The sequence below is a fragment of the Colossoma macropomum genome, unplaced genomic scaffold (genome assembly GCF_904425465.1).
Source record: "Colossoma macropomum unplaced genomic scaffold, Colossoma_macropomum, whole genome shotgun sequence".
NCBI lineage: Eukaryota > Metazoa > Chordata > Actinopteri > Characiformes > Serrasalmidae > Colossoma > Colossoma macropomum.
Genome location: NW_023494798.1, coordinates 3795188 through 3862828, shown reverse-complemented (window position 1 = coordinate 3862828; position 67641 = coordinate 3795188). Strand labels below are relative to the sequence as shown.

General features: G+C 40.9%; 4 protein-coding genes, 1 non-coding gene and 1 pseudogene across 5 annotated transcripts in view; all 6 read right to left on the bottom strand.

Moving 5' to 3' along the window:
* LOC118818455 (extracellular calcium-sensing receptor-like) overlaps positions 1–3743 on the bottom strand; it is a 6693-nt gene extending 2950 nt beyond the window's left edge. Inside the window, exons 1-4 of the mRNA XM_036585716.1 lie at positions 3609–3743; positions 2501–3277; positions 1672–1896; positions 1–39 (exon numbers count right to left, since the gene is read on the bottom strand). The exon at positions 1–39 is cut by the window's left edge and continues 85 nt beyond it. Of these exons, the coding sequence (XP_036441609.1) occupies positions 1–39; positions 1672–1896; positions 2501–3277; positions 3609–3743 (1176 nt within the window). The remainder of the gene's footprint in view (positions 40–1671; positions 1897–2500; positions 3278–3608) is intronic.
* An 8567-nt stretch (positions 3744–12310) lies between these two features.
* Positions 12311–12474, bottom strand: LOC118818585. The gene has a single exon (XR_005008099.1). It is a non-coding gene; the product is annotated as a U1 spliceosomal RNA (small nuclear RNA).
* Positions 12475–18486: 6012 nt separating this feature from the next.
* LOC118818251 lies at positions 18487–23635 on the bottom strand (annotated as a pseudogene).
* Positions 23636–28108: 4473 nt separating this feature from the next.
* LOC118818454 (extracellular calcium-sensing receptor-like) lies at positions 28109–32486 on the bottom strand. The gene is made up of 6 exons (XM_036585715.1): positions 32377–32486; positions 31932–32232; positions 30961–31737; positions 30389–30613; positions 29126–29249; positions 28109–29022 (listed from the first exon to the last, which is right to left on the bottom strand). Exons 1-6 carry the CDS (start codon positions 32481–32483, stop codon positions 28109–28111), a joined length of 2448 nt encoding a protein of 815 aa, XP_036441608.1. The 5' UTR covers positions 32484–32486.
* Positions 32487–38515: 6029 nt separating this feature from the next.
* LOC118818176 (extracellular calcium-sensing receptor-like) lies at positions 38516–43309 on the bottom strand. The gene is made up of 6 exons (XM_036585359.1): positions 43074–43309; positions 42568–42868; positions 41624–42400; positions 40839–41063; positions 39538–39661; positions 38516–39429 (listed from the first exon to the last, which is right to left on the bottom strand). The coding sequence occupies exons 1-6, from the start codon at positions 43307–43309 to the stop codon at positions 38516–38518; spliced, it is 2577 nt and encodes an 858-aa protein (XP_036441252.1).
* A 10400-nt stretch (positions 43310–53709) lies between these two features.
* Positions 53710–60469, bottom strand: LOC118818453 (extracellular calcium-sensing receptor-like). Its single transcript, XM_036585714.1, has 7 exons — positions 60285–60469; positions 58419–58595; positions 57896–58196; positions 57022–57798; positions 55849–56073; positions 54736–54859; positions 53710–54623 (listed from the first exon to the last, which is right to left on the bottom strand). Exons 1-7 carry the CDS (start codon positions 60467–60469, stop codon positions 53710–53712), a joined length of 2703 nt encoding a protein of 900 aa, XP_036441607.1.
* Between the last annotated feature and the right edge of the window lie 7172 nt (positions 60470–67641).

Sequence of the window (67641 nt, the reverse complement as noted above, 5' to 3'; positions counted from 1 at the left end):
TCCTGGAGGACAGCTCTCACTGCACACAGACCTTGGCACCTGAAAGACATTAGACAAATCGTTCATTGTTAATGGAAAAAGTCAGAAAGTTACAATGCAATGCATAGATGAATGTTCTCTTATTCTACAAAGTAAAAAGTCATTTGTCAGTTCAACCTAAAACATTTCTTTGTGTCAACAAGCAATGTGACTAATTTTATTCAAACTATGTAAATTCTTTAAATGAACAGTTCTTTAAAGTATTTTTTTTTTTAAGTTGAAAACAACTTGTTGAGTTGAATGTTACCACATGCAGTATTTTTTTATGTTGAACTAACAAACCCTTTTTCACATTGTACCCCAGTGTTGAAATGTAATGCTTGGAAAAAATGAAGAAAATACAAAACATGCAAAAGTTATAACAAAGTACACATATTGTTGTCAACATTTTTGTACAGTATAAAAATAAGCACATATGGATGTAATGTTTGTTTTAATCCCTAGTTTAGTCAAGACTGATTCCCATCCACTAGCGGATGGCTATCTTTATTTGGGAATCCCCAAATGAATGATGTACAGAAGTTTAATTCATTAATAAACTATTTCTGAAAGTTTCTTGATTCTCAATAATACTAGTGTTAGCATTAGTGCCAAGTTTAGTTTTAGGAACAGAGAGAGAGTTAGGTTTTCTGTTGACGTTAAGGTTGGGGTTAGGGTTAGGACAAGGGTGGAAATTTGAAGAATGTAAGGCATATGTAAAATAAGCCTTTCTAATGCATTTGTAATGTGTTATTCAAATAATATTACCCTATATACCACTACCCCCTTCACTCAAACATTAATTGAATTGAGTAAAGAATATAAAATATTATCAACAATTAAAATAAAGTACACATACTGAATGTTTACATTTTTTTTTAAAGTTTGTGAAATTTGAAACTTTAATGAAACTTTAAATAAAGAAATATCTGGTGTTTTAAGTAAAAAAATAACTGTACATGATGGATTCACTGACACCTGAATAATATTTGAATGAATTTTATATATGATGATATATTAGACATTTACGTGGTTTGCTAGTTTCACTTATTTTTATTTTTTATTTTTTTTTTTGGCAAGCATTTCATCAGGCCTCATCAAAAAATGTTAACTTGAAGTTAATACATGTCATCTTCATGTGATTTTTTTGAATGCATTTCAAAGGTATTTATAATAATTTTCTGGCATTTTGTATTGTAGTTCATGAATCTAAATAATTTGGCTGTGAGGTATTTATTTACATTATTTATTTATTTATTTTTTTTTGTTATAGGAAAAGTATTCCAGAGTTTTTTGATGCCAGCATTCATGTAATGCCATCATTAGCCAAATGTTTACAGTAAGGCAGAGAATTAATGTGATTTATTTTTCTAGTCATTGTGTCCAGTCATTTCATGTTTTTCTTTAAGCTAATAGTATTCAATAGTACCACAAAATATGTCAGTAATGATTTATGTCAATTTAAATTGCAGTTACTGTAAATAAAGTGAGTAAACATCTTCTATTATCTGAAAATATTTACCACAAAAAAAAAGGCAACACTAATCCTATATAGTTCAAACTAATGATTTCAACTGATAAATTACTTGAGTTCTGCTAACATATCAGGATATACAGTGTATAGTTAAAGACTGCAGGAAGACCGTACTGTACCTCGGTCTGTCCCCCCATCCAGCTGATCGCTCTGCTCATACTGAACTCCTGGCCTCTTGGTCTGGATGAGTCATAGTGACCCACAGCCACAAAATCCAAACCACCATCTTTCTTAACCTGCCAGTTTATGAGATCGTAGACGGCCACAGGATCTCCACTGGAATCAAACGAGACCTGAAAACCATTCTTTGTAGTGAAGTTCACTCTCTTGAGCTGATCGAGTATCTGTAATTGCACATGTAATGCGAAAGACTCTGAACGTAATTGTGATATTCAACTGTGATCAATTTCTGAATGCATTACTAAATACACGAACTAATTCTGAATTAATATTGGCATTGTGGTTGGTTGAAAGTAAATATGTGGGCTATTCTAAACTCGTTGTGACAAATAATATTTCACAATGTTAAAATTATGAAAAAGCTGAAAAAATCATTTTTGATAATTCTTCTTTGTGATTTTTGCTAGTGATGTGCATGGACATTTGCATGTCTCTACAGTAGCTTCACAGACGCTGAAGTGTTTTAAGAGAAGGCGAAGTTTCATTGCTTGCTTTTTTCTATTAAAATTTTATTTTATTGAAAATTGAAATGTATATAAATATGTAAAATATTTCTTATGACGATTGCCACCGCAATGAAAAAAATATGAAATACTGTACTTGCTACAGTATATTAATTTAGCCAGTATATATATATATATATATATATATATATATATATATATATATATATATATATATATATATATATATATATATATAATGTAATCATGCGTATTCAGATTATAATGCAAGCCAGGGGCTGTTTTATTCAAAGCAATTTTATACCTGCCATGGTGCGAATTTAGCGCTCTTGTCACACTGAGTGTCATTACAGATAACACCGTGGATGGCATGCGCTATGGCATACGTAGCTTTATACACCAGGATAGTCGCGCGAAGCTCCGATGTATCTGTGTATGGGTTCTGCAGCGCGCGAATGTCCTCGCTGCCGTCACATTCCCGCGCGCCCTCTGAGGAGCCTTTCAGGCTACAGCTGAACGAGCTCTCCCAAAACTCCGTTAGCAGGGGCGATTTCAGTGCTTGTGCTGGAGAGAGATCCAGAAGAAACTCACGAAGACCTGGAATCTCTGAGCGGGGGACCCCAAATCCTATCGCCCCAGCGCACATGTTAAAGCGCAGAAGTTCTGGATCTAAGATCCACCCTTCAGTGCCGATCCACTGAAGAGGAGGCGGCGGCTGTCTTGTCAGTTCCTCCAGAAGAAACCTCATTTCGCCTGAGGCAAGGAACGCTACTATTACCCGGGCTGTTGATCTGCGGATGACGTTTGCCACTCTCTCCAGTTTACTGCGCGGATCTGTTCTGTAGTAGGACTCGGAGTACTCCACACAGATGCCCTCCTCCTGCGCAGCCTTTAGAAACGCCGCCATTCCATTATTTCCATAGTCTGAGTCGCTGCGCACTGCCCCAATCCATGTCCAGCCAAAATGCTTGACGATTTTTGCTAGTGCGGCCGCTTGGTGATGGTCACTAGGCACGGTCCTGAAGAAGGCAGGATACTGACGCTTATCGCTCAGACATGCGCAGGTTGCGTAGTGACTCACCTGTAACTCAGTATAGAAAAGAAGAAAAGAAGCGTTATTTGAGACACCTGAAAGGAGTTTTGCTCTTATTTATTTTTGGTTATATTTCTTCATCATTTATTACTAAACACACATGATAGCAAACTAGATTTATGATATTGCACAATTTCAGGCAACATACAATCACCTGTGGAATTCCAAAAAGACCCAACATTCTTGTCATGCTAATGGAAGAGGTGGAAAAAGAATCTCCCACGAGAGCAGGAACAGTAGCGGCTGCAGATTTTGAACAGGAATCAGTATCATTGTAAAATGGTTCCATGCCGTTTGCAAATTGAAATGCAACTTTAACAGCCATCGGCACTGCACCGCACGAGTCGTGTATCTGGTATCCTAACGTGATTCCCGGCAGGAGATCTGTTCTGTTGTTGATCTCGTGGATGGCGAACTCCATGGCACGAGCGAACTGCAGCTCACTGAAAATCATGCTGTTTAGAAACATTACATCATACATAAATAAGTATGTTTGTGTGTGTAAACATGATCCAACAATGCAGTACAAGTATACATTTTACCAAATAATTTTAGATGTCACTAAGTCATTAACTAGCACATGACTGCAAACAAGTGACAATTCGATTAGCATAATTTCTCTCTAGTGCTCACTGCAACTGTTCACCCTCACAGACAGACCTCCCAGAGCACTGTAGCTGGAGTGGCTGTCTAGTGTAGGTTTTTTGGTCTGCACTTGTGTCGAAATGAATAGAAAAAGCCCCTCCAATTATAAAATCTCCAGTCTTAAAAAGACCAGGCATCTGAGGCTCAGCCCACAGCCTGCAGTTGACCAGGTCAGCTTTACAAGATGCTGGACTGAGTTCAAATATCCCCAGTATTTGTATAAACGTCATCAGACTTGAAATCAGCTGCATGGTCTGCTCGGTAGTTCTCAGCCCTCTGAAGGCGAGGATGACTGCCTTAAATAGCCACCTTGTTATGATTCCCTGTGGGTGTGAGCTCAGACTCAGGAGGCGTGGTTATGTCTTGAACTGTAACCGCAATGATTAACAACACTTTTGTATTTGTGTGTCTCTGATGTACTGAGTTGTCTACTAGAGAAAGCAGTCATGGGCCTTATTCTGAGTTCAGCGTGCGCAGTGAGGATTTGATACTGAAACTGCAAACAACTACATTTCGTCAGCTCCGAGTACAACGTTGAGTTTGCGCAAAACAGGGGTGTGTCAATTATCTGGGATTCAGACAGTCAACTTAAGCGCAATTCTCTTGAGCGATATGCACTCCCTAGTGTGTGTGTGTGTGTGTGTGTGTGTGTGTGTGTGTATGTGTATATATATATATATATATACACCGATCAGGCATAACTTTATGACCATCTCCTTGTTTCTACTCTCATTGTCCATTTTATCAGTTCCACTTACTATATAGGTGCACTTTGTAGTTCTACAGTTACAGACTGTAGTCCATCTGTTTCTCTGCATACTTTGTTAGCCCCCTTTTACCCTGTTTTTCAGTGGCCAGGACCCTCATGGAGCCTTACAGAGCAGGTACTATTTGGGTGGTGGATCATTCTCAGCACTGCAGTAACACTGACGGTGTGTGACTGGTGGTGTGTTAATGTGTGTTGCGCTGAGTTTCTAAACACTGTGTCCACTCACTGTCCACTCTATTAGACACTCCTACCTTTTCAGTCCACCTTGTAGATGTAAGGTCAGAGACAATAGCTCATCTGCTGCTGCACAGTTTGTGTCGGTCATCCTCTAGTCCTTCATCAGTTGTCACAGGACGCTGTTGGCTGGATAGTTTTGGTTGGTGGACTATTCTTAGTCCAGCAGTGACACTGAGGTGTTTAAAAACACCAGCAGCACTGCTGTGTCTGATCCACTCTTACCAGCGTAACACACACTAACACACCACCACCACATCAGTGTTACTGCAGTTCTGAGAATGATCCAGCTGCTGTAATCAACGGTGGCCAGATGTGTGGTATTTGCAGTTCCACCCCTGTGGCCACACGGCCACCGGATGTCCATAACATGCAGTGCTGAACTCTGACGGCTGCTGTCAGTACCTAGGCGAGCTGCCTTTGAACTTGACAGCTCGGAAACATTTGGCAGATGCTATTGTTGCGCAGACTCATGATGGTGCTGAAAACTGTGCATGGAGCGGCTGGTGTGGGGCACTTCAGTGTGGCAAGATGCTGAAATGGTTACAGCAGAGGTTCTACTGGCCAGGCTGCCACATGGACGTAGAGTTGAATGTGCATTTCTGTGAGCTGTACAGGGAATAATACAGCAGTCTCACACCCAGATGCAGTCCCTCCAATCTGGTGCACTGATTGAGAAGGTCACTGTGGATGTCCTGTGCCCTTTTCCCACCACTGATGCCAGAAACCACTATGTCCTCATGGCCATGGATTATTTCACAACATGGCTGCAAGCTGCATTAAGTCCAGTGCCACTGTTTGACCAATGGTTGTGATATGCACATCCTTTTCACTGTAAGGCTAGTATTAGTATAAGGTTCGGGTTAAGGACTAGAGTGAGAGTTAGATTTAGGTTTTAGGTTGGGCCAAGGTTTGGGTAAATGAAAGAAGATTTAACAGACAGGTAGCAGGATGCAAGATAAATGCAATACAAACATAATGAAGCATTAACAGTTGGATATCCAAATAAAGTCTTATTCTTACTACACCCGATCACATGCACGTCTTGACTTCTTGACTTGAATATCTGCACATCGCCAATTGGGTGCTTTCCAAATAAAATAAGCCTTCATTTGGAAAGCACCCAATTGACGATGTGTAGATATTTAAATAATTTATAAACTATTTGTTTAAAGTCAATTAATTCTCAATGGTGTGGGTTAGTATTAGTACCCGGTATAGGCTGAGGTCCAAAGTTTTCTGTTTAGGTTTATGTTAGGGTAAAGACATGGTTGGTAGATTTTAAAGATGATTATGTGAATGGAAGTCATATGTAAGACAAGCCTCTATGAAGTATTTAGTGCGTTATAGGAAGGAGAGAAACGTTGAAATGTCAGCAACTGCAAACAGCAGAACATGTATGTATAATTCAAGTCATTTTAAAGACAGGTGGAGGCCAGCAATTGGTCAGAATATTAAATAAATGAGTGACGTAGCGTTAGAGTCTTACTGGCAGGACTTGCGCTAAAGCTTCCATTTTTACCAGAAATACTCATGAGACAGGAGTGATGGAAAACATTGTTTTAATCCTCGATAAAGATGTTACAATTTGTGGTACAACAATTCCTAAGAATGAAAGCGTCTTTCGAATAAGCCCCATCCTTGGCCCAGGAATAAAAGCTTTGAGACCCTTGCAGATCCTGCCAGAAGGGGACCCCTGGGGTGGAGCGTGCTCCCAGAGACAATTAGAGATAAAGAGAGACCCACATGAGAAGTCTATCTGGTTTAAGTAGTCTGAAAAGAAACAAGAGATGTTATTGATAAAACAGTAAAGCAAAAAGCAATCTTAGAGATACAATTTTGAGGATGAAGTGTAGCAGGATGACAACCAGTGTAAGAATTACTACTGTTCAGAGTGATTGGTGCTTACAAAACTTAGGTGCTTTTAATCTACTGTGTTTTTACTAGTATGTGTTGCATGCAGGGTGCTTATGAAGTTTATGCCCACTGTGGTCTGTTCAAAGAGTGACTGATGTTTGCAAAGTCTGGAGCCGTGACCCCTGCATAGCCTCCATATCGTGAAGCCTCTGCTGGTTGCCTACACTCATAAGCTCGGGACATGCCCACTGCATTTGCTTTATCAACTTGAGGTGTGGGTGTGAACATTCGCTCAGGAATACACTCATCAGCGAAGAACATCATTCCATTTTTTCAGGGCCACTCGGGCCGCAAGCCTATGCAGGCACTATGTTCGCTTGGACAGCAGGCCCATAAATGCACTATATTCGCTTGCACTGCACTAGCTTGGGCCAAGGGACCCTACATGCACCATGTTTTCTTGGGCCACAGGCCCATACAAAGCACCATGTTTTGCTGGGGCCACAGGCCCATACAAAGCACCATGTTTGCTGGGGCCACAGGCCCATACAAAGCACCTTGTTTGCTGGGGCCATGGGCCCATAAACGCACTACTTTTGCTTGAGTAACTGGCCTATGATGCACTATGTTAGTTTAGGGCCATGGGCCCATACATGCACTGCAATAGCTTAGAGCCATGGGCCATTTATGCACATCACCACTTTGGGACATTGGGCCCATGATTGGGATGATGGCTCAGTGCCATGGGCCCATACGTGCTCTCCAGTGGCCACCAAAACTGTCTAAAACATTACACCTCAATAAAGAGAGACATTATAAGAGATTAATTAATGTGTACACTAGCTGAATGTGAAAGTAATTACAGGTATAGAAATGAGAAAGGCCATGTAAATATTGGTGATGTAGCATATGCATATATTGGTTGATGGTGAGCCAATGTTGTATTGTCACCCCCTGCATCTGTATTGGTGTGTTCCAGCCTCAAGTAGAGTGAGACTATAAAGCCTAACTATAGGGGTTACTTGGGGGACAAAAAGTAGGTTCAAGGCGTAGTGTATAGTCTGGCCTTGTGGCCTCAAGACATATTTAGTTGCTTCAGACTGACGGTTAGACTTTAAGCACGAATGGCTGCAGCAGAAGGAGCTAATGGAATCACCATAAGAACTAGATTTGTTTTTAAATCTCCATCACTGCTGTAAATATGTTACTTGGCAATCCACACCTAATAAACGTTTGAGAGCACTTGAACTTATCTGGACATGTGTGTGACATTACTTGAAGAGGAACCCAAAGCTTCTTTCCTGCTAAAAGCCTGACACTACTGGTGACACCCTGTCCCAATGTGCATGGTGACGATGGTGAACCACAATATGGTGGCTGCAGTGAGCCTTGGCAGGAACAGTTGCAACAGCAGTCAGTCAAGCTGGAGCAAGCACAAAAGACTTCAACAGTTTTGTCACAGTGGAGTATTCATTAATCAACTCAAAACAGAGACTGTTTCCAGTACAATGTCTAATTCAAGTTTGGACAATGCCTCCTTTAAAGGTTCAAACAACACAAAGTTTGAAACAGGAAGAGCCTGCTTATGAAGAAGAGCATTATCAACATCTGCCTTCAGTATCACTGGCACGGCCAAGTAACACAGTAAAGAGTATACAACACCTGAGTGGAATGTTCCAAGCCTCGTCAAAACGCAGCATGTTCACGAGCTGAAGCACAGATCCTGAGCTCAATGCAAGCTAACACAGGTCACAGTCATGAGGTGCATACAACAGCATGGCAGACTCCACTGATACCGTTGCTCAAAGAAAATAACGACATTGAGCTTTACCTCAGTATGTTCGAGCAGATGACACAGGCAGTGAGGTGGCGGATAGATGACTGGGCACTTCATCTTGTCCCATTGCTGGAGGGTAAAGCTATGGGATGTAACTATTTACAGCAAGGATGCTTGGGACTATGAGCAAGTGAAGGTTGCTATCCTGAAAAAGTGCAAGATAAACAAAGAGACTTACAGACAGTGTTTCTGCAACAGCAGAGTTCTTGAGAGCGAAACACCGAGAGAGCTTTTTACCAGGCTGAAAGGACTGTATGAAAAGTGGATGACATCGAGTGAGAAAACCAAAGAGGAAATAGGAAATACCATCATTCTCAAGTACTACCTGAGAATGGTGAACCCAGAACTCAGGAGCTGGATCATCGAGTGCAGTCCAAATTCTGTGAACCAAGCAGTTGAAATGGCGGAAGCGTTCATCGGCAAATTTGAGAGAGGGTTTGGCAATGGTCCCATGCAACCTTTTAGACAAACAAACTCAAAAGAGTGTTTGAATAGAGGTAAAGCTATGGGGAAGAGCACCACTGTTAGCTTTAGGTGGCAAGCAGAGGAAATGCCGTTACATTTTTTTAAGTGCAAACAAATAGGGCAAAAAATCAGAGATGGTCCCAAGTTCACTGCTAGCTCAAACCAGTTATGTCATGTTCAAGAGCAGATTTAAATAACTTAATACAAGATAGAAACAGTGAGACTCATACCTGTGAAGATAAATCACAAAACTTTCAAAGTGTTGGTAAACAGAGGTGCCAGGTGTTCAGGGTTAGATGCAGTGCAAGGCAACATAGCACAATTACAAAAGCAAGATGGTACGCTTAAGCCATTGTATGCTAAGTGCAGGAAAGAATGTGGGCTAAAGGGAAAAAGCTGCCAGCTAGTGGTAAAAGAAGACAAACTAAAGAGTCAAAGGAAATTCTAAGCAGCTAGTGGCTCCAAATGCAGAAGACAAGAAGTTCTGAAATTAGGTTACTCAGAACCATGGGCAGGTCACCTAGGCCAGGCAAAAACATTGAATAGGATAGCCAGCCAATTTTACTGGCCATGTCAACATCTAGACATCAACGAGTTATGTAATTCATGCCCACAGTGTCAGCTAACACCCCCTGAGAAGAAAACAGGATCCCCTTAATGACCATGCCAATTATTGATGTCCCATTGTCAAGGATTGCCCTGGATGTTGTTGGCCCCTTACCAAGAAGCCGAGGAGGGAACTGATACATCCTGGTAATCTGTAATTATGAGACACGTTACCTTGAGGCTTCTCCTCTAAGAAAGAGCAAAACATCAGATTGTAATAGCTTTAATTCAGCATATTTCTGGGGTAGAAATAACTACAGAGGCACTAACTGACCAGGGTGCAAACTTTACATCTTAACAACTTAGAGGTTTTTGCATTGCTGGGTATAAGGGGCATGAAGATCACGCCATACTGATGCAATGGTAGAACGCTTCAACAAGACCCTAAAAAGCATGCTGCGCACGTATGTGACAGAAACAGGACCAGACTGGGACACGTGGCTTCTGTATCTGCTGTTCACATACAGGGAGTTCCAACATGCCTCAACGGGATTTTCCCTGATGCCCAGTCAGAGGCCCACTGGATGTCCTAAAATAAGCTTTGGAAGGAGAAAATCCAAGTGAGAAACTGAACATTTGTCATATGTTCTCAAAATGAGAGATGAGTCAGTTGACCTCTGAAGTTCGAGAGCACATGGAGAGGGCACTTACTCGCAAAGTGGCAAGGGCCATAAGAAGTGAAAAGCTGTATTGACCAAGCAACATACGAACTGTTGATGCCTGACAGAAAGAAAAAGCTTCAAAACTTTCACGTCAACATGCTCAGGTGGTGGCATGACCACGCCAAAGCAACAGGATGAACTGATGCAGGTTATGCCATCGGGCCTGTTCAGGGAGGAACCTGGGTGGACAGACATTGTGCAGCACAACATCCACTTGACTAAAACAGAACTGATTAGACAAACGAGCTGCAAAAGTACCTGCACAGTTAAAGAAAGAAGTAGAGACTATGCTAAAAATGGGAATAATTGAACAGTCAAAAAGTCAGTAGTGCAGCCCTGTGGTCCTGGTACCTAAAAAGAACGGAGGATGAAGATTTTGTGTTGACTTTTCAAAACTAAATGCAGTATCTGCTTTTGATTCTTCATTTCCTCTGCCTACAGCGAATGAACCGATTGAGAGGCTAGGGAAAGCGGAGGAACTGACATCTTTTTGAGTACTGAGTGGGTTATGTCATTTTTCCATAATGCATTTCGGTCTGCATTGGAGCGGCTGCTACATTTCAAAGACTCATGGACAAGGTCCCAAAAAGGAACTGAGGAGTTCGCGGCAGCATACATCGATGATGTAGTCATTTGTAGGACATCATGGGGAGGGTGCAATCCGTTATAGGTCTGGTCAGTTTATGTCGCAGATTCATACCCAACTTTGCCAGCAGGGCAGCGGTAATGGCAGATCTTATCAAAAAGGATAAACCACAGAGTGTCAAACGGACCGATTAATATGAGGCTACACTTCAGGACCTAAAACACTTGTCTATGTTCTGACAGTCCTATGTAGCCAAAGACTTTGATAGGCCATGTGTGTTCCAGACGGATGATTCGGGAAAGGGACTGGGTGCTGTACTGTATTGTAGAAGAATGAGAGGACCTGAAACCTTACTTGTACATCAGCAGGAAGTTGTTTCCAAGAGAAACAAAGTATTCTACTGTAGAGAAAGAGGACCTAGCAGTGAAATGGGCCCTGGACTCTTTAAAATACTATCTAATAGGAACTGACTTCACACTGGAAATGGACCATAGAGCTGGATGCGGACAATAAAATATTCTAATGCCAGAATTACCCGCTGGTATTTGTCACTGCAGCCCTTCAAGTTCCAAGTGAAGTACAGAAAAGGATGTCAAAATTAGCTGACTTCCTATCTCGACACTTAGAGGAGTGACAAGCTAGGGGGGTGTGTCATGATGTAAGTGTCCAGGACACATCACCAACAGTGTCTAGACATTACACCTCAATAAAGAGTGAGACATTGTAAGAGATTAATAAATGTGTACACTTACCTTGATTCTAGGGAAATGGTGTCATGGGGGTCTTTGTTATTTGCATATGTTATTGGTTGACAGTAAGCCAATGTTGTATTGTCAGCTCTTCAATAGCTTAAGGCTTCAATCCCATTGATGAATGACATTAGCTTGGGGCCACAGGCCCATGCATGCATTGTGTTGGCTCAGGGCAATGAGACTGCATGGTGACAATTGCTTAAGCTCAGCTTAGTAAAGTGTGAGTGTGCGAATGTGACTGTGGCACGCAATACTCAGGACCACAGTATTAGTATGAGCTGTTAGAAAGTGACTGAGCATATGGAAGTTGAGCGCGATTAGTGAAAAGAGCTTGCCAATGATGAGGCCACTGTGAATACTGCAGTTGCATTATGAGTGATAGGGGAGCAGCTGGGCATAAGGTACCTCATTTAGGTTAGAAATAGTTATGCAGAATGGTAACTACCACCAGTGGCTTTCTAGAATAAAATGGCATACCATAGTCAAGTTTTGAGAGCACCAATTGAGCATTAATGATGAGGTGAGCATATTAGATTAGATTACATTAGATTAAACTTTGTCATTGTGCGGAGTACAGGTACAGAGCCAATGAAATGCAATAAATTTGTCAAGAGAGAGCACGAATGCAGTCCCCCACTATCAGAAATTATGCAGTCGAGATTACCGCACTTGGGGAATTCATAAGGGTCAGCACAACCGAAGTGCAATGGCAGAGCCTTGCCCTGGGTGAACCACCTTCATGATCATAATATCACCCCTGCCAGGTAAGTATGGTCTCATATGTTAGCTTAAGCAGCTAAATGCACCCTGAACCATTGTTTAGTCATGGGAAGGCTGCAATGAATATAGGGGAATTAGATGTACATGGGCAAGATTTGAGATAGAAAGCCGTAGAGAACTAGGGGCAGAAGGACTTGTTCAGTCTGGAGATTTTAATACAAATGTCTAGTTCTGAACACTCAGTCTTGGAGCATTTTAAGGGAGAGAGAGAGAGAGAGAGAAAAAATTGAGGCAAAAAACGTAGATCTAATATTGTGAGTCCCTGTGCTAGATCATAAAACAGTGTCAGACGTAAATTCCCCAGGGTGCATGAAACTGTAAAACAGTACAAGAAAAGCAGCTTTGTGTAAATTGTTTATATAAGGAGTAGAAAGACCTCCACAAAGAATAAAGACTAGCATCTGTAGTATGTTAAGAGTTATTGGTATTTGTTTATCCATTTTTTTTTTTTTTTGTGTGTTGATTTAACTGAACCTTTGAGAAGCAAGCAAGTAGAAGGGTTAGAGAATGAACAGGGATAGCTAGGATCATTACATCTGGTATTAAACTGAATGACCCCTAATATTACATGAATTGATGAGGTTTTAAGACAATTGTACACACCGTGGATACAAGGACAGGGGAAACAGGAATCTGGAGGAAAAAACAGAGTAGTATAAATGATGACCATGCTGAATTTAAGCTCTGAGAGCAGAATCTAGTCTATTATGCTACAATAGCTGTTTATTTCAAAATGAGGTCAGAGAATGGAGGGCAAGGCATTGGATCCTTGTTGGCTGCTGGACATCTGAACTCCTGCAAGCAGGAGCAAGAGAGTACATTAGCAAAAGCATTATGGTGTCCTGAAATATGTTCAGTCTTAATTATAAAATTTTGCATAACTGATTTCCATGTTTCAATGTCTTAGTAAGGACATGACAGTATGACATGAAGACCTTCCTTTGTATAATGGCAACCACAGTTTCACGGTCACAAAACATATTTACATGACCAAGCCTTTCCCCATAGAACACTTGTGACTACAATGGGCTAAATTTCATAAAGGGTCAAGGAAGCAGATCCAAGGACAAAGTCAGAGAATTCAACTGGCCATTTTTCTGTGAACCATTGCCCTTGGAAATACCCCCGAAAAGAGTGACAGAGTCAGAGGACATGCCACGTCAGCATGAAAGAAAAAAAGATGCCATTCCACCTCATGAGGAGCCAAGAACAGAACCACAGATCTGACCCAAGTTCAACACCACACACAGTAGACGCAGCCACACTAGCATAGGCCCTAGGGCAGAGAAGCGGCCATGGGAACTACAAACATCGCAGACCAGAGCATAGTCCATTTCCGACCAGTCCAGTCTGGAATTATATATCCCAAAAAATGCTAAATGATAAACTCCCCAAAAGAGAGTCTGTGCTGCAGACTAGAATCAGATATTTTAAGAAAAACGTCACTGCAATTAACCATCCGATGCTTGACAGCTAGAGAAGGGAGCAGTATGGATGCCAAGTTCTTACCCTGAAGGATATCAGACCTCATGCAAGGAGAGACAAATGCAGCAGGAGCAACGAAAGGCCAACACAAGGCTTACACACACGGAGCAGTGGAGAGACCGAAGACAGGAAGGGCAGCAAGGAGCTGGAGCTGCAGAGGGAGCAGAGAACAGAGTTGGCACAGTGGTGGAGGTAGAGGGGCCAGTGAGAACAGAAGCTGGGCAAAACACAGCTGGGGACGGACGCTGGACTGTGTTGCGATGGCAACCAGCCTGGATTGGAAGCTCCAAATAGAGTTTGCAAGACTCTGGTCGACTTGAAGCAGCTGAAGATCCAGGGCACACATACCCTGAGAGACCAGAGGTGGAGAGCAAGGAGGGGCAGGCGGCTTGAAGGAACTTTTCGCTGGGCAACAGTAGAGGACAACAAGAAAAATGGATTTGAATAAAAATCAGGTCTATATACATGTCTAACACAGGCCCACTGTGTATATACAGACACTACCCTGCATGCTCTGCTGTGACGACACTGTCTGTGCTGTTGTACTCCTGTCTCTCCCTACTCTTATTGTCTGTAGCTATCCTATTTAGTGCTGAACGTAAGGGATGACAGGGCTAAGTGCGGCACTGCACAACATATTGATACATACCATCATTCCTGTGCCCGAAAAAATCACGACCCTCTGAGCTAAATAATTATTGGCCAATTGCATTAACTTTAATAGTTATGAAATGCCTGGAAAAACTGGTGTTGAACTCTTCCAGCTGTCAGACCACAGCTGGGTCCTCATCAGTTTACCTATAGGGCTAAACGGGGAACAGAGGACACTGTGGCATGTCTCCTCCACTCCCTGCTCCAGCAACTAGAGACACCAGGTGACTTTGCCAGAGTTCTCTTCATTGATTTCAGCTCTGCCTTCAACACTACCCAGCGACATCAGATTAATAAAAAACTCCACCACCTGAATGTCCCTCCACTTCTTATCCACTGGGTGCACTGCTTTGTACGTAACAGAGCGCAAGCTGTTAGGATAGGTAAGGTCCTGTCCTGAACCTCCACTACTAACACAGGAGCTCCAAAAGGCTGTGTTCTCAGTCCTTTTCTGTACACCTAGTCCACTAACGAGTGTAGAAGCCCTTCAGTAGTCACCACATATCTAAAGTATTCAGATGACCCTGCTATACTTTGACTTGTTAAAGACAATAACTCAGTCACAGCCTACCAGTATTCCCTCTCCTGTCTAACACAATGGTGCACAGATAGCCATCTACAGCTGAATGTCTCAAAGACAAAGGAGATGATCATCAGCTCGCCAAACTCCCACTGCACCGTTCATAACCCAATCACAATCAAGGGGGAGGATGTGGTTGTGGTAGACTGTTTTAAGTACCTTGGACTTCATTTGGATAGTAAAATCAGCTTTGACCAATATGTAACAGACCTCTGTAAGAGATGTCAGCAGTGACTTTCTGTTATCAAAAAGCTAAGGGCACTTTATGTAGCGCCTTCATTGCTCTTGCTCCTCTACAGAAGCATAATTGAGCCTATCATCCTGTACTGCTCAACCTGTTTCTTTACAAATGTTAAAAGTGTCAAACATTAACAAACTGTTACACATATCGCCTCATTATAGGCCTTCCCACACACAGCCTGGCAAATCTAAACAACAAGGAAGAAAGGCGAAAGGCAAGAAAGAAAGCCAAACACAAGAAAGGTAAAAGGCAAACACAATAGTACAAGAACCAGATCACTCACTGCACCTTTTCTTTATTTAACTTCCAGGCCAGAGATACAGAATGTTAGTGTGTAAAAAAAAGCCTGTTTTGCAAAAAGTTTCGCACCTTCAGCGATATCAGCCCTTAAGAAGCTACCCCTCTAAAATAGATGTTTAAAATCTGATCTCAAAGAGAGCAACTGATGCATACATGTAGGCCTCATGTGTCAATGTGCTTCTATGGATGGGTTTTGGTTGCTTGTACTTTGTCTGTCCTGATAGTGTTTATCCAAATGTATGTCATTTTTCAAATGTCTGATCTTGTATGTCCCAGAACACTGTATGAATGGCCCAGGCTGTGAAAACAAATTTCCTCTTCTGAGGACAATAAAAGAATCCAATAACTAATCGAATCTAATATACAGACACATACAGAATATGGCAATATTAGAATACCTTTGTCTATAATTGCATTTATATTTCACATTGCTTGCTTACAGGACTATTCTTAATATAGCTAGCCCCTGTAGCTAAGTACCCAGGGTAAGAACTGAAAGCTACTGCAGTGGCTACAGTTACATTGCACCAACATATTGGTGGGTATCGGCATATTCAACAAATATGGACAAAAACAAAGGGATAATTAAGGTGTTGATAAGTCTACTTACAAACAATGCTTCCACAAAGTAATTACAAGAAGGATGGATGCAGATAGGCCTTGGAGGTGAGCAGCTAGACCACATGCTTGTTTATCTCTAAAACAAAGATGGCTTAAACACAGGTCAAAGGGCAATCACCCTAGCAACCAAATAAACACTGGCCTTTTAAAGCAACATCTGCACTAAAAAGTCTACAGAAAAGCAGGGACCAGAACATAAAATAATAAATAAATTATTTTTGTATGCAAAGGCATTGATGTCATACTTCAATTATTTGTTTTTTTGATGTGTGCATTTGGGTTTTTTTTTACAAGTATTTGCATTAGGTTTTGACATTTGTATTTTATTTTATTGTTTATTTTTTTATTTCTTTTTCATGTTAGCAGAAACTGTCCTCCATAGTGTTTGTGGGTGTGTGTGTTTGTTTGAGGTTTGTGTGGTTAGAAGGTCTCTGGGGTTGGAAATTTCTGGGCATTGGACATTTTTCTGTAGTTATCCACCTCACTATGAGCTATGAGTTATGCACCTCACACACAAATGAAATTTGGCACTTCAAGCTTAGGATCCTGATTCTGGTTTACAAGTAACTGTTGAATTATTAAGTTAGTAAGGATTCTTTGTATGAGTTATGATGGTTGGTTATTTTGGTTGATTCTATCTGAATTAAGATTCGTAGTTTGTTTTAACGTTCAGTGTTTAGAAACAGATACCATGTCTAAATATCATAATATTGAGGAAATGTTTACATATATTGGCAGGGTTAATGACCCCACTGCAGCCAAACCCACACTTAGCCTGTTTAAAAGGCACTAAGTGTGAGTTGCCTGCATGTGATGTGTAATGGTGGGCACATGTGGGCCTCAACGTTGGCAGGTCATCCCAGCAATGGGCTAAAAATGTGAGCTTAAAATTTGGTCATGCATTTTGGGGCCCCAATCAGTTATGAAACCAGGAAACAATTTTAAGGTCCCTATGCTGGCAGCCCACTGTAAGCCCTTATATGAGGGCTTAGTGTGGGTTTCCCTCATGTGAGAGCTTAGGGTATTCCTAATTGGGGGCCCAGTCAACTGTGAAACCGGGACCTCATTCAGGGCCTCATGTTAGGGCCCCTATTTTGGTGGCCGACACCTGAAGTGGAGTCCCAGTCACAATGATGTGGGGTCCCAGCGCACAATGGCCCCTCACTGGACCCACATGGGTGTGTTTGCAGGGCTGTTTCAATATGGCAATGCTCCAGTAGACAACATTCCTGCTGAAAAAACTCATAGAAACCATTTAGTGTTTCTTTTGGTGCCTGATGGTTTTGTAATGTGTTTGGCTTTTTTTGATGGCTTGATATCATAATGTTAAGGATCCTAATGGTTTAACAAGTGACCACTGGCTGATGCTAAATGCATTTGATAGATTCCTAACAGGAACCAAGGGCCTAATTGCCAATCACGTCCCCAACATTACTAATACCCAAATGCACAAAGCAACCTGAATCCTAGATTTGGGGGGCAGTTCCATTCCATATTATTGACTATGGAATCAGTATGAGATGATCTAGAAAGCAAATGCATGTGAACATAATATTCGGGTGTGTCCAGTTTTTGTCTCCTTTTATCCAAGACATTTAAAGCAGCGTCTTTTCCAACTGACGTTAATGTAACTTCATTGGACAGTTCAACACAGGCAAGGATAATGAAAACTGCCAATTCTGTTATATCAGTTAAAAGATGCTGCATAAAATAATACCCCACTAAGTTATAGGGTGAGAGGGAGGGTCATACTACCTACCAAGTTTCCAATAGGAAGGAGCCTCTTATTACTTGTTTAACATTGCATGCAAAAATTAAAAAGTTTTGAAAAACAATCATAGGAATGACATTTTGATACTGAAGTACTGTCTAATAGTACTAAAAGGCAGATTCATGAACAGTTCATTTTACTTTCACATTACACATAATGATCTACTAACATTTCAGTGTTATCGTTGAAAAGCTTTCTCATACATATTTTCACATTAAAACATGAAATACAGTTTAATTAAAAAGACGTATTGGTGAAGCTGCTGCACCATGTACATATAAACCTAATCATCAATCAGCATATTATATATAAGCCGCTAAACCATAGTGCTACATTTACCATTTATGTGAGGGTCTCAAAGAGACTTGGAGGGTCCTTTGGCCATAAGGTGTTTCTTGGTATTCTGCTCTGGCCTAAACATGATTATGAAACACTTGGGAGCAAAAATGCAGATAACTAAACCAAAGCTTGAGGCCAGAATAGCAAATATCTCTACAGCTACAGTGAACTTTCCAGGAGAGCTGACATAAGCTGGGATGAAGGTAACCCACACTGCACAGAATATGAGCATGCTGAATGTGATGAACTTGGCTTCATTAAAGTTATCAGGCAGCTTCCGTGCTAGAAAAGCCAAAATAAAACACAAAAGAGCCAGAAATCCTATATAACCCAACACAGCCCAGAAGCCTGTAGGTGAACCTAATCCACATTCCAGTATTATCCTTTCCTTGTATTGTTTTAGATTTTTGAAGGGGAGAGGAGGAGAAATTGTCAACCAAAGAACACAAATAAGGACCTGTATGAGAGTGAAGGTGAGAACACTGAGTCTCTGCTGTGGAGGCCCAAACCATTTCATGGCATTACTGCCTGGAAGTGTAGCTCTGAAGGCCATTAACACCACTATTGTTTTCCCCAGAATGCAGGAGATGCAGAGGACGAAAGGTGATCCCAAACGCTGTGTGGCGCAGCATACAGGACCACTCAGAGGGCCGACCAATGAAAGTAAGTGAGCAGAGGAAACACAGAGCCAATGAGAAGAGCAGCAGGAAGCTCAGCTCTGAGTTGTTGGCTCGGACAATGGGAGAAGTTCTGTGTTTGTAGAAGACAGCAGTCACACATACAGCTATGAAGGCCCCAGAGATGGAGAAAGCTATCAGGATGATGCTCAGAGTGTCGTTCCAGGACAGGAACTCCACAGGCTTGGGGAGGCAGCTGTCTCGCTGGGTGTTGGGCCAGAACTCAGGAGGGCAGCGAATACAGTTCAAAGAATCTGAGACATTTGAAAAGCAGATTTAAAAAAAAAAAATGAACCACAAGGAGGTTATAAACACAAACCATGAATGTCCCCAGTAAAGGTTACCACTATATTGTGATGCGCAACCTGTCTTGTTGCTGATCTCTCCTTCTGCACATTGTATACAGTCATAGCAGCAGACTGGCTTTCCTTTCTGCACAGCCTTCCTGGTTCCTAGAGGACAGCTCTCACTGCACACAGATCTTGGCACCTGAAAGACATTAGACACATGCAAATCATTCATAATTTCAACCCCAAGGTTGAAAATCATTGATTGGACTGGGTGATGAAAATGTAACATATTCAACAGTTTTAAACATATTACAGGTTTTAATATATATTTTTTTTCTTTTTTTTGAGTTCATGAAATTAGTGACTTACGATTTATTAGAGTTGTTTTTGGAGTTTTAAGTAAAGAGAACTGATCATGATAAATTAATTGTTGAGCCATTGTTAGAGTATAGAAATGTATAATAAAACTTTAGGCCTGCCGGTGGGCCCTGGCCATTTAAGGGGTTAAGTTGTTTGCTTGCTTCTGTTAATTAGATCATATTTTGCTAGTTTTTTGTCACTTATTATCAAATGAATGTAACCTGATTATAACATAAAAATCTTAATAGTTTTTCAGTTCAGCTAGTATTTCCAATATAAAGCTAAACAATTGGCAGTGGTATCTATTTAAACAGGTTATCAGCACACAAAAGCAATGACACCCTCTGTGATACCGTACCGATTGTTTTGTAGTCTATTGTTTGTTATTCATGGAGTAGCCTAGAGTTCTTTGATGCCAATATTCATATTTTGTTCAGCAAAGCACAGAAGTCGTTGTGAGTTAATTGTTTTCATTATATGTCCATTAGTAACATGTTATTTGTTTGAGTTAGTGGTAAAGCAGTCGGATTCCAAAGAATACTTCAGTAATCACTCAGGTCATTTTGAGCTGTAATTACTATAAAGGTTTAATTACAATGAGTTAAGAATTTTAAAAAGCAAATCAATATTTTGACTTGCATGAACTCAAAATACGTGTTTTACTTTTCTCAAACCTTTACATCATATGAAATTAAAAAATATGTATAACTAACTCCAAACGTGTATTTCTTTTCTTTTTTACTTTTGATTTCATGACTTCAACATGATTTTTTTTTTTAAGCTGCCTTTTTAAAACCTTTTGGCTACAAATAATGCGAGTGATTGCCATATTTTCTAATTTATCTCGACTTAGAGTCAAAGAGTAGTGAAAGTGCTTGCTCTACCTCAGTCTGTCCCCCCATCCAGCTGATAGCTCTGCTCATACTGAACTCCTGGCCTCTTAGTCTGGATGAGTCATAGTGACCCACAGTTACAAAATCCAAACCACCATCTTTGTTAACCTGCCAGTTTATGAGCTCGTAGACGGCCACAGGATCACCACTGGAATCAAACGAGACCTGAAAACCATTCTTTGTAGTGAAGTTCACTCTCTTGAGCTGGTCGAGTATCTGCAGTGGAAACATATAATTTGAACATATGAGAATGACACTGTGATTTGAACTGTGAACTCTGATGAATTGTTTTAAAGCATCACTAAATATACGATTTTTGGCCGATGAAAATTGGCATAGTGTATCTTTGTGAATGAGTATAAGGGCCATTCTGGTAGCAAATGGAATCTCACATCTTTGAAATCATGAACATTAACTCAAAATATTAATTAACCTCAGAAAAATGATCTGTTTATTTTTGATATTACTAAGTACTCAGTGTGAACCTATGATAATTCTCATTTTAGAATTTTTATTTTTGTGATTTTTGTCATGTTTTGAATGAAAAAAAAACAAACAAAAAAAAAACACACACGCAAAAGTGCCGTCACCAGCGATCAGATTTCAGGATTTTAATTGGTAAAGATATTAATATTAATAAAACTTTATGAACTTTATTATAATTTGAGAATGTTTCTGCTTGTTTTGGAGTGGAGTTTATGTATTAATATTTTTTTATAAAATTTGCCGCTTTGGTGGCGTCGCTCAAACACACATAGGTTCATATGTCAGTTGTATGTATATGTCATCATCTCTCGCCTCAGTACAGCAGCGGATGACACTCTCGGTTTGATGTAAATTAGCAAATAAATAAATAAATTAATTAATTAATAATAACTATAGGCCGCATCACGTATACGCTGCGTAAAATTAAAACACCTGGACTTCACAGATGCTGAAGTAATACCTTTTTAGACCTTCATCAGATTAAACTGTAAAAATGCATGACAATTATTCTATTCTAATCTATCCTAAGTTAAAATTATTGTAAACATGTAAAAGAATTTCTCATAATAAATCTTTTCCCAACATTTGTGCCAGAAATGTCATTACAGGAAAAAAACAAGAAAGCATTTTTAAGACTTCGTTTAAAGATATCTTGGAGGGAGAAACCCTAGCTCTAAGAAGTCGGAGACATCAGTTTTTATAATTCTGATGAATTTGCCTACAACACTGACACCTTCAAGTCTGTCATTCGTGTTTGTCATAAAACAAACAAACAACAAAAAAAAAAACAAAAACAAATAAAACTAAAATAAAACAAAAACGCTCCCGTTTGCCACCGAAATGGTACAATAACCCAAGTTTACATTTGCATATGCAAATAATAATGCAGGCTAGGGGGATGTTTTTAAATCAGTTTGTTACCTTCCATGGTGCGAATTTAGCGCTCTTGTCGCACTGAGTGTCATTACAGATAACACCGTGGATGGCATGCGCTATGGCATACGTAGCTTTGTACACCATGTTAGTGACGCGCAGCTGCGACGTGTCTGTATATGGGTTCTGTAGCGCGCGGATATCCTCGCTGCCGTCACATTTCCGCGCGGTCCCTAGGGAGCCTTTTAGGCTACAGCTGAACGAGCGCTCCCAAAACTCCGTTAGCAGAGGTGATTTCAGTGCTTGTTCTGGAGAGAGATCCAGAAGAAACTCACGAAGACCTGGAATCACTGAGCGGGGGATGCCAAATCCTATCGCCCCAGCGCACATGTTAAAGCGCAGAATATCTGGATCTATGATCCACGACTCGCTGCCGATCCACTGAAGGGGAGGCGGCGGCTGTCTTTTCAGTTCCTCCAATAGAAACTTAATGTCGCTTGAGGCAAGGAACGCTACTATTACCCGGGCTGTTGATCTGCGGATGACGTTTGCCACTCTCTCCAGTTTGCTGCGCGGTTGTGTTCTGTAGTAGGACTCGGAGTACTCCACACAGATTCCCTCCTCTTGCGCAGCCTTTAGAAACGACGCCATTCCATAATTCCCATAGTCTGAGTCACTGCGCACTGCCCCAATCCAGGTCCAGCCAAAATGCTTGACCATTTTTGCTAGTGCGGCCGCTTGGTGATGGTCACTAGGTATGGTCCTGAAGAAGGCAGGATACTGACGCTTATCGCTCAGACATGCGCAGGTTGCGTAGTAACTCACCTGTAAATCAGTATAGAAAAGGAAAAAAAGAAGCGTTTTTTGAAGACTGATTGAATTCTTTATAGGATGTAATATGGTTTTCCAGGTATTGTAAACCCAAATACTGCCACACTAGATATTTGTAATTATTTGGTGCAACCTATAATCACCTGTGAAATTCCAAAAAGACCCAGCATTCTGGCCATACTGATTGAGGGGGTGGAAGGAGAATCTCCCACGAGAGCAGGAACAGCTGCAGCTGCAGATTTGGAACAGGAATCAGTATTATTGTAAAATGGTTCCATGCCGTTAGCCAACTGAAATGCAACTTTAACAGCCATCGGTACGGCAGAGCACGAGTCGTGGATCTGGTATCCTAACGTGATTCCCGGCAGGAGATCTGTTCTGTTGTTGATCTCTTGGATGGTGAACTCCATGGCACGAGCGAAGCGCAGCTCTCTGAAATTCAAACTGTTTAGAAACATAAAATATAAAAAAAAACAGTTAAATGTTAAAAGTTATTTATTTATTTATTTATTTATGTTTTAAATATGAAAATAATTCAGTAAGTAGAGCATAACTGAAAAAAAAGACAATTGGATTATCGTTTATCTCGAATGCTCTCTACAACTGTTCACTCCACGCTCACAGACAGACCTCCCAGAGCACTGTGGCTGCAGTGGCTTTCTGATGTAGGTGTTCTGTTCTGAACTCATGTAGATATGAATAGAAAAAGTTCCCCCGATTATAAAGTCTCCATTCATAGAAAGAGCAGGCGTTTGAGGCTCTGTCCACAGCCTGCAGCTGACCAGGTCAGCTTTACAGTCTGCTGGACTGAGACCAATTATCCAAAGCAATGTTACAAACATCATTTAAACTGAAGTGAGCTGCACGGCATGCTCGGCAGTTCCCAGCCCTCTGACGGCCAGGGTGGCTGCCTTTAAATAGCCACTCTTTCATCATGCCCTGTGGGTGTGAGCTCAGAGTAAGGAGGCGTGGTTATGTCTTGAACAGCGACCGCAATGATTAACAACACTTTTTTGTGTGTGTGTGTGTGTGTGTGTGTGTGTGTGTGTGTGTGTGTGTGTGTGTGTCTCTGTTGTATTGAATTGTGATTTACTGAAGTAAGCAATTATGGGCTGCAATTGTGCAGTTCGGAGACGAAACTGAAATTGCGCACAACTGTACTCAGTCAGTTTCGAGCATACGGTTGAGTTTGAAGAAAACAGTGTCATGTCTCAGTTATTCGCGATTCAGACAGTGAACGTAAGCGCAATTCTTTTGCGCGATGCCCACTCAGAGCTGTATTATGTCCAGCGCCATTTTTTAACCAATTCTTGTGACCAAAAAAAAATAATAATAATAAAATAAAAAAATAAATCTGACTGACACGCATTTCAATCTAGGGTAGGCACTAGTACCAGGTTCCCGCTAAGGACCAGAATAAGGGTTAAATTTAGGTTTGCAGGTGAAGTTATGTCTGCGGTAATTGAAATGCCATTCAATAAAAACGCCCATAGATTACGAATAAGATTTTCAACAACTACATATTGATGTGATGTTTGGTTTTCTTCCTAGTTTTATTAACTGCCAATTCACATCACTAGCTAGGGACGAACAATATTGGGCAAGCATCCATGGGATAATGTATAGATATTGTATGAAATTTATTTAACTGTCTTTATTTTAAATTCTACTTCAGACCAATGTACAGAAGTAGAGAATGTAAAATAAATTTACTCGTAACAAGGTAATACTGTAAGTTTCATCTATTCACTGTGTTCCATTCATACATGGAGATGTCTTGATCAATAATTTATACAAAGCCAATTGTTAATCTTCGCAGACTTGTCATTCTAGATAAATTTTGCATGTAAACTTATAAAGGTTACATTGGAGATGTTTCACTGAAAACAAAGCAGGTCATATATTTTAAAATACAATTGTATAGTTGTAAAATATGAAAAATGCATGACTAATAAAGTGGCAAGTGGAAAACTCCACAGATCACAGTACAGAGTGACTTAGCTGGTCCAAGAAGACTCCTTAGCAGCAGGGAAAGGTCTCTCTTAGGCCAAGGTGCCTCATTGCTGTCAATGGACAGTCCCTTTTAGACAGTGAGGCCTTATTTCTGCAGTGTAGCATTGCTCAGGTGACAGGACCAGAAAGCCTTGTAGCTCGGAAAGAGTCTTTAATCGCAAGGAATGTCCCAATCAGCCTGGATGGCCTATCAAATAAATAAACTCATATCAATGTCACGCCATAATTAAATTTATAATTATAATCTTAAAAATGATACAATAACAATCTTTCAATATTTGCTTGAAAATAACAGTTTACACTTTAAGCATGAAACATGACATGAATTTGCTTTACAACTAATATTACTAGACAGTTATATATGTATGTCCAGTAGCCATACTATCACAGTCAAGTTATAAATTATAATAAATAAATAAATAAATAAAATTATAGAGAACCTATTCTAAAGCAGAAATAAACAAAAGGCATCATAATAACATTTTTGACAGTGATCACACCTGGCTTTACCAAAAACATGTTTTTTCAAGATTATATAGGTATGCCAATTACATGCAAATATTAATAACTTTTAAAGGTTTAATGCATGTCTTTATGGCTTCTTTGAGCACATGAGATATAGACCCTCGGCTGCTCTACGCTTCGTCAACCACAGCGGCAACAGCACTACCTCTGCCGCCGACCCTGCTGTAAACACCAGCATGGCTCTGACACTTGGATTTGACCAACCACACTGTCGTCATGCCTTTGGCCTCACTGAGCTGCACCGAGCCTTGCCGGCCTCACCATTGAGCTTCCTCGCATCAGCCCCATCGTCAGACCCTCCCACACCAGACTCCAGCCATGCCACGCTGGCCTCGCCGTTAGGCCTCCTCACACCAGTCTGCCATCTGCCATGAAGGCATCCTCGCTGGCAGATTCCTGGGGCAGCCACCATCCTCTTGCCTGACTCCGCTGTCTCAACCTCGCTGCACCAACTCTGCTGTGTTCTCACTGCCTGTCTTTGCCATGCTGCTCCTCCTTGCAGTCCTTAGCCAGGGCTGAGTTCGCTATTACCTTCTAATCTGCTAGGGGCGATCCCACTTCTGATAACAAAGTGGCACTGGCATAGAAGACAACACAGGGAACACAAAAGATCAAAGGAATACTCTTTTATTGAACATAGCAGCAGGAGAGACTTGCTATCAGACATGGTCAGAAAGCAAGCAGGTCACTTCAAAGCCACACACTGCCCATTCAGTATAGCTAAGCAAACCTACTCTACTACCCTACAGCAGACACAGAATGACACCAACAACATGTGCAGACACTTCAAACCCAATAACAGCAAATTATTTACAAGATTTAATCCCCACCACTCCCACTGCACTACCCGTGGTGCTCCACAGTCACCACTCCACATCGCCATGCATCCTTCACATCTATGGCCAAGCAAGCCAGTAGCGGGATGCACTTCAGTGTCACTGCTGGACTGAGAATAGTCCACCAACCAAAAATACCCAGCCAAGAGTGTCCTTTGGGCAGCGTCCTGTGACCACTGATGAGGGACTAGAGGATGACCAACACAAACTGTGCAGCAGCAGATGAGCTATCGTCTCTGACCTTACATATACAAGGTGGACTGAAACTGGTCCAAATAAATCCTGGCCTTTTAAAGCAATCCTACAGAATAACAGAGACCAGAGAATAAAATAATAAATACATTTTTAGTGTATGCAAAGGCACTAATGTCATAATTTAATTATTATTATTTTTTTATGTGTACATTTATTTTTTACATGTATTTGCAATACTTTTTTGCAATTTTTATTTTACTTGATTTTTTAAATTATTTTATTTCTTTTTCATATTAGCTGATACTGTCCTCTATGGTGTTTGTGGGTGTGTGCGTGTGCTTTTTGAGGTTTGTGTGGTTAGAACGTCTCTAAGGTTGGACATTTCTGGGCATTGGACAATTTTCTGAGGCATATTTGTGGACACTTCAAGCTTTGGATCCAGATTTTAGTTTACAAGTAACTGTTGAATTTTTAAGGTGAGGATTCCTAGGACTGGTTAGGATGGTTGATTGTTTTATTGATTCTGTCTGAATTAAGATTTCAAATAAACAACGTTTATTTGTGTTCATGTTCATACTTGAGTGAAATTTACCTTTCAATGATAATGAATGTAAAGATATCATGTCTGAATGTTATAATGTTGAGGAAACATTTACATATATTGACATATGTAGATAAATATATTTATAGTCCTAATGACCCCACTGCAGCCAAAGCAACATTTTAAAAGCCCATTTAGAAGGTGCTAAGAGTGAGTTGTCTGCATATAATGTGAAAAGGTGGGTGCATGTGCGTCTCAATGTTGGCAGGTTATCCCAGCAGTGGGCCAAAAATGTGGTTAAAAATGTTGGGCCCCAGTCAGTCATCAAACCACAAGCCCTCTTAGTGGTTAAAAATGTTGGGCCCCAGTCAGTCATCAAACCACAAGCCCACCATTGGAGCCTCAGATATGCCCCCAGGTTCACGACTGACTGGTCCCCACACTGGACCTGTGTGTTTGCACACAACATCCCTGCTGAAAAACTCATAGAAACCATCAAGTGTTTCTGTTGGTACCTGATGGTTTTGTAATGTGTTTTGATTTTTTTTTCATGGGTTGATATTATAATGTTAAGGATCCTAATGGTCTAACAGGTGACCAATGACGATGCTAAATGAAATGCATTTGATAGATTCCTAATGGGATATAAAAGTGTTCTACAGGAATTACAGTGGTAATAATTGGGAACAATGAAGTCTATTTCAGTTACAAAAAAGATAACAAAATCTGCCAATTCTATTTTATCAGCTAAAAGAAGCTGCATAGAATAGCATTGCACTGAGTGATGAGGAGAGATTAGTCTCGATTAGAAAGGAGTTTCCTATTACTTGATTAATATTGCACATAAAAGTTAATTAATTCTCAAAACATTCATAAGAAATACATTTTGATATTGAAGTACTATCTGAAAGTGCTAAAAGGCAGATTTATGAAAAATTAATTTTAATTTCATATAAAGATTCTTATACGTTTTCCCATTAAAACATGAAATACAGTTCAGTTAAAAAGATGTATTGGTGAAGCTGCTGTGCTATGTACATATAAAACTAATCATAAATCGGCATATTTTATATAAGTTGCTAAACCATAGAGCTACGTTTACAATTTATGCAAGGGTCTTAATGAGACTTGGAGGGTCCTTTACCCATAATGTGTTTCTTAGTATTCTGCTCTGGTCTAAACATGATTATGAAACACTTAGGAGCAAAAATACAAGCAATCAAACCAAAGCTTGAGGCCAGAATAGCAAATATCTCTACAGCTACAGTGAACTTTCCAGGAGAGCTGACATAAGCTGGGATAAAGGTGATCCAGACTGCACAGAATATGAGCATGCTGAATGTGATGAACTTGGCTTCATTAAAGTTATCAGGCAGCTTCCGTGCTAGAAAAGCCAAAATAAAACACAAAAGAGCCAGAAACCCTATATAACCCAGCACAGCCCAGAAACCTATAGCTGAACCTAATTCACATTCCATAATTATTCTTTCTTTGTAGTGATTTAGATTTTTGAAGGGGAGAGGAGGAGATATTGTCAACCAAATAACACAAATAAGAACCTGAATGAGAGCAAAAACAAGAACACTGAGTCTCTGCTGTGGAGGCCCAAACCATTTCATGACATCACTGCCTGGAAGCGTAGCTCTGAAGGCCATTAACACCACTATTGTTTTCCCCAGAACACAGGAGATGCAGAGGACGAAGGTGATCCCAAACGCTGTGTGACGCAGCATACAGGACCAATCAGAGGGCTGACCAATGAAAGTAAGTGAACAGAGGAAACACAGAGTCAGTGAGAAGAGCAGCAGGAAGCTCAGCTCTGAGTTGTTTGCTCGGACGATGGGAGAAGTTCTGTGTTTGTAGAAGACAGCAGTCACACATACAGCTATGAAGGCCCCAGTGATGGAGAACACGGTCAGGATGATGCTCAGAGTGTCGTCCCAGGACAGGAACTCAACAGGCTTGGGGAGGCAGCTGTCTTGCTTGATGTTGGGCCAGAACTCAGAAGGGCATTGCACACAGTTCAGTGAATCTGTGAGATTACAAAAGCATATTCAGAACCTTAAATTAAGCATAAAGGCAAGAAAAAAATTACCGTTCCCAACAAAAGTGCCTCATGTATTGTGATGCACAACCTGTCTTGTTACTGATCTCTCCTTCTGCACATGGTATACAGTCATAGCAGCAGACTGGCTTTCCTTTCTGCACAGCCTTCCTGGTTCCTGGAGGACAGCTCTCACTGCACACAGATCTTGGCACCTGAAAGACAAAAGACAAATTAAAATATTTTGTCAAAAAAATTTCTTCTGCTTTTTTAATAATACAAAGCACATATGGATGTGCTTTTCTACCTAGTTTGGTCAATGCCATATTTTGGACAGCCCTCAACTGAAGATATTTGGTAGTTTAATCTGTATATATATATATATATATATATATATATATATATATATATATATATATATATACAGATTAATATATGTACAGTAAGTTTCTATGAATCATTAACAGTGTGTTGTTTAAATAATGTTACCCTAAATACTAACACCCCTGATCCAATCAGCAATTGGACTGAGTCAAGAAAATGAAATATATCCAACAATTATAATTAAATACACATATTGAGAATGTATCAATTTCTTTCTTCTTTTTTTCTTTTTTTTCTGAGTTGTGAAATTTGTAAATGTTGGTAGAGTTGTATTTGATGCCTGCAACCAAGAAGGATAAGTGGTTTAGATGATGTATGTATGTATTTGGTGCTTTAGATAAATATAAATGTACATGATAAACTGACACTTGATTCACTTGAGTGATATGTGAACAAATTTTGCATCTGATGTCATATTAGTAGACAGAAAGCAGTTTAAGCTGCTTGTTTCTTTTAAAAATCTGTTTTTTTTCTTCTTTTTTTTCAACATGTATCATGAAATAAAGTTAACCTCTGAAATCTTGTACTGATTGTTTTGTACTGATTTGTTTTTTTATTTATGCAGCAGCCCAGTAAGAGTGTTTTGATGCCAGTGTGCATGCAGTACTGTTATTATCAGTGTTTACAGTGTTTACAGCAAAGCACAGAAACTAATGTAACTTTACTTCTCAGTGGTACTAGTTCAGACAATCAGTTGTCAGACAAGTAACTTTGAGTTGTAATTAATCTACGTTACATTGACTCAATTACACTGAGTGACGTTGCATCAACTGAAAATATTTGTGTAACTATCCCGAAACCTGCATTTTATTGTAACTTTTAACTTTTAATGTTACTAACTTTATGAAAATCTTTAAAATAGTTTAATGTCAGTTTAGGAAATTATTCAAGGGGATTGTCTCCATTAAACTGTATTCTGTGAAAATATCCAGGTTTACAGTCAAATAGTGATGGAAGTGTTGAACTGTACCTCAGTCTGTCCTCTCATCCAGCTGATAGCTCTGCTCATACTGAACTCCTGGCCTCTTGGTCTGGATGAGTCATAGTGGCCCACTGTGACGAAATCTAGTGTGCCGTCCTTCTTAACCTGCCAGTTTATGAGCTCATAGACGGCCACAGGATCACCGTTGGAATCGAACGTAACTTGAAAACCATTGTTTGTAGTGAAGTTCACTCTCTTGAGCTGGTTGAGTATCTGCAGTGGCACATATAATTTGAAAAACTGTGAACTGTTTAAATGCATTACTAAAACAGTAAAATATTATTGATGAATATTTAAATATGGATTCATTGTGAATTACTATAACCTACGATGATAGTTCTTTTGGAATTGTTTGTTGCAGTGAGTGATTTTATAATAAATATATAATGCTATTAATTGACTTCTTGTAGTGAAAATTCTAAGTTCTGTCCCTGAACAATCTACTGATAGTGAAAACACTATATATATATATATATATATATATATTACAAAATAAACCATTTGCCAAACAAATACATGTAGCAAGCTAGGGTCTGTTTTCAAATATATCAGTTTTATACCTGCCATGGTGTGAATTTAGCGCTCTTGTCGCACTGCGTGTCATTACAGATAACACCGTGGATGGCATGCGCTATGGCATACGTAGCTTTGTACACCATGTTAGTGATGCGCAGCTGCGACGTGTCTGTATATGGATTCTGCAGCGCGCGGATATCCTCGCTGCCGTCACATTTCCGCGCTCCCTCTGAGGAGCCTCTTAGGCTACAGCTGAACGAGCTCTCCCAAAACTCCGTTAGCAGAGGCGATTTCAGTGCTTGTTCTGGAGAGAGATCCAGAAGAAACTCACGAAGACCTGGAATCACTGAGCGGGGGATCCCAAATCCTATCGCCCCAGCGCACATCTTAAAGCGCAGAAGTTCTGGATCTATGATCCACCCTTCGGTGCCGATCCACTGAAGAGGAGGCGGCGGCTGTCTTGCCAGTTCCTCCAGAAGAAACCTCATGTCCCCTGTGGCAAGAAACGCTACTATTACTCGGGCTGTTGATCTGCGGATGACGTTTGCCACTCTCTCCAGTTTACTACGTGGTTGTGTTCTGTAGTAGGACTCGGAGTACTCCACACAGATGCCCTCCTCCTGCGCAGCCTTTAGAAACGACGCCATTCCATTATTTCCATAGTCTGAGTCGCTCCGCACTGCCCCAATCCATGCCCAGCCAAAATGCTTGACCATTTTTGCTAGCGCGGCCGCTTGGTGGTGGTCACTAGGCACCGTCCTAAGAAAAGCAGGATACTGACGCTTATCACTTAGACATGCGCAGGTTGCGTAGTGACTCACCTGTTACTCAGAAAATAAAGGGAAAAAAGAAGTGTTATTTAAGAAGCATACTGCATTGAGCAAAAAAAAAAAAAAAACAAAAAAAAACAATTGGTTTACAAGTCATTGAAGCCATATAAAAGTCATAATTTTGTCACAAAAATAGATATAACTGTATTTTTTAGGTTGCACCCTTTGATGTTTCCTACAATCACCTGTGGAATTCCAAAAAGACCCAGAATTCTGGCCATACTAATTGAGGGGGAGGAATTAGACTCTCCCATCACAGCAGGAACAGCTGCGGAGGCAGATTTTGAACAGGAATCGGTATCATTGAAAAATGGTTCCATGCCGTTTGCAAACTGAAATGCAACTTTAACAGCCATCGACACTGCACCGCACGAGTCGTGTATCTGGTATCCTAACGTGATTCCCGGTAGGAGATCTGTTCTGTTGTTGATTTCGTGGATGGTGAACTCCATGGCACGGGCGATTCGCAGCCCCCTGAAATTCATACTGTTTACAAACAAGAGATACACATAAAAAAATACACAAAATCAAGTTTCTTTTTTTTACCAAATACTCTTTGACATCACTAATTCAACAAGTAGCGTATGACTGCAAAAAGCAATTTGATCACTATAATTTCTCTGTAAAGACCTCCCAGAGCACTGTAGCTGTAGTGGCTGTCTGGTGTAGGTGCTCTGCTCTGATCTCGTGTAGATATGAATAGAAAAAGCCCCTCCAATTATAAAATCTCCAGTCATAGAAAAAACAGGCATCTGAGGATCAGCCCACAGTCTGCAGCTGACCGGGTCAGCTTTGCAAGAGGCTGGACTGAGCCCAGTTATCCATAGCACTGTCACAAACATCATTAAAATTGAAGTGAGCCTCATGGCATTCTCAGTAGTTCTCAGCACTCTGAAGGCTAGGGTGACTGCCTTTAAGTAGCCGCTTTGTTATGATGCCCTGGGGGAGTGAGCTCAGACTCAGGAGGCGTGGCTATGTCTTGATTACTATTTGCAATGATGAAAAACTCTTTTGTGTGTGTGTGTATAATTTATTGTGGCACGTAATTGGAATTGTGGTGTGTTGGATACGCAATCGGGGGGCATTCCGAGTTCAGCGCGTGCGGTGAGGAGGTAATATTGAAATTGCGCACAACTGCCAGTTACGAGCATAAGACTGAATTTGCGTAAAACTGAGGCATGTATGAGTCATCCAAAATTCAGATATGGAACTGTCCACTTCCACATTGTCCACTTCCATGAAGACCTGCATTAAGTCGATCGCCACTGTTTGACCAATTTTTGCGACCAAAAAGTTTCACACACTTTTCACTCCAGGGTTAGTATTAGTACCAGGTTCAGGCCAAGGACTAGAGGGAAGGTTATATTTAGGTTTTAGGTTGAGGTCAAGTTTAGGGTAAATTAATATATGCAACACTTTTTGCTTTTCCCACAGTTTCTATTTTCAAACAGAATACAATTTCTACTTTTAGATGATTTATTCACTACCACCCACCTACACACTCATATAAGAAAATAAAAACAAGTCATTTTGGAAATTATTTTGTGTATAATTAGCCTCTAGTTATTTTATAATACAAGTTGAACTAAACGTGAAAAATACTGATGTGTGAACTTTTTGCAACCATTCTCATCCAATCATCCATGACAGAACATCAAGTGTTAGCTAAACAGACCCTGACATGCAAATTATGTTACTTAGAAGTCAAGAAAATAATTATTCAAACAAAGTAAGATTTGATTAATTCATACAAAAGCTCAGGACAGTATGACAAAAATACAGCTCATAAAAAAAAATTACTTTCATACCTTTTTTGGTGGGAGAAGGGTGTAACTGAGCATGTGCAGTATATGTGTCATCACTGTAGAATGTTTTTGGATGGAGCAGTAGGACTTGTTGCATTTGTCCCATGTTGAAACCATCCCCAGTTTCCCCTAAATTTAATAGACCATTGGTAGAATGTATGTTAATAGCAAGATAAGAATCTATGAAGCATTAACAGCTGACTATCCAAATAAGGTGTTATCCTTACTACTCTCCCATCCTCATTGCTAGTATGTTTCTGAGAACAATTAGTACAAAATCTGTTATCTGACATTGTATGGCTGGAGGTGGCCTTCCTCATTGTTCTTGCAGTGATTTAGTGGCCTGTTCTGCTTTGATCAATAAAACATAATTTTCCTTTAGCACATTCTCTGGTTCTTCTTCTGTGTCAATGCTACATGTCAGAAGTGAGATTTTGTGAATGGTAAGTAATCAACCTACAGATCAATGAATTAAATGGCAGACTGCAAAAAAAGACAGATCCTAGTGGAACAGGGGTACCAGTTGCTATTCCTGCACATGGGTCAAGCCAGCCAAAAGCAAGATGTTTAGCTGGAGCCCGGTTAGAACGAGAGATGGCGTACATCCTCTTACCATGCTACAACTGCTAAAGCTTCAAGTAGTCACTCAGTATCACAGCTGGATGGTTGCAATCAGGACAATACAGCTGTGTCTAGCACTGGAGGGAAAAACACTTCAGGTGCTTGTGGACCTGCTGGCTGAGCAACATGACAACCTAGTGGTGTGAACACAGCTCTTCAGTGGTGTTTTGGTCAGGTGCCAGCAACACTGTCAGTCAGGATAAAGGTAGAGTGGATAGGCATGCTGGTGATGGAGCTTAGCACGATGGTTCGGAAGGCATATCCAGTGTTTGAGACATTTACTGAACAAGCTCCTGCTGGAGGGACTGAGACGGTACTTGCAGCTCACTACACTGGCCAGCATTCAAGTAGCCACCGCTGAGGCAGAGAGGGCTGAACTCATCCTCAGTGAAAAGACACTGAGGTGAATGACCCAGTACTACATGACTAAGGAATCTGAGGAGGGAATTGCATGACTAGTGACTAGTGTGCTGGCGGGGTGGAAATAGTACGGAAATAATACGGAACAACCTTCAGTGTCAATGCCACCACTGAGGAGACTGGCTGCTGTGGGCTTTGAATTGAGTGCAGCATAGATGGGAAACAGAGCACTGCTGTCACTGACACAGGTTCGTCAGTGTCTCCAACCAGGCATGCTCTCATTCATAAGAACAGAGCACCTGATGGCTGGGAGGCAACAACTATCCAACTCAAGTCTGGCACTGACGGCAAAGTGCATGAGGTCTAGCTTGCGCTCTTAAAGTGAATGAGGCCTGACGCTTGCATATTCAGTTTGGATTTTCTGGCAGCAGCTGGGGCCATGCTTGACCTAAAAAAAGGAAGTGGTGGATCTAGAGAGGCAGAGAGATAGGGGCTTTCTGGCACTGTGGCATCTTCTGTGGGGGAAGCCACCAGCATTGGAGGAGATGAACATGCAGTGCCAAAGCTGGTGAGTGGAACCCCAGAGGAGGGGCACACTGGCAGGTTGACGGCACCACAGATTTTTGTGGGTGAAGCTGCTGATATAGATGGAGCTAAACACACAGCACCAAAGTCAGTGGATGGATCCCCATGGGTCATGGGAGGTGCATATGAGATGCTTCCTTATTGCCATTGATAGTTCAACAAACAAAGGAGGAAGTTGGAGGCATGGAGGACAGAAGTAAGGAGGAGGTTTGCATGAGATTGTAAGTGGTGTGCAAGCAGTGGCAGCATAATGGGAGCTTCTGTGCCATTACAGCGACATCTTCATGCCTAAAGAGAAAGACTTTGCATGGACAGACTTACTGAAACATAGCACCAACATTGGCAGTGCTGATCTAATTCAGTTCCACCCCATTGGCTTCCATTGGCCAAGAAAGAGGACACAGAGCAGACAAATAAAGAGGTGGCAGGGGCGGGTGTCGTAGAGCCACTGAGTAGCCCAAGAGTGGTGCTAGCGTAAAAAAAGGATAACGGCTGGCATTTCTGTGTGGATTATTGGCAGCTTGATACTGTCACAAAGCCCAACTTGTATCTGCTCCTGCTCACTGACAATCCCTTGGATAACTTTTCTGGCTCTGCATGGTTCAACATATATCAGCAGGTAGCACTCACTCTGGATGTTCAAGAAAAGATGGCATGTGTGCTGCGTGGTAGGCTACGGCAGTTTACAGTAATGGTCTTCAGACTACATAATGTTTAAATGGGTGATGGAGTGAGTACTTGTAAGTGTTCCCACGGACTGGTGTATTACCTACCATAAAAACGTACCGGTCCATGCACCTAACTTTGACACCACACTTGCAAACTTGGAGCAGGTATTCCAGGCAATCAAGTCCACAAACCTACGTCTACCCCCTAAAGAAACGCAGCCTCATTCAGCAGTGTGTGAGTTTCTTGGGACATGTAGTGAACAGAGCATGAGTGGAAACAGACCCATGAAAATGCCAACCCATGGAGTGTTGGTGAGTTATGAAGCTTTCTGGGCTTGGCTTTGTGCTACTGGCATTTCATTCATGGGTTTATTGGTAATGAAACATTTTTACCGGCTCACAGTAAATGGTGTTGACATCCAGTTGGACAAAGAAGCTGATCACATCTCTTTTGCCCTCCATGTTTAGCTACAGCACTGGCATTTCCCTACGGTGGGTGGTGAGTTTGCTGTGGACACAGACTCCAGCAATAAGGGCATTGGTGCTGTCCTCTCAAAGTACAGGACGAGACTGAAAGAGTCATCACATACAAGGGCCTGGCCACAACTACTGTGTGATGAGCAGAGTTGTTGGCAATCATGGTGGGGCTGCACCATTTCAGTCCTTACAGGTATGGTACCCCCCTTCGTCCTACACACTGATCAGGCCTTGCTGACCTGACTCAGGCCATTAAAATAGCCTAAGCATCAGGTCACAAGTTGGATCACAGCATTGCAAGAGTACCACTTACCACCATTTGACACCATGCTGGGCACCTCCTTGGCAATGTCTATGTCCTGTCCCGCTCCCTGTGTGCTGCTGAGGCGTGCCAGTTTTAAGTGAAGACAGTTGAGAGGAGCACTGTTTCTGCTGCAGTCACTTCCAGTGGCACTAGACTTGATGCTGTGAACCCTGAGGAGGAGGACACAGAATGCTCTTGGGCACGTGGTTGGCTCCAGGTGGGGCAGAAACTGGATTGTATGGATTTGACACTGTACAGGCCCCCTGTAAGGTGCTTTGCATCAGCTGGAACAGCCTCCTGGTGTATGATGAGAAGCTATATGTGTGTGGGTGGGGCCAGTGCAGGGGAAGGGCATTTGGCAGTTGCTGGTGCTGTGCAGGGTGACGACAGTGCTGAACACTGTGCATGTAGCAGCTGGTGTGGGGCATTTAGGTGTTGACAAGATGCTGAAATGGTTATGGCAGAGGTTCTACTGGCTGGGCTGCCACGTGGACATGGAGCCAAACACGCATTGCTGTGACCTGTACACAGCAAAGAAGGAAACACCACAGCAGTCAGACACCCTGCTGCCATCACATGGACATCCTGGGCCCTGTCCTCACCAAACAACGCTGGGAATTGCTAAAGTTGTCATGACCATGGATTATTTCACAAAATGCCTTGAGGTATACTTTGTCACAGACCAGAGTGCAGCTACCATGATGGAGCGGCTAGTTGAGGAGTTCTTCTGCCAGTTCAAAGTTTCAGCTTCAGCTTAAAAGGTCATAACTTGGGTCTATAACCGGCAGGACATTTAGAAGACTTGGACTAACTTGCTACTCCAAAGAGATGGCCTTTTAACATTTTAACATGAGCATTTTAACTAGATGCTCACCACTCAGCTCAGCAACGTCACTGCCCAGCATCAACGTGACTAGGACTTACACCCACCTCTGGTCCTGCTGGCATACTTTGCTATACAGGAGTTGAACGGGTTCACCCCAGCTGTTCTTATGATCAGACAATACCTTATGATGCCCACTGAATTGGTGTGCAGCTGCCCGTTGTTGTGGGAACAGAACAACACACCCAGAGTGGTGTATGCCAAGGAGCCCTATCACTGTTTCCAGACCAATCATCAACTTGCTAGGAACCACCAGGGCAAGGCCAGCACTTGCCAAAAATTGAAATAAGACTCAAGCTGCTAGGGAAAGCTGGTTTCACCTGGGAAGAGGTACTTTTGCATGTTACCCCCTCTGTTCAGTAGGACATTTGTTGTGCCTTCCCAACTGCTATTGCTGTGATTTAGTGGCCTTACTGCTGTGTTCAATTAAAGAGCACTTTCCTTGAGTAAAAAAAAACGTAATTCTCTGGTTCTTCTTGTGTACCAACGCTAAAATATTAATGCCCATGGAATTAGAATGAAATGTTCTAAAAGCACAAGCAACTGTGATATACAGCTTTTTATTTTACACATAGCTGAATCATTTGTAGCAGAAGCTAACATCATGGGACAGTTCAACACATGCCAGGAGAACGCAAATTGCCAGTTCTGTTACAAATACCCTCAAAGCTACAAAGTACAGGGCCAAGTCTTTAATATATAGAAGTCTTTCATTACTTGTTTAATATTGCATGTAAAAAGCAAATCATTCTCATAACACTCATAAGGATTGCTTTCTGATACAGAGTACTGAAAGGCTGTTTTATGAAAAACTCAGTTTAATTGGACACTATATTTAACTATCTATTGTCATTTTAGTGGTATGCATGAGAAAAGCTTCCATATACATATTTACACTTAAAAACAAAACAAAACAAAACAAAACAACAACAACAACAAAAAACAGTTTAATTTAAAAAAAACGGCAAAGCTGCTGTACTATGTACTTATAATGCTAATCATTAATCAGCACATTTTAGAAAATGTGTTGAAACACAGTGATACATTTACAATTTATGTGAGGGGTTCAAAAAGCCTTGGAGGGTCCTTTACCCATAAGGTGTTTCTTTGTATTCTGATCAGGTCTAAAAAGTATTATGAAACACTTGGGAATAAAAATACAAGTAATCAAACCAAAGCTTGAGGCCAGAATAGCAAATATCTCTACAGCTACAGTGAACTTTCCAGGAGAGCTGACATAAGCTGGGATAAAGGTAACCCAAACTGCACAGAATATGAGCATGCTGAATGTGATGAACTTGGCCTCATTAAAGTTATCAGGCAGCTTCCGAGCTAGAAAAGCCAAAATAAAACACAAAAGTGCAAGAAATCCTATATAACCCAGCACAGCCCAGAAACCTATAGCTGAACCTAATTCACATTCCAGTATTATCCTTTCCTTGTAGTGCTTTAGATTTTTGAAGGGGAGAGGAGGAGATGTTGTCAACCAAATAACACAAATTAGGACCTGTATGAGAGTGAAGGTGAGAACACTGAGTCTCTGTTGTGGAGGCCCAAACCATTTCATGGCATTACTGCCTGGAAGTGTAGCTCTGAAGGCCATTAACACCACTATTGTTTTCCCCAGAACACAGGAGATGCAGAGGACGAAGGTGATCCCAAACGCTGTGTGACGCAGCATACAGGACCATTCGGAGGGCCGACCAATGAAAGTAAGTGAGCAGAGGAAACACAGAGTCAGTGAGAAGAGCAGCAGGAAGCTCAGCTCTGAGTTGTTGGCTCGGACGATGGGAGAAGTTCTGTGTTTATAAAAGACAGCAGTCACACATACAGCTATGAAGGCCCCAGTGATGGAGAATGCTGTCAGGATGATGCTCAGAGTGTCATCCCAAGACAGAAACTCCACAGGCTTGGGGAGGCAGCTGTCTCGCTGGATGTTTGGCCAGAACTCAGGAGGGCAGCGCATACAGTTCAAAGAATCTAAGAGATTAGAAAAGAATATTTAGAACCTTATTTTAGAAAGAACAACAAGGGAGTGAAAAAACTAAACTATGATTGTACACAGTGAAATTTCCCACTGTACGCAACCTGTTTTGTTACTGATCTCTGCTTCTGCACATGGTATACAGTCATAGCAGCAGACTGGCTTTCCTTTCTGCACAGCCTTCCTGGTTCCTGGAGGACAGCTCTCACTGCACACAGATCTCGGCACCTAAACAACATTAGACAAATCGTTTATTGTTCATGGAAAAAAAGTCGGAAAGTAACAATGCAATGCATAGATGAATATTTTTCTTATTCTAAAGAAAAGTAAAAATCATATGACAGTTCAACCTAAAACACTTCATGTGTCAGCAAGCAATTTAACTAATTTTATTCAAACTAGATAAATTCTTTAAATGAACAATGCTTTAGATTAAAGCATTTTTCTACGTTGAAAACAAATAGCTGAGTTGCTTGTTACCACATGCAGTATTTTTTTTTTTTTTTATGTTGAACTAACAAACCCTTTTTCACATTTTACCCCAGTATTGAAATGTATTGCTTGGAAAAAATGAAGAAAATACGAAACATGCAAGTTATAACAAAGTACACATATTGAGTGTTATCAACATTTTTTTGTACAATGTAAAAATAAGCACATATGGATGTAATGTTTGTTTTAATCCCTAGTTTAGTCAAGGCTGATTCCCATCCACTAGCAGATGGCTATCTTTATTTGGAAACCCCATATTGAATGATGTACAGAATTTTAATTCATTAACAAACTATTTCTGAAAGTTTGTTGATTCTCAGTAGTACTAGCTAGTTAGTATTAGTGCCATGTTTAGTTTTAGGAACAGAGAGAGGGTGAGGTTTTCTGTTGACATTAAGTTTGATGACATGGCAAGCATTTCATTAGGCATTATCAAATAATGTTAACTTAAAGTTAATACATGTAATCTTCATGTGATTTTTTTGTATGCATTTCACAGGTATTTATGATAACTTTCTGGAGTTCTTTGATGCCAGTGTTCATGTAATGCTGTCATTAGCCAAGTGTTTACAGTAAGGCAGAGAACTAATGTAATTTAATTCCTATTTATGTTCTGTCACTGCATGTTTTTCTTTTGAATTAATAGTACTCAATTAATTTAAGGCAATGATCGCTACAAAATATCATTTATGTATCTTAAAATTGCAATTACTGTAAATAATTGAGTAAACCTCTTCTATTACCTGAAAATATTTATCACCTTTTGAATTCTGAAGTCCAAAAAACATTAACCCTATATTTTCTACAAAGTTTATGCTTCTGAATTGAACTGTTTGCTTTACTTACTTGAGTTCTGCTAACATATCAGGATATACAGTGTATAGTTAAAGACAACTGGTAAACTGTACTGTACCTCAGTCTGTCCTGCCATCCAGCTGATAGCTCTGCTCATACTGAACTCCTGGCCTCTTGGTCTGGATGAGTCATAGTGACCCACAGTCACAAAATCCAAACCACCATCTTTGTTAACCTGCCAGTTTATGAGCTCATAAACAGCCACAGGATCACCACTGGAATCAAATGAGACCTGAAAACCATTCTTTGTGGTGAAATTCACTCTCTTGAGCTGATCGATTATCTGCAATGGCACATGTAATGTGAAAAACTGTAAATGAACTGATTTTCAACTGTGAACAATTGCTTTAATGCATTATTAAATACATTAACGAATTCTGAATTATTATTATTGGCATTGAGATTGGTTGTAAATGAATATGTGGGCAATTCTAAACTCGTGAAAAACAATCCTTCACAGTGTTTAAATTATGAAAAAGAGCTCAAAAATAATTTTGATAATTCTTCTTTGTGCTTGTTTGTTAGTGGTGTGCATGGAAATGTCAATGTCTCTGCAATGGCTTCACAGATGCTGAAGTGTTTTAAGAGAAGCCAAAGTTTCACTGCTTGTTTTTTTTTTTTTTTTTTTGTTGTTTTTTGTATCATTTTTTTTTTTTTACTAAAAAAATTGGAATGTATATAAATATGTAAAATATTTCTTATGAGGTTTGCCACCGCAATGACAAAATATCTGAAATACTGTATTTGCTATAGTTATTAATTTAGTCGGTGTATATAATGTAATCATGTGTATTCAAATTATAATACAAGCCAGGGCCAGTTTTAGTCAAAGCAGTTTGATACCTGCCATGTTGCGAATTTAGCGCTCTTGTCGCACTGCGTGTCATTACAGATAACACCGTGGATGGCATGCGCTGTGGCATACGTAGCTTTGTACACCAGGACAGTCGCGCGAAGCTCCGATGTATCTGTGTATGGGTTCTGCAGCGCGCGGATATTCTCGCTGCCGTCACATTCCCGCGCGCCGTCTGAGGAGCCTTTTAGGCTACAGCTGAACGAGCTCTCCCAAAACTCCGTCAGCAGAGGCGATTTCAGTGCTTGTACTGGAGAGAGATCCAGAAGAAACTCACGAAGACCTGGAATCACTGAGCGGGGGATCCCAAAACCTATCGCCCCAGCGCACATGTTAAAGCGCAGAAACTCTGGTTCCATGATCCACGCTTCACTGCCAATCCACTGAAGGGGAGGCGGCGGCTGTCCGGACAGTTCTTCTAAGAGAACTCTCATTTCGCCTGCGGAAAGAAACGCTACTATTACCCGGGCTGTTGATCTGCGAATGACGTTTGCCACTCTTTTCAGTTTACTGCGCGGTTCTGTTCTGTAGTAGGACTCGGAGTACTCCACACAGATGCCCTCCTCTTGCGCAGCCTTTAGAAACGACGCCATTCCATAATTTCCATAGTCTGTATCGCTGCGCACTGCCCCGATCCATGTCCAGCCAAAATACTTCATCATTTTTGCTAGTGCAGCTGCTTGGTGGCGGTCACTAGGTATGGTCCTGAAGAAGGCAGGATACTGGCGCTTATCGCTCAGACATGTGCAGGTTGCGTAGTGACTCACCTGTAATTCAGTATAGAAAAAGAAAAAAAAGGAGCGTTATTTGAGAAACCTGAAAGGAGTTTTGCTCTTAATTATTTATGGTGATATTTATCTTCAATTATTACTAAACACAAATGATAGCAGTCTAGATTTATGATATTGCACAATTTCAGGCAACAAACAATCACCTGTGGAATTCCAAAAAGACCCAAAATTCTTGTCATGCTAATGGAAGAGGTGGAAAAAGAATCTCCAACGAGAGCAGTTACAGCAGCGGCTGCAGATTTTGAACAGGAATCAGTATCATTGTAAAATGGTTCCATGCCGTTTGCAAACTGAAATGCAACTTTAACAGCCATCGGCACTGCACCGCACGAGTCGTATATCTGGTATCCTAACGTGATTCCCGGCAGGAGATCTGTTCTGTTGTTGATCTCGTGGATGGCGAACTCCATGGCACGGGCGAACTGCAGCTCACTGAAAATCATGCTGTTTAGAAACATTACATAATACATGAATAAGTATGTTTGTGTGTGTAAACATGATCCAACAATGCAATACAAGTATACATTTTACCAAATAATTTTAGATGTCACTAAGTCATTAACTAGCACATGACTGCAAACAAGTGACAATTCGATTAGCATAATTTCTCTCTAGTGCTCACTGCAACTGTTCACCCTCACAGACAGACCTCCCAGAGCACTGTAGCTGGAGTGGCTGTCTAGTGTAGGTTTTTTGGTCTGCACTTGTGTCGAAATGAATAGAAAAAATCCCTCCAATTATAAAATCACCAGTCATAAAAAGACCAGGCATCTGAGGCTCAGCCCACAGCCTGCAGCTGGCCGGGTCAGCTTTACAAGATGCTGGACTGAGTACAAATATCCACAGCATTGGTATAAACGTCATCAGACTTGAAATCAGCTGCATGGTCTGCTCGGTAGTTCTCAGCCCTCTGAAGGCGAGGATGACTGCCTTTAAATTGCCACCCTGTAATATGCCCTGTGGGTTTGAGCTCAGATTCAGGAGGCGTGGTTATTTTTCGAAATGCAATGATTAACAATAATTTTGCATTTGTGTGTTTTTAATGTACCGAGTTGTGTCCTGGAGAAAGCAATCATTGCCCTTATTCTGAGTTCAGCGTGCGCAGTGAGGATTTGATACTGAAACTGCGCACAACTGTGTTCCGTCATCTCCGAGTATAACGTTCAGATTGCGCAAAACAGGGGTGCGTCTCAATTATCTAAGATTTAGACAGTGAACAATTCTCTTGAGCGATATGCACTCTGAAGTAGAGCTGTTATTAAGTCCAGTGCCACTGCTTGACCAATTCTTGTGATCAAAAAAACAAAAAGGCAAAACTACATCTTTTCTAACTGCTCTTAATGCACCCCTATTGGACAGGTCATTAGTTATTGTCAAATCTATTAAGTCATATGCTGATTTAGGTTATTATTTGAATGGAAGTCATGGCAGCTGGAACCACCTCCTGATGCATGAGGTGATTATATATATATATATATATATATGTAGTTCTAGGACATTTTTTTTTAAAGTCCCTCAACAAAAACAATCAACAAAAGAAATCAGTAATCCTCAATAGTAGCCATATAGTGTCTTAAAGGCATTTAAGGAATGTTACCTCTCTCTCTTTACTTTTGCAGGGGGATGGCTGCGCAGCTCAGAGGCAAGTCGAACCAGGGAATATGGAAAGTTCAGTTCCCTTCTAAAAGTAGAGCACGAGAGAGAGAAGAACGAAAACAAAAGAGGTGTTAGTTCAGCCACAGCTGCTGGATTTTAGCTCTTCGTTGGCTCATTTGATGGTGAATGCTTCACATTCCAGGGCAGCATAGCATTGTTCCATGGGGTGAGTTTATGGCTGATGTACAGCACAGGATGCTCTTCTCCTTTGAAATCTTGTGCCAGAACAGCCCTGAGGCCTCACTCTAATGCATCCGTCTGCAAGATAAAAGGCCTGTCAAAATCTGGGTTCTGCAAAAGGGCTGCATTGTCAGGTGATGCTTTAGATGCCAGAAAGCTGCATCTGCTTCAGCTGTCCATTTCACCCAGTCAAGTTGTCCCTTCTTGGTGAGATCTGAAAGAGGGAAGGCTATAGCAGAGAAATTAGGTAAAACCTTTGATAATACCCAGCCATAGCCAAAAAGGTATGTACCCCAGTTGTGTTTTTTGGTCATGGACAGGTCATGATAGCAGTTACTTTCCTGTCTTGGGGTTTTAACAGAACTCTACCAATGCGATACCCCAAGTAGTGGGCTTCAGTCAGTCCAAGGTGGCACTTTTTGGGATTGGCCGTGAGTCCAGGCTTACAAAGACAAATCAGTACCTTTCTTAGATGTTCCATGTGTTCAGCTGAGGAACTGGAGTGAATGATGACATCATTGAGATATAGGTAACACTTTACAATACTGTTTCATAGTTAATAAGTAACTAATCAGGAACTAAGCAGAAATGAATTAGTAGTTCTGCATTAATGCTTAAGTAACTACTCTTAACTACCAAGGACTACTAGTTAACTACTCAGTAGGTAATAGTGAACTAATGATTAGGGCAGTTTGCTATTAACTAAACAATAACTACTGAGACTCAAAATAATTAGTAACTATGGTTTCTTAGAATAACTACTCATTAATTACAGATTAATTCAACATTAATTGCTCAACAGCTGAGTCTGACAAGGTTCCTGCTGAACTACTAACTGATGTAGTGTATTCCAACATGTCTAACAGTAGTGAAATACACTACACAGTGTGCAGTATCTATAGTATAATAGATTATACCCTCCATTTCTATTCACAGAAACAGATATCCTCAGAGAAGCCTGGGGTATCACACCACACTGCACTGACTGGTGTCTCTCATGTGTTTGTTTTGATCAGAAACCTTAAAATGCTAATGCAAATCTTCATATTTGGCAGTGTGAACCAATTTACACATCAGCCTACAAATGGGACAACAGCTAAAATACTTCAGTATTCAGTAGACCAGTCTGCTTACCTCTCATCTTTAGAAAAGAAACCACCATTCTTTTCTTCAGGAGCACATGTGCCAGTGTTTCTTCTGAACAGTAGTTCTCCTTTAATGCCCTCTTGAGGGCAGGGTCAGTTGAAGAGAGGGCTCACAGAAATATCTGAATGTGTATGTGTCCTGCCTTCAAATTCACTTGGTTCTACGTATTACCAAGTGATTATAATTACTGTCAGTTAGATAATGAATGAGGTGTTAAAGTGACAGAATAAACTGAAACACATGGTAACTCATCACTAATGAACTAGGAGTTAATGAAGATCAGGAACAGTATTATAAAGTGAAACGCATGGTAACTCATTACTAATGAACTAGGGGTTAATGATGATCAGGAACAGTATTATAAATTGAACTACATTAGAAATAAGAACCCCCAAAGAAATGATGTACTGTAGTACAAAAAGTATTAATAAAGAAATTTTGAAGAAAGTAAGAGTTAATAAGTGAAAAGTCCAAATATGAAAACATCCCTGGGTTAGCTAGCTACATCACTGAAAATAATATACCCAAACAAAATTAAATCATTACTACTGAAGGAGAAAGTCTGACAGCTGAGATCGATCATAGTATGTTCTGCTAGTATATTAATTACACATCTTTCTGTTTCATATCTGAGGCACAGTTTTACTGCCTATTAGCTTAGCTCACATTAGCTAAGTTAACTACCTAGCTAGCATGCACTCATAAGAGAACATCAGCAGCAGCTTTAGGTTTAATAAAGCAATAACGTGCTTATAATTCTGAAACAACACGGTACAACAGACATTGTACAAGAAGTCCTTACTTAGCTCAGATTAGTTATCAAATCAGATAACTTTGTATCTACATTAGTGCTGCAGTCGGAATAAAACCTTGAATCTGAATTTAAAGTCTCACATTAGCAACCCAGGGGTCTGTCATGAGTCTGCTTCACTCATCATACATCAGGAGATACAGCGAGTCTCAATTAAAACATGAACAGAATTGTCAAATTAATCCACTGAGAACGCAGCATTAACTGCTCACCTTTACCAGCACTGGCAAAAACCTCATGGGCACTCAACAGAAACACCAAAGCTATCAAAATAAGAGACCTCTGCAACTCCACTGTTAAATGTATGTTTATTTAATTCAAAAGAACTCTAAAACGTTTCTTATTTTAAATGTCAGACTCCATATATTTATACTAATATTACTGGTAAAAAAAACAACATGAGTGGTGAGACCAAGACAAGATTGAGACAGAGACAAGATTTTCAGAATTTAAAAATAAAAAGAGAGAAGAGAAAAACCACAGAAACCACTAAAACAGTTACTTATTATTCATTATATATTACATATAGATGAATATTATATTTATAACATATTTTGTAAAACTAAACATTAAATAATGAAGACTGAAAATATTGTGAAATATTATTAAATTATCATATTACTCAAATTCTGCATAATAACTTTGATGTTAGGTTATTCCCTGTCCCTTCTTCTCTAAAATCTATTCAGAATCACTACCTAAGGTCAAATAAATATAAACCAAACAACATATGTCCATTTTTATTATAAAATGGAAATATTCTGATCTGCCCAGACAAGCCGTCATGGAAAGATCAAATAGACTTTATTTGAAATAAAATATAAAATAAAGGGTAAAATCAAACTGTCTGTGGGCCAAGTGTCACCAGGCTCTTATTATGCACCGGGCTCTTATTATGATAGCTTTGGTGTTTCTGTTGAGTGCCCATGAGGTTTTTGCCAGTGCTGGTAAAGGCGAGCAGTTAATCCTGTGTTCTCAGTGGATTAATTTAATAATTCTGTTCATATTTTAATTGTGTCTTGCTGTATCTCCTGATGTATGATGAGTGAATCAGACTCATGGCAGACCCCCAGGCCACTAATGTGAGACTTCTGATTCAGATTCAAAGTTTTAGTCTGATTGCAGCACTAATGTAGAGACACAGTTAGCTGACTTGTTATCTAATCTGAGCTAAGTAGGTACGGTCTTCTTGTACAATGTCTGTTTTACCATGTTGTTTCAGAATTATAAGCATGTTAATGCTTTATTAAACCTAAAGCTGATACTGATGTTCTGTTATGAGTGCATGCTAGCTAGGTAGTTAATTTAGCTAATGTGAGCTAAGCTAATAGGCAGTAAAACTTTGTGCCTCAGATATGAAACAGAAAGATGTGTAACTAATATACTAGCAGAACATACTGTGATCAGTCTTAGCTCTAGGCTTTCTTCTACAGTAGTAATGACAGATTTTGATTTAATTTTGTTTGGGTGTGTTGTTTTCAGTGATATAGCTAGCTAACCCAGGGATATTTTCACATTTGGACTGTTCACAAATAAAAATGTCTTAATAAACAACTTATTTACTTTTACTTTCTTCAAAATTTCTTTATTAATACTTTTTTGTACTACAGTACATCATTTCTTTAGGGGGTTTATTTCTAATGTAGTTCAATTTATAATACTGTTCCTGATCATTGCTAACTCCTAGTTCATTAATTATGACTTACCATGTGTTTCACTTTATAATACTGTTCCTGATCATCATTAATTCCAAGTTAACAAATAGTGAGTTACCATGTGTTTCGCTTTATATTACTGTTCCAGATCTTCATTAACTCCTAGTTCATTAGTTATGAGTTGCCATGTATTTCACTTTATACTGTTCCTTATCCTCATTAACTCCCAGTTCATTAGTAATGAGTTATCATGTGTTTTGCTTTATTATACTGTTCCTGATCATCATTAACTCCTAGTTCATTAGTAATGAGTTACTGTGTGTTTCACTTTATAATACTATTCCTGATCATCATTAACTCCTAGTTCATCAATAATGAGATACACTTTTGTTATTTTATATTGTTCCTGATCATCATTAGCTCCTAATGAAGAACAGCAACACCTCATTCATTATCTGACAGACAGTAATAACACACTCACTTCGTAATATGTAAAACCAAGTGAATTTGAAGGCAGGACACCTACACATTCAGATATTTCTGTGAGCCCTCTCTTCAACTGACCCTGCCCTCAAGAGGACATTAAAAGAGAACTACTGTTCCCAAAGAAACACTGGCACATGTGCTCCTGAAGAAAAGAATGGTGTTTTCTTTTCTAAAGATGAGAGGTAAGCAGACTGGTCTACTGAATACTGAAGTATTTTAGTTGTTGTCCTGTTTGTAGGCTGATGTGCAAATTGGTTCACACTGCCAAATATGAAGATGTGCATTAGCATTTTAAGGTTTCTGATCAAAACAAACACATGAGAGACACCAGTCAGTGCAGTGTGGTGTGATACCCCAGGCTTCTCTGAGGATATCTGTTTCTGTGAATAGAAATGGAGGATATAATCTATTATACTGTAGACACTGCACACTGTGTAGTGTATTTCACTACTGTTAGACATGTTGGAATACACTACATCAGTTAGTAGTTCAGCAGGAACCTTGTCAGACTCAGCTGTTGAGCAATTAATGTTGAATTAATCTGTAATTAATGAGTAGTTATTCTAAGAAACCATAGTTACTAATTATTTTGAGTCTCAGTAGTTATTGTTTAGTTAATAGTAAACCATCCTAACCATTGGTTCACTATTACCTACTGAGTGGTTAACTAGTAGTCCTTGGTAGTTAAGAGTAGTTACTTAAGCATTAATGCAGAACTACTCATTTGTTCCTGCTTAGTTCCTGATTAGTTACTTATTAACTATGAAACAGTATTCTAAAGTGTTACCAAGGTATGCTGCATGAAAGCCTGGCATGGTTGTAGGACTATAACCATGAGGTGCTGAAACATGGCGGGAAACATGGGAGAATCAAGTAGTGCCAGTGACCGCTGGGGGTGGAAAAAGCTGTCTTTGGCCAAGCCTGTGGAGAGAGTGCCACCTGCCAGTAACCTTTGGTAAGGTCTAAAGCAGAAATACAATGGGTCTTGCCCAAATGATGATGTCATCCACCTGAGGAAGTGGGTATAAGTCGAATTGTGAGACCTTGTTAAGTCTTTGAAAGTCATTCCAGAATCTCCATGTTCCATCAGGCTTCGGGACCATGATCATGGGGCTGGACCATGGGCTGTTGGAGGGTTCTATGATATCAGCAGTCAGCATGCATTTAACCTCCTCTTCAGTGGCTGCACAGCGTTACAGTGGTGGGCACATGGTAGTTCCGCTCCCTAATAACAGTACCAGGGGGAATGCAGATGTCATGCTGAATGATGAGTGTAGCCAGGGTTAGTGGAGAACACATCCTCAAACTAGTCGGCGAGCTCTGCCAATTCTTGTCATTGGTACGGTGAGAGATCTTTCCTGTATTGTAGAAGAAATAATCAGAAATAATCTGTTGAAGAAGCAAAACCTGAGAGCACAGGGATAAGTTCAATCCATTTTTGTAAAAGGTTAGTGTGATACGTCTGTTCCAGCTTTTTCTTACCGGTCTGTTCAAGGTGGTAGTTCACTGGTCCCACTCTCTCCTTCACTGTATAAGGTCCCCCTGCCAGGTAGCTAGGAATTTGCAGGTGGTTGTGGGAATAAGAACCAAGACACAGTCTCCCGGCTGAAACTCTCTGGGCTGAGCTGGGCGGTTGTACGTTTGCTGCTGAGCTCACTGTGCTTCTTACGCAATAGGTGTGATAGCATCTAATCTATGTTGCATTTTTTGCACATATTCAATGATGGAATCAAAAGTGGATGGCTGCTCTTCCGACACCACTCCAACCACTCTGACCACTCTGCCCCCAGGGTCTCCTCGAATATAATAATTTAAAAGGGGAAAACCCCGTAAAGGCTTGGGGGACTTCCTGAATGGCAAAGAGAATGTAAGGAATCGACAGATCTCAGTCATGTCCATCTTGAGCAATCACTTTTTCCTGTATATGTTTGAGGGTTTGATTAAAAGCTTTCACCAAACCATTAATCTGCGGGTGATACACCAAAGTAGGTAAATGTTTTACCTGAAGGAGCCTGCAGAGGTCAGCGATGAGATGGGAGACGATTGGAGTGCTTTGATCTGTAATGATGTCTTTGGGGATCCTCACCCTGTTGCAGAGCAGAAACATTTCTTTGGTGATAGCTTTGGAGATGGCTTTCCTTAACAGGACCGCCTTAGTGTAGTGTGTCACGTAGTCAACTATTACCAAAGTATATTCATGGCCCCGGCTGGATTTTGGTAGTGGCCACACCATATCTATTCCTATCCACTCGAAGGAAACTCCGATGATAGAGAGGGGGTCCCTGCATTCTCTTCTCCCCGGGCAGGCTGCAACCGGCTAGCCAGGCCCTAGAAGGGCGATAGGTACGGTAGGCGTGAGCTCATCGAGCAGACTGTGCAGGGCGGCCTGATGCAGGGGATGGGTTTTTATCAGGGCGTTGGGTCTCTTTCTCCAGGTCGCTATTGACTGGTGCTTGTTTGCGGCGGAAAGGAGCAGAGGAATCATGATGTTGCTCGAGGTAACACATGTTCTGAGCATTCTCTGCACATTCTGTAGCTTCCACCATTTCACAGGGGTCTTTGGCACAGCCTTTCTAAGCTCGGGGAAGGGCTCGCAGAAATTTTTTCTTTCCACTTCTTCTGGGGTCCGTTTTTCCGGTATGAGCAATCGCCTCACAAGCCTGAAAAGATGGAGCATCTGCTGGCGAGGGGTTTCTTCAGGCTTATAAACCCAGCAATGAAATTCTGCAGCCACAGGACTCAGACCTATCCTAGCTAGAATCTCTTGACTACATCATAGTCATTTTTTTTCCAATGGTGGGGAATAATAGGCTAATTGGGCCTCACCAGTCAAAAATGGGGCCAGAATTTCAATCCATTCCTCCTTGTCCCACAATTCCCGCTCTGCAATAATGACAAACTGGTGATGACAAACTGATCAGCAGTTTGTTTCAAGGGAGAGGGGATCCTCCTGCTGTTGTGAATCTTCAGGAGGCCAGAAGATATTCTGTAATCGTCCTGATACCCCGTGCCACCTCTTGGGTTACGGCCTGCTTCTGGAGACTCAAGAAGGAGTTGGATGATTGGTCCATATTGCCTAAAGATAGCAACAGAAAAGAGAGAGTTTTTGTTTTATTTATTTTTTTCAGTTCTTGTGAAGTCCTCCAGGGGGTGCTGCCTGCATTCTCCACCATTGTGGGGCATTTGCTGAGAGGGACAGCACGAGCAGAAGAAAGTTCAGTTCAGGGCAGCTCTGGGCCGATTTCAGGTCTCAACGTAAACAGTTAACAAAACAAATCAATAACTCTCAATTGAGGGCATATAGTGTCTTTAAAGGCATTTAAGGAGGGTTGCGTCTATCTCTTTACTTTCTTGCGGGAGTGGCTGTCGATCCAGGGTATAAGGCAGATTCAGTCCACTGTAAAGCGAGAGTAAGAAGAAAGAAAACAAAAGAGGCATTAGTTCAGCCACAGATGCCGGAATGGGAGCCACTCACCTGACTAATCCTCTGACGGCCAGCTTATGGGGCCAGCTTCATCGAGGTGAGCAAACACAGCTGCTCTAAATGTGGCCAACAGCTGTCCATAACACGCAGTGCTGAACTCTGACGGCTGCTGTCAGCATCTGGATGAGCTGCCTTTGAACATGACGGCTCGGAAACATTTGGCAGATGCTATTGTTGCACAGACTCATGATGGTGCTGAAAACTGTGCATGGAGCGGCTGGTGTCGGGCACTTCAGTGTGGCAAGATGCTGAAGCGGTTACAGCAGAGGTTCTACCAGCCAGGCTGCCACATGGACGTAGAGTTTAATTTTTGCATTTCTGTGACCTGTACAGGAAACACCACAGCAGTCTCACACCCAGATGCACTCCCTCTTTTCCCACCACCAATGCCAGAAACTACTATATACTCATGGCCATGGATTATTTAACAAAATGGCTCAAAGCATATGGAGTCCTAGACCAGAATGTGGCCACCATGGTGGAGTGACTAGTTGAAGACTACTTCTGCCAGTTCGGAGTACTATAGGAACTCCACAGTGAACAGGGATGCAACTTTGAGTCAGCTGTCATGTTTTAGATCTATAATCAGCAGAACATTCAGAAAACTTGGACTTTACCACACAACCCTTGAAGTAATGTCCTTGTCAAGCACTTTAACCAGACACTCACCACTCAGCTCGACATCGTCACTGGCCAGAACCAGCATGATTAGGACCTATACCTACCTCTGGTCCTGCTGGTATGCCCTGCTGTTCAGGAATTGAACAGGTTCACCCCAGCTGTTCTAATGTTCAGCCATGAGTTTAGGATGCCCACGGAACTGGTGTACAGCTGCCTGTTGTTGTGGGAGGAGGAGAGGACATCAGAGCCATGTATGCCAAGGAGCCCTGTCACTGTTTCCAGGCCATGCGCTAGTTTGCTAGGAATCGCCAGGGCAAGACCAGCTCTCGCCAAAAACGAACATAAGGCTCATGCTGCCAAGGAAAGCTGTTTTCACCTGGGGCATGGGTACTGTTGCATGTCACCCTGTCTATTCAGTGGGACATTTGTTGTGTTTGTTGTTGATGTTGCTAGTTTGTTTACATATTGGTTGGTTTCTTGTGTTGTGCTGTGGGTTAATTTGTGTAGTTGAGTGTTTACTGATGTTGTCAATGTTGTGTGGTTGGAAGTGGCCGTCCCCACTGTTATTGATGTGATAGAGTGGCCTTTACTGCTTTGTTCAATAAAAGAGCACTTTCCATAAGCAGAAAAATGGCATTCTTTGGTGCTTCTTCTGTGTCAATGCTAAAACATCAATGCTCATAGATGTAGAATGATATTTTCAAAAAGCACAAGCAAATTTGATACTCAGGTGTGTCAATTTTTTATTCTGCTTTAAATGAGACACACATAGCTGAGGCATTTGTAACAAACATTAACATCATTGGACAGTTCAACACATGCCAGAAGAACACAAATTAGCAGTTCTGTTGGTAAAGATACATAGTACAGCATTGCATTGGGAGATGAGAAGAGAGAGACCAAGTCTTGATTAGATAGGAGCCTTCCATTACATGTTTAATATTGCAAGTTAAAAGCAATACATTCTTATAACAATCATAGGGATTGCATTTTGATGCAGGGTACTGAACAACTGTTTTATGAATTCAGTTTAATATGACTTTATATTTTATTATCTATTGTCATTTCAGTGGCATATATGAAAAACTTGTTCAAACATATTTACATGTAAAACATAAAATTCAGTTTCATTAAAAAATGATGGCAACACTGCTGTACTATGTGCTTAAAAAACCTAATCATTAGTCAGCACATTTTACATAACATAATAAACCATAGTGCTACATTTAGAATTTGTATGAGGGTTTCAAAGAGCCTTGGAGGGAACTTTACCCATAAGGTGTTTCTTGGTATTCTGATCTGGTCTAAACATGATTATGAAACATTTGGGAGCAAAAATACAAAGAACCAAACCAAAGCTTGAGGCTAGAATAGCAAATATCTCTACAGCTACAGTGAACTTTCCAGGAGAGCTGACATAAGCTGGGATAAAGGTGATCCAGACAGCACAGAATATGAGCATGCTGAATGTGATGAACTTGGCCTCATTAAAGTTATCAGGCAGCTTCCGTGCTAGAAAAGCCAAAATGAAACACAAAAGAGCCAGAAATCCTATATAACCCAGCACAGCCCAGAAACCTATAGCTGAACCTAATCCACATTCCAGTATTATCCTTTCTTTATACTGCTGCAGATTTTTGAAGGGGAGAGGAGGAGATATTGTCAACCAAAGAACACAAATTATGACCTGTATGAAAGTGAAGGCAAGAACACTGAGTCTCTGCTGTGGAGGCCCAAACCATTTCATGGCATTACTGCCTGGAAGTGTAGCTCTGAAGGCCATTAACACCACTATTGTTTTCCCCAGAACACAGGAGATGCAGAGGACGAAGGTGATCCCAAACGCTGTGTGGCGGAGCATACAGGACCACTCAGAGGGCCGACCAATGAAAGTAAGTGAGCAGAGGAAACACAGAGTCAGTGAGAAGAGCAGCAGGAAGCTCAGCTCTGAGTTGTTTGCTCGGACGATGGGAGAAGTTCTGTGTTTGTAGAAGACAACAGCCACACATACAGCTATGAAAGCCCCAGCGAGGGAGAATGCTGTCAGGATGATGCTCAGAGTGTCATCCCAGGACAGAAACTCCACAGGCTTGGGATGGCAACTGTCTCGCTGGGTGTTGGGCCAGAACTCAGGAGGGCAGCCCACACAGTTCAAAGAGTCTGAGAGATTAGAAAAACATATTTAGAACCTTATTTTAGAAAGAAACCCAAGAGAGTGAAAAAACTAAAATATAATTTTCCAGAATCAAAGTTCCCACTGTCAATACATGACCTGTCTTGTTACTGATCTCTCCTTCTCCACATGGTATACAGTCATAGCAGCAGACTGGCTTTCCTTTCTGCACAGCCTTCCTGGTTCCTGGAGGACAGCTCTCACTGCACACAGACCTTGGTACCTAAGAGACATTAGATGAATCAAGAGACATTAGAAAACGGTTTGTCAGTTTAACCAAAATCATTACTTTATGTGGTAGCAAGCAATAGAACTGTTTTATTTAATCTACATAAATACTTTGAATGAACAATGCTTTAGATCAAAGTAATTTATTTGAGTTGAATAAAACTAGTTCAGTTGCTCCTTGCCCCATTAAGTATTTTTTTTTTTAGGTTGAATTGAATTTTTTTTTTTAACATTGTACCCCAATTTTAAAATGCATTAACTGGACAGAGTGAAGACAATACAAATATTTTCAATAGTTACATTAAAGTACACATATTTAGTGTGTTTGTCATTTTTTGTACTTTATTACAATAAGGACATATGAATGTGATGTTTGCTTTACTCCGTAGTTTGGTCAAGGTTGATTCCCATCCACTGGCTGATGGTTATCTTTCTTTTGAAATCCCATAATGAATGATGTACAGAAGTTCAATTCATTAACAAACAATTTTTTGAAAGTCTCTTGATTCTCAATAGTGTTAGGGTTAGTATTAGTGCCAAGTTTAGTTTTAGGAACAGAGAGAGGGTTAGGTTTTCTGCTGACATTAAGGTTGAGTTTAGGAATAGAAATTTTAATAGACGATTGGTAGAATATAATTCAAATGTAAACTAAGCCTTTCTAAAGCATTTATAATGTGTTATTCGAATAATGTAACACTACATACTAATACCCCTTCACTCATTCATTAATTGTATTTAATTAAGGTAAATAAAAAAACAATTATATTATTTTATGAGAAATAAAACATTTTAAACTATTAAAATAAATTAATCATGCTGAGTGGTTAAAATCTTTTGTTTGTGGAATTGGAAATTTTCAATATTCGTATCTGTATTTTTAGGTAAAAAGAAACGGTCATGATAGATTTACTGATACTTGAATGAAATTTGAATTAATTTTATATCTGATGACGTGTTAAAGACTACCGGAAGACTGTACTGTACCTCGGTCTGTCCTCCCACCCAGCTAACAGCTCTGCTCATACTGAACTCCTGGCCTCTTGGTCTGGATGAGTCATACTGGCCCACAGTCACAAAATCCAAACCACCATCTTTCTTAAACTGCCAGTTTATGAGCTCGTAGACGGCATCAGGATCTCCACTGGAATCAAAGGAAACCTGAAAACCATTCTTTGTAGTGATGTTCACTCTCTTGAGCTTGTCCAGTATCTGCAGTGGAACATATAATGTGAAAAAACTGTAAACAGAACTGTGACTTTTAACTCTGAACAACTGATTGAATGAATTACTAAAAATATTAACATTATGATTCATCAGGAATGAGTATATGGATCATTCTAATTTCGTTATGAACAACAGTGTTTCACAATTTTAGTGCCACGAAAAAGAGCTCAAAAATAAAATAGTGATATCTAGTTTATCTAGTTATTTGAGTAGTTTTATTTTATTTTTTTTTATTTTTTTTCCAATTGTAAACTAACCAACAATAACCTTTGATAATTCTTCTTTTTTGTTAGTTATTTCTAGTTATGTTGTGCATGAAAATTTGTGTCTCTCTGCAGTGGCTTTACAGATGCTTAAGTTTTTTTTTATTTATTTATTAATTTTTATTTATTTATTTATTTATTTATTTATTTATTTATTTAATGGGAAACCGTAATTTCAATGCTTGTTGTTCAATTAAATTTGTAAAAATCTAATTCAGTTATTATATTCTTAATAAAGTCAATGGTAAAATGATTATAAATATGAAAAAAACATTTTCTGTTTTCTTTTTTTCTACAAACATGCGCATCACTTGTGATACATATAAAATATCATTAAAAGAAAAACAAAAAAAAAAACAAGAGGGTCTTTTTAAATGACGGTGTAAGAACATCTCGGAGGAAGAACGAATAACACTGAGAAGTATTTGGCTAATGAAATCTATTTTTTTAACTGTTATTTGACAGCTTCATGTGTTGCCACAGGTCTGTAAAATTGATGTTATTCATGGAATAAGAAATGATGTTAAAATGAAATTGAAATTAAAATGCACCTCGTTTGCCACCGCAATTTTAGAAAATCCCAGGTAGCGTACGTGGTACAGTTAAAATAATTTGCTTATTTAAATGATAATACAAGCCAGGGACTGTTTTATAGAAAGCGGTTTTATACCTGCGACGGTGTGAATTTAGCGCTCTTGTTGCACTGAGTGTCATTACAGATAACACCGTGGATGGCATGCGCTATGGCATACGTAGCTTTGTACACCAGGTTTGTCGCGCGCAGCTGCGACGTGTCTGTATATGGGTTCTGCAGCGCGCGGATATCCTCGCTGCCGTCACATTTCCGCGCGCCCTCTGAGGAGCCTTTTAGGCTACAGCTGAACGAGCTCTCCCAAAACTCCGTTAGCAGAGGCGATTTCAGTGCTTGTGCTGGAGAGAGATCCAGAAGAAACTCACGAAGACCTGGAATCACTGAGCGGGGGATCCCAAATCCTATCGCACCAGCGCACATGTTAAAGCGCTGAAACTCTGGATCTATGATCCACGCTTCACTGCCGATCCACTGAAGGGGAGGCGGCGGCTGTCTTGCCAGTTCCTCCAAGAGAACTCTCATTTCGCCTGCGGAAAGAAACGCTACTATTACCCGGGCTGTTGATCTGCGGATGACGTTTGCCACTCTCTCCAGTTTACTGCGCGGTTCTGTTCTGTAGAAAGACTCGGAGTACTCCACGCAGATGCCCTCCTCTTGCGCAGCCTTCAGAAACGCCGCCATTCCACTGTTTCCATAATCTGTATCGCTGCGCACTGCCCCAATCCATGTCCAGCCAAAATGCTTGACGATTTTTGCTAATGCAGCCGCTTGGTGGTGGTCACTAGGCACGGTCCTGAAGAAGGCAGGATACTGACGCTTATCGCTAAGACATGCGCAGGTTGCGTAGTGACTCACCTGTCATTCAGCATAGAATAAGAATAAGTATTTTATTTACTAAACACAAATGATAGCAAACTAGATTTCTACTATCGTAGCATTTTGGACAACCTACCTGTGAAATTCCAAAAAGACCCAACATTCTTGTCATGCTAATGGAGGTGGAGGAAAAAGAATCCCCTACGAGAGCAGGAACAGCTGCAGCTGCAGATTTTGAACAGGAATCAGTATCATTGAAAAATGGTTCCATGCCGTTTGCAAACTGAAATGCAACTTTAACAGCCATCGGCACTGCACCGCACGAGTCGTGTATCTGGTATCCTAACGTGATTCCCGGCAGGAGATCTGTTCTGTTGTTGATCTCGTGGATGGCGAACTCCATAGCGCGGGCGAAGCGCAGCTCTCTGAAAATCATGCTGTTTAGAAACATTAGATTTACATAATACATGTGTGTTTTGTGTAAACATGCTATAATGTATATATACCCACGCACAAATATATGTATACACCAATTACGTACACACACAGTTTCCATAAATGCAGTACAATTATACATTTTACCAAATAATAACTAATACATGACTACGGAAAAGTGTCTCTCTAGTGCTCACTGCCACTGTTCACCCTCACAGACAGACCTCCCAGAGCACTGTAGCTGTTGTGGCTGTCTGGTGTAGGTGTTCTCTTCTGAGCTCGTGTAGAAATGAATAGAAAATGTGCCTCCGATTATAAAATCTCCAGTCATAAAAAGACCAGGCATCTGAGGCTCAGCCCACAGCCTGCAGCTGACCGGGTCATCTTTACAAAATGCTGGACTGAGTTGAATTATCCACAGCATTAATATAAACGTCATCAGATGTGAAGTGAGCTGCATGGCATGCTCGGCAGTTCTCAGCCGAGGATGACTGCCCTTACATAGCCCCCCCTGTTATAATGCCCTCTGGGTATAAGCTCAGATTCAGGAGGCGTGGTTATGTCCTAAATTGTAACTGCAATGATTAACAACACTTTTGTGTTTGTGTGTTTTTGTTTTACTGAGTTTTGTACTGGAGAAAGCAGTCATGGGCCTTATTCTGAATTCAGCGTGCGCAGTGAGGATTTGATTCTGAAACTCCTAACAACTATATTCCGTCAGTTCCGAGTATAACGCTGATTTTGCGCAAAACAAGCGTGCGTCTGAATTATCTGAGATTCAGACAGCGAACCTAAGCGCAATTCTCTTCATCCATATGCAGCTCCACCAAAAGCTGTATTAAGTCCAGTGCCACTTTTTGACCAATTGTTGTGATCAAGAAATTTCACACACTTTTCACCGTCGGGCTAGTATTAGTATCAGGTTCAGGCTAAGGACTAGAGTGAGGGTTAGATTAAGGTTTTATGTTGGGGTTAAGGTTAGAGTAAATGAAAGAAAATTGAAAATAGAACGCAAGATAAATGCAATACAAACATCTATGAAGCATTAATAGTTGGATATCCAAATAAAGTCTTATCCTTACTACCCACCCCCCTCCATCACATGCACATCTTCCACAACATGTGAAACTTTGTCTTTAAGACATTCACACTGGAAAGGGGACCAATCGTATAATAATGACCACGCATTAATAATGTGTTTTTCAACACAGTTGAACACCACTAACTAACCTAATGGATGGAGGAAAGTGTTCAGAGGTTACTTATTGCAACTTTCTGGATTTGACTTAAAAGGTCAGGAAGCAGGAGTTATGGAAAACAATATTTTAATCTTTGATAAGATTATACAACTTGAAGGATAACAATTAAGAATTAAAGAGCCAAGAGAATCGGCCCAGGTCTTGGAGCACTGAGACCCTCACAGATCCTGCTGGACAGGTATGGCTGGGGTAGAACTCACTCCCTGGACAATCAGTGGCGGTGGTGGGGAGGAAGGAGAGAAACACTGACATGTCAGCAACTGCAAGCAGCAGAACAGGTATGTATAATTCAAGTCATTTTAAACACAGGTGGGAGTCCAGCAATTGGTCAACGTAATAAATGAATGAGTGACGTAGCGTTAGAGTCTTGCTGGCAGGACTTGCGCTAAAGCTTCCATTTCTACCAGAAACACTCATGAGGCAAGAATGATGGAAGACAATGTTTTATTCCTCAATAAGATTTTACAATTTGTGGTACAACAATTCCTAAGAATTAAAGAGTCTTTGGAATAGGCCCCATTCATGGCCCAGGACTAAAAGCGTTAAGACCCTTGAAGGTCCTGCCAGATAGGGAACGGCTGGGGCAGAGCCTGCTTCCAGAGACAATTAGAGATAAAAAGAGACCCACATGAGAAGTCTGTCTGGATCAAGTAGTCTGAGAAGAAACACAAGAGATGTTAATGATAAAACATTTCAGCAAAAAGCAATCTTGGAGATTTGAGGATGACAACCAGTGTAAGAATTGCTACTGTTTAGAGTGATTGGTGCCTTTAATCTTTTGTGTTTTTTACTACTACATGATGCATGCATGCTTATGAAGTTTGTGCCCACTGTGGTCTGTTCAAAGAGTGACTGGTGTTTGCATAGTCTGGAGCCATGACCCATGCATAGCCTCCATAGCGTGAAGCCTCTGCTGGTTGCCCACACTCATAAGCTTGGGACATGCCCACTGCATTTGCTCTATCAACTTGGGCTGTGGGTGTGAACATTCGCTCACGAATCAGCTGACAGGCCATGTATACACTCATCAGCGCAGAACATCATTCCATTTGTTCAGGGCCATGGGCCCTTTTATGTACTACAATCACTCGGGCCACAAGCCTATGCATGCATTATGTTCGATTGGATAACAGGCCCATAAATGCACTATATTCACTTGCACTGCACTGCATTAGCTTGGGCCAACGGACCATACATGCACTATGACCATACATGGGCCCTGCATACGGCCACAGACCCATACATGCACTACATTGACTTAGGCCACAGGCCCATACAAAGCACCATGTTTGCTGGGGCCATGGGTCCATAAATGCACTACTTTTGCTTGAGTAACTGGCCTATAATGCACTACATTAGCTCAGGGCCACGGGCCCATACAGGCACTGCAATAGCTAAGGGCCATGGGCCCATTTATGCACATCACCACTTTGGGACATCCATGATCGGGATGATGATCCCTATGGGCCCATATGTGCTCTTGTGATGATGCCAGTGGCCACCAAAACTGTCTAAAACATTACACCTCAATAAAGAGAGACATTGTAAGAGATTAATTAATGTGTACACTTGCCTTGATTCCAAGGAAATGGTGGCACAGGGGATCTCTGTCCTCTTATAGGCTATCCTGTCACAGCTATCCTGTAGAGGGGGAAGCAAAGCCAGACTAAAACCTGTAAAGAAAATCATTAAAACTATAGCTGAATGTGAACGTACTTACCGGTACAGAAATGAGAAAGGCCATGTAAATATTAGTGATGTAGCATATGCATATGTTATCGGTTGATGCTGAGCCAATGTTGTATTGTCACCCCCTCCATCTGCATTGGTTGCTCCAGCCTCAAGTAGAGTGGGTCTTAGACTATAAAGCCTAACTATAAGGGTTACTTGGGGGGCAAAGAGTAGGTTCAAGGCGTAGTGTATAGTCTGGCCTTGTGACCTCAGGACATATTTAGTTGCTTCAGACTGAAGGTTAGACTTTAAGCACAAGTGGCTGCAGGAGGGGGAGCTAATGGAGTCACCATAAGAACTAGATTTGTTTTTAAATCTCCATCACTGCTGTAAATATGTTACTTGGCAATCCACACCTAATGAATGATTGAGAGCACTTGAACTTATCTGGACACGTGTGTGACATTACTTGAAGGGGAACCCAAAGCTTCTTTCCTGCTATTGACACCATGTCTCAATGTGCGTGGTGACGATGGTGAACCACAATATGGTGGCAGCAGTGAGCCTTGGCAGGAACAGTGGAGTATTCATTAATTCAACTCAAAACAGAGACTGTTTCCAGTGTAAGGTCTACTTCAAGTTTGGACAATGCCTCCTTTAAAGGTTCAGGCAACACAAAGTTTGAAACAGGAAGAGCTTGTTTATGAAGAGGGGCATTATCAATGTCTGCCTTCAGTATCACTGGCACGGCCAAGTAGCACAGAAGGGAGTATACAACACCTGAGTGGAATGTTCCAAGCCTTGTCAAAACGCAGCATTTTCATGAGCTGAAGCACAGATCCTGAGCTCAACTCAAGCTAGCATGAGTCACAGTCATGAGGTGCATACAACAGCATGGAGGACCCCAAAGATACCGTTGTTCAAATAAAATGACGACATTGAGCTTTACCTCAGTATGTTCGAGCAGATGGCACAGGCAATGAGGTGACTCTTAGATGACTGGGCACTTCATCTTGTCCTACTGCTGAAGAGTAAAGCTATAGAATGTAGCAATGGACAGCAAGCATGCTTGGGACCATGAGCGAGTGAAGGACGCTATCCTAAAAAACGTACAAGATAAACAAAAAAATCTTACAGACGGTGTTTCTGCAACAGCAGAGCGCTTGAGGGCAAAACACCAAGAAAGCTTTTTACCAGGTTGAAAGGACTGTATGAAAAGTGGATGACATCGAGTGAGAAAACCAAAGAGGAAATAGGAAATACTGTCATTCTCGAGCACTACCTGAGAATGGTGAACCCAGAACTCAGGAGCTGGATCATTGAGTGCAGTCCAAATTCTGTGAACCAAGTGGTTTAAATGGCGGAAGCGTTCATCGCAGCTAGGCAGGCAGGCAGGCAGGCAGAGAAGGAGTACCAGCTTGGTGAAAGCAGTCCAAAGTCCAGCTGGAGGTCCAGTAAATTTGAGAGAGGGTTTCGGCGATGGTCCTATGCAGCCTCTTAGACAAACAAACTCAAGAGTGTTTGAATAGAGGTAAGGCTATGGGGAAGAGCACCACTGTTAGCTTTAGAAGGTGAGAAGAGGAAATGCCGCTAAATGTTTTAAGTGCAAATGAATAGGGCCAAAAAAAAAGAAAAGAAAAATCAGATATTGTCCCAAGTTCACTGCTAGCTCAAACCAGTTATGTCATGTTTGAGAGCAGATTTAACACTACATTACACTAATGCAAGAAAGAAACAGTGAGACTCTCATACCTGTGTAAATAAATCACAAAACTTTCAAAGTGTTAGTAAACACAGGAGCCAGTCAAATGCTCATTACAGCTTAATGCCTGCCAGATTCACAGCTAATTCACACTTGCACACTCAGGGTTATATGCATCCACAGAGATTAGTAAGTTTATTTTACAGCTGAAGTATGCATTGAGATCAAGAGTCAAGCTTACCTACTAAATGTAGGCATTATGAAGAATTCAGTAATTTTGGGTAGAGATATTCCAGTTTTAACAGATCTTTTAAACATGGAACAAAAATAGGCAGAGGCAAATGGTAGTAACTAGGCTCCAAGTTAAACAAAAAAAGTTATCTAGAGAGACAGTCAACTGCTTAAGGAATTGACATTTTCAGAAAGAATAAAAAGAAAGAAAACTAACAGAGAAAAAACAGACAAGAGAAAATTAAAGGCACCAAAATAACAGAATAACTCAAAACCCCAGCTATTGAACCAAGTGCATTGCCAGGCAACATAGCAGAATTTCAAAAGCAAAGATGGTATGCTTAGGCCATTGTTTGCTAAGTGCAGGAAAGAAAGGGGGCTAAAGGGGAAAAACAAAAAAAAAAAAAAAAACTGCCAGCTAGTGGTAAAAGAAGACAAACTATAAAGAGTCAAGGTAAATTCTGAGCAGCTAGTGGTCCCCAAATGATTAAGACAAGAAGTTCTGTAATTAGGTTACTCAGAACCATGGGCAGATCAGCTATGCCAGGCAAAACCATTGAAGAAGATAGCTAGTCAATTTTACTGGCCATGTCAACATCTAGACATCGAGTTATGTAATTCATGCCCACAGTGTCAGCTAACACCCCCTGAGAAAAGGAAAAGAAAGAAAAAAAAAAAGACAGGTTCCCCTTAATGACCATGCCAATTATTGATTATTAATCCCGTTATCAAGGATTGCCATGGATGTTGTTGGCCCCTTACCAAAAAGCCAGGGAGGGAACTGATACATCCTGGTAATCTGTAATTATAAGACACATTATCCTGAGGCTTTTCCTCTAAGTAAGATCAAAACACATCAGATTGTAAACGCTTTAACTCAGCATATTTCTGGGGTAGAAATACCTAGAGAAGCACAAACTGACCAGGGTACAAACTTTAACTCTAGACAACTCAAAGAAATTTTTGCATTGCTGGGTATAAGGAGCATAAAGATCACGCCACACTGATGGAATAGTAGAATGCTTCAACAAGACCCTAAAAAGCATGCTGCACAAGTATGTGACAAAAACAGGACCAGACTGGGACACGTGACTTCTGTATCTGCTGTTCGCATACAGGGAGTTCCAACATGCTTCAATGGGATTTTCCCCATTTTGTATGCAAGGCAAGTCAGAGGCCCACTGGATGTCTTAAAACAAGTTTGGGAAGGAGAAAATCCAATTGAGAAACTGAACATTTTTGTCATATGTTCTCAAAATGAGAGATGAGGCAGGTGACCTCTCAAGTCTGAGAGAACATGGATAAAGGCACATCAACATGCTTTGGGGTGGTCACGCCACCACCTGAACAACAGGATGAACTGATGCAGGTTACACCATCAGGCCTGTTCATGGAGGAACCTGGGTGGACAGACATCGTGCAGCACAACATCCGCTTGATTAAAACAGAACTGATTAGACAAATGAGCTGCCAAGTACCTGCATGGTTAATCCAGAGTTAAAGAAAGAAGTAGAGACTATGCTAAAAATGGGTATAATTGAACAGTCAAAAAGTGAGCGGTGAAGCCCTGGGGTCCTGGTACCTAAAAAGGATGGAGAATGAAGACTTTTTCAAAACTAAATGGGTCCTAGGGCAGAAAAGTGGCCATGGGAACTACAAATATCGCAGACCAAAGCATAGTCCATTACCGACCAGTTCAGCCTGGAATTATATATCCCTATAAATGCTTCGTCACGTCACTGCAATTAACCATCCGAGGGTTGACAGCTAGAGAAGGCAGCAGTAAGGAGGCCAAGTTCTTACCCTGAAGGATATCGGACCTCATACAAGGAGAGACAAATGCAGCAGGAGCAACGAGAGGCCAACACAAGGCTTACACACACGGAGCAGTGGAGAGACTAAAGACAGAAAGGGCAGGAACAGCAGAGGCAGCAAGGAGCAGCACAGCAGGTAGCTGCAGAGGGAGCAGAGAACAGAGTTGGCACAGTGGTGGAGAGACCAGAGGTGGAGAGCAAGGAGGGGCAGGGGGCTTACAGGAACGTTTCGCTGGGCGAGGAGAGGACAACGAGAAAAATGGATTTGAATAAACATCACATTTTTATAGTAAAAATCAGGTCTATATACATGTCTAACACAGGCCCACTGTATGTACATATAGACACGGTTACTAACCTGCACATTCTGCTGTGACAACACTGTTGTACTCTTGTCTATTGTCTGCATCTATCCCATTCAGTGCCGAGTGTAAGGGATTACAGGGATAAGTGAGGCATCGTGGAACATATTTATACATCTACCATCATTCCTGTGACCAAAAAAATCAAGCCCTCTGAGCTAAATAATTATCAGCCAGTTGCGTTAACTTTAATAATTATGAAATGCCTGGAAAAACTGTTGTTGAACTTTATAATTCCAGCTGTCAGACCACAGCTGGATCCTCACCAGTTTGCCTATAGGGCTAAACGGGAAACAGAAGACACTGTGGCATGTCTCCTCCACCCCCTGCTCCAGCACCTAGAGACACCAAGTGACTTTGCCAAAGTTCACTTCATTGATTTCAGCTCTGCCTTCAACACTATCCAGCGACATCAGATGATTAAAAAACTCCAGCACCTGAATGCCCCTTCACTTCTTATCCACCGAGTGCACAGCTTTGTAAGTAGCAGAGCGCAAGCTGTTAGGATAGGTAAGATCTTATTCTCAACCTCCACTACAAACACAGGAGCTCCACAAGACTGTGTTCTCAGTCCTTTTATGTACACCTAGTCCACTAACGAGTGTAGAAGCCCTTCATCAGTCACCACATATCTAAAGTATTGAGATGACCCTGCTATACTTGGACAATAACTCAGTCGCAGCCTACCAGTATTCCCTCTCCCATCTAACACAATGGTGCATAGATAACCATCTGCAGTTGAACGTCTCAAAGACAAAGGAGAAGATCATCAGCTCGCCAAACTCCCACTGCACCATTCATATCACAATCAAGGGGGAGGATGTGGAGGTGGTAGACTGTTTTAAGTACCTTGGACTTCATTTGGATAATAAAATCAGCTTTGACTTCTATAAGGAGATGTCAGCAGAGACTTTCTGTTATCAGAAAGCTAAGGGCACTTCATGTAGCACCTTCATTGCTCGGATGAAATAGAGGTTCTACTTCTTGGTCCAAAAGCAGCTAGAAACAAACTGTTTAATTTAACACTTAAACTTAACAATTCTCAGTTGCATCAAGCTCATCTGTAAAAAACCTTTGTGTCATAAGAGACCCTGATCTGTCCTTCGACGCACATATAACTAATATTACTAGAACAGCCTTCCTGCATCTCCGCAATAGTGCATTTCTCAATTTAGCATTATCTCTACAGGATGCAGAAAAGTTAGTTCATGCATTTATTACTTCAAGGCTAGATTACTGTAATGCCCTGCTGGCTGGTTGCCTGAGCAAAAGCCTTAACAAGCTTCAGCTAGTCCAGAACGCTGCAGCCAGAGTTCTTACTAGAACCAGAAAATGTGACCATTTCAGCCCAATTTTATCAACACTACACTGGTTACCAGTCAAATTTCGCATTGATTGTAAAATTCTCTTACTGACTTATAAAGCTCTAAATGGACTCGCCCCTAAGTACCTGAGTGAACTTCTCTCCTACTATGAACCATCATGCCTATGTAGATCACAAGGTGCTGGCTAACTATTAGTGCCTAGAATTAATAAAGTTACGTCAGGGGGCAGAGCTTTCTCATACAAAGCCCCCCAGCTTTGGAATAGTCTTCTTGTTAATGTTCGGGACTCAGACAGAGCCTCAATCTTTAAGTCTAGGCTAAAAACTTACTTGTATAGTCCAGCCTTTGGTAATTAGTTTTCCCTGTCGGTTCTATACTTGCCAGAGTCTCTGCTGCTCTGCTAACACTGCAATCTGTGATCAGTCACCCATTACAGAACTGACTTTCTGTGTGTTTTACGTTTCTTTCTTTTCTTTGCTGAGTTGAACAGCTGCCCAGCTTGTGCCTTCCGATGCTGCTGCCTCTTCTGCCTTGATCGAGTGCCACTGCTGCCAGCCCTCTGAACCGGCTTGACCACCACTGAGCTTCATGCTGTACAACGCCGTGCAACCTCACCCTCACAACCTGACCCCACTGATGCTGCTGCTGCTGCATGAACTAATCATTTACGTCACATGTTTTCCCCGTTTTTGTACTATAATACTTTATACTAACAATGTTTACTATCCAGTGTCGACCAGAGGAGGATGGGTTCTCCTTCTGAGTCTTGGTTCCTCTCAAGGTTTCTTTCTGTTTCTCTTAGGGAGTTTTTCCCTGCCACTGTCACCACTGGCGACGCTCATGGGGGCTTGGACCCGGATTTCTTTCTATAATGCTGATTTCTTTGTGAAACTGCTTTGTGACAACACCTGTTGTAAAAAGCACTATATAAATAAACTTTGCTTGCTTGCTTGCTTGCTCTTGCTCCTCTGTAGAAGTATGATTGAGCCTATCATTCTGTACTTCTCAACCTGTTTCTTTACAATGTTAAAAGTCTTCAAACATTAACAAACTGTTACATGCATCGCCTCAAAAATCATAGGC

Coding starts and splice junctions, on each gene's coding strand:
- LOC118818453 (XM_036585714.1), bottom strand. CDS start 60,469: ATGGCCTGTCAGCTGATTCGTGAGCGAATGTTCACACCCACAGCCCAA. Junction 58,197..58,418: donor CAGCTACAGTGCTCTGGGAG/GTCTGTCTGTGA, acceptor GTTTCTAAACAG/CATGATTTTCAGAGAGCTGC. Junction 57,799..57,895: donor GTCTTTTTGGAATTTCACAG/GTAGGTTGTCCA, acceptor GCTGAATGACAG/GTGAGTCACTACGCAACCTG.
- LOC118818176 (XM_036585359.1), bottom strand. CDS start 43,309: ATGCAGCTGATTTCAAGTCTGATGACGTTTATACCAATGCTGTGGATA. Junction 42,869..43,073: donor CAGCTACAGTGCTCTGGGAG/GTCTGTCTGTGA, acceptor GTTTCTAAACAG/CATGATTTTCAGTGAGCTGC. Junction 39,662..40,838: donor GGATGGCAGGACAGACTGAG/GTACAGTACAGT, acceptor AATGTTGTTTAG/GTGCCGAGATCTGTGTGCAG.
- LOC118818454 (XM_036585715.1), bottom strand. CDS start 32,483: ATGACTGGAGATTTTATAATTGGAGGGGCTTTTTCTATTCATATCTAC. Junction 31,738..31,931: donor GTCTTTTTGGAATTCCACAG/GTGATTGTAGGA, acceptor TCTGAGTAACAG/GTGAGTCACTACGCAACCTG. Junction 29,250..30,388: donor GGATGAGAGGACAGACTGAG/GTACAGTTCAAC, acceptor TTTGTCTTTCAG/GTGCCAAGATCTGTGTGCAG.